Source organism: Diadema setosum, chromosome 1 (assembly GCF_964275005.1).
Source record: "Diadema setosum chromosome 1, eeDiaSeto1, whole genome shotgun sequence".
In the NCBI taxonomy this organism is placed as follows: Eukaryota; Metazoa; Echinodermata; class Echinoidea; order Diadematoida; family Diadematidae; genus Diadema; species Diadema setosum.
Window position 1 is genome coordinate 50,696,439 of NC_092685.1, and position 58,293 is coordinate 50,754,731.

Below are 58,293 nucleotides of genomic sequence, written 5' to 3' on the forward strand. Positions count from 1 at the left end.
CATGTTGCACTGTAAAGTAGTACATCAATGTTCATTACTGGATATATGCCATATATCTTTTTTTGTGTGTGAATTGGTAGGAGACATACAAGTTAGCAGGTGCAGAGCACAAATTTATGAACCAGGAAAATGTTTTGGAGCCACACGGCCAAAATATCCAATAACCTACTGTTTATGCCACATTTTTTGTGAATTTCTTATTTTTCATGAAATTTTGTGGGTCAGGTTTAGTCACAAATTTAACAATGTGCATTGATATCAATTGTGAACCAGACATAAATGTTGAGTTTGTACACATGTACATTTCTCTCTTCATTACTGTGCTCTATGATTTGCGAATTGAACCACTGATAAGATTTGTTAGGAAGTCCTGATTTGTGAAAAATTAGACTTACTAAAAAATATATATGGCACATACAGTATTTGTGAATAGAAACAATTTGATAGTGTGTTGCAAAAGTGGATATCTGCAAAACAGGCATATACATTGTATACTTCTTCAGGGTAACTCCTGAGGCAGAGGGACTATGCTAGATGTTCACCCACGGAGTGGTCTAAGTATTTTTTTAACCCAGGGATTAAGACTGAATTAATGCCAGCCGCCTATACATAGACTGATGGCGGAATTGATGTGCCTGTTGCCATAACAAAAAGTCTACCTTTTTTGTTCAATTATGTGCATACATTATATGGAACTACATGTATGTTACTTATGTGATCAGAAAATGTGTAAATTTTATATACTTTCTGTGCACATCAAGTAGTGCATGTTGTGTAATCATTTTATCTATCAAGAGCAAATCTCTCTTTTTTGACACGTATACTGCAGGATTGAATCCATGATTCTGAGAACTTTTGACACTTTGCATTGCAATGATTGTTTCTTCTTGAAAAGATAACAAAGGAAAAGCTTAGCCAGTTCTAATTACAAAATAAATCTGTACCAGGCATAAAACTAGTCTACGTGTAATCATCTTTTATTTTAAAGCATAGCGTGCATGATTTATTATGCACCGGTATGCCAACACTTGGTTTTACTCTGAACAAGGCATTGTTTACCATTTGCAGATGAAACAAAAACCCTGCTTTAGTGCTTCAAAATAGTTCCAAAATGTGAGTTTGGGATAGAAACAACAGTGTAAAAAAGTTAATCAGTATAAGCAATGTTAATATTGTTGAATATACAAAATGTGAACAATAGCTAAAATAAAATTGTTTCCAGACTAAACTGTCTACAGTTATGGTTTAGTGGAAAAAATAGTGATATCTCCTCATATTTTAGGCTTTATTCCAAAAGTTTTGCAAGTTAGAATGTTTTGTTATACAACTGACCTACACATATGCATCAGATGTGATAACTCAAACATTTTTTTTTTTTAAATCACTGCTCCCAATAGTAAACAGTACCTTTAAAAGCACCTCTTCAAGAAGGATGTTAATGTGTTGATTACAGTGACTAAAATGAGTCCACTCTGATTAGGTCTTAGATATGCAGCAGTCGTTTTCTTGTTTTTGTGGGGAAGACTGCCATAATTCAGAGAATGCAGATACCGATCAGCAGACATTTCAATCAAACATATAAATTCAATCCATTTCATATTAGTATATAAAGCATCTGTATTTTGAGCACAAATACCAGTAAATAATAAATAGTGGTACCCTGAGTTAAAGCTACAATACATATGCCAGAAGTCCAAATTGCATTTGAGGTTCAGAATATTTTGGTGAAAATTCAATTTTTACTTTCCAGTTAAACAGAATTCCCCGTGTGTGTGTTTTGTTTTTTTAAATACTTTCTTTCTGCTGGGAACGACTTTTCTATGATTTATTTGTTCGGGATCTCTATATCTCAATGATGGGAGTAAGCAATGTCAAAATATTTGTTGCTGCTAGAGAGTTTTAACAAAAATGCATCGATTATCTTCATAGGATATGGCGTAATGCTGATTGATGTAATAGATGAGACTATTTCAATTTCCTGCAAGTTTAGGTTTATGTACATATGTTATATTTCACAAAAATGTCAACTTTTCTGTCCTGTCTTCATGGTCCATTCATTTCTGTGTCAGGTGCATTCCTCTGTATCAGTTTTTCTGACACACAACGCTCTACAAATCACATTCTTGGAAAGTTGAAGCCAGTTAAATGCGATTGATAAAACCCGGCCGACATGAAGAAAGGAACTAGCAATCATGGTCTTTGCCGATGTTAAGTTGGCAAACTGTTCCACTCGCTACATGGTATACATCTCCTTGCCAAACTGTACCTGTAGAAACACGTTGTGAGCTATAGACAAATGACACTTCCCAGTGAACTTTGATCAGTTACATGGATGGAGTGGTGGTTGGAATGATGAAGAAAAGTCAATATTTATTTTTGTTTATATGTCTGTTGTCTTTCCAATATGTAAGTATTGTGTTGTACTATAGAAAGGTACATGCTTGTAAACTAAAAAGATTAATGTCATGAAATTATGGCATAAGATGGTTGTGGGCTTTGTAGCTTTCCTTATACTGTGATTTGTTTTCCTCCTGTGCAAAGTATTGTCTGTGTATTAGGAAATACCTGAAATTGGTTTGTGTATAGTTACGGAAGTACAATACTATTTCTTCTCTATGTGTACATGTCTGTATTCATACATGGGTTATGCATGCATCTTTTCTAGGCAAAGTCTATTGTGTACGAGTACAGGTGAAAAATAAAAGCAGTTTCACTCTTGTGTGACTCAAAAGAATACCCATACATCTCATTTCATGTATGACTCAGTAATGCAATCAATCTTAAAGGTCATTGGGGTGGTGTAAGTATAGCAAAACCCAATCATCCTACAGTGTACCTTCTCACTTTTTACTTTTGTGTACGAGAGTGTATAGTGTATATCTGACTGCGTTGAGACTTTTCTGTATTACAGCCAAAAAGAAACATGGACAGGTTTGTTCCGATATAACTTTGGATCTTTATTCTCTGTATGCACTTTACACATCAAAATATTTTTCTTTCAGTGTTATACTTAAGATTACAAATTGTAAAACAAATAGTAAAACTTTGCAAATACCTTTACATTTCAATAATTTGTGTCTCACTACCTTTCTTAATTCCATACAGAAGACATAAAAAAATATTGGAATATATGCATTACACAGAGCAAATCAGAGCTACAATGAACTTTTAGTAGAAACAGATTCTTCATTACTGGTACTGCTTAAACATTTGATACAAATTCTCTCTCTCTGGGATTCTACATAATTTCATCAACTTTCACATAAAAGGAAACTGAACTCTAAGACGTATTCAGTCCCAATTTTTAAAGCATGCCAGAGCAGTGTACTGTAGAACACTCTGAAAACAAAGTGAGCCAAAGAAAACAATGCCAGTTATAAGAGTGCCACCTCCCGACCACAATTTGCCATTTAAATTCCTTTGCGTCTTAATGGCTGTTGGACTTCAGAAGGAACATGTTTCTCTTCACAACCACAAAACTCTTTATCCTGAAGACAATTTTCAACATTTAGTACAGAACAAGGTACAGCTATTCTTGTGTGGTCCCATGCTTCATGAACGTCCAAGTTATGGCAACGTACGTAAACACACATACCGGTAATCATGCTTTATATCATGACATTTAAGACAGAAACAATAACCAAAAGAAATACCTGTTGCATCCCAACATCAGTAAAGAGAGAACATCTGGACCCCCACGCATCTTTGTAACATTTGCAGCTTCAATACTGCACTTGGTGGTTTGGTGGTACACGTAGTGGTGATGGTGGTGTGTGTGTGTGGGGAGGGGGTGGGGGTGTTAAACTTTGTATACCCATGAGCCCACTATTTTTTGTAATAGATCCATGGTATACCATACTACAAAGACATTCTATTTGGATCACCTTCCATTACACTTGGCTGACTGATTTACAAACCAACAACAACAGCCAAATTTGATCACTGCTATGACAAATTCAATGCGCCTGTTTGAGCCAGCAGACTTGACCTAGTTAAAGTGTAATTTCTTCATCTATTTGCAAGTTTGCTGTTAGCTGTAAGATTTCTCTAGAACTCTTATCCATCCTAGGACCAAAATTAACCTCAATCCATCACTGGTCACCTGTGAAAGCTAGCCAAGCATTATTCAATAAGACGGGAACTCCACTTTTACACATTAATGCCTACTTCTGGCAGAGTTAAATTTCAGGCTCATGGCATTGACACAGCCACAGCAAACATTTCATGTAATTTGCAGAGTAGCCTATCTAGACCTTTGAGTAATGCCATATCATTCAATATCTCCTCACCAATAGATATACAAGTATACAGCATAGATGGAAAGTTGCAGCAAATAATGCATTTACCGTATGTCAAATATCACCTGACGCAAATTGCACATACAATGTTACTCGGCAAGAAGTGAATACTCAGTAATGATGTAGGCTTTCTTTCTGTTACCATGATTACATATCATATTGATTTCCCTTTTCTTTGTCTGTTGCTGTTCGACAGCTTGCTCTTGGCACGAAAACAGAGATGCCCCAAATCGTTCCTTCTATAAGTTTGATGGTCTTCTGTTGTATAGTGAAAGATGATATACACAGAAAATTTCAACTTAGATCATAACTCCATGGTTCACTGATTTCCTCATGATATGTTTACATACATACGGCTTACACATGTCTATGTGAACATTTCTTCATCCTTTACATCTCAAAACCTGTAAGGAGACTGCAAACTGTCCCCCCCCCCCCCTTGCATTGGGCTCGTATTGACACAAAAGATTCAGAGTTACCAACAATTCATCACCATTCAGATCATACCACAGTGATTTTTTTCAAAAAGAGAGAGTAGGCTATGACATTCAACATGACACAACAGGTTAATTTATGTGGACACTGAAGTCTGCTCAGATCACAAAGTTGGGATTTACGCAAACAATGATTAATTCCCTAATTCCATACACGACTTCTTCATCCTGAGAAAAGATGCAACATTGAAGAATCTTGGTATGTGAGGATTATTGTTGCAAAACCAATAATGTTAATGGAAACCACCACATCAACAAGGTTACCACCCCATGTTTATGGCAAGCTGCCTAGATTTCTGCTACACAAACAACCATAAGAAGGAAAGGGTTGGTTTTTTTCAATATATTGAACTTAATGATCCCCTTTGATTAGTTTTTTTTTCTGATAAATCCTATGAATCCAACCTGCAAACAGGTAGTTGACAGGCAAGCAATTTGGTTGTCTCTAACAACCTTTGTTGTGAAATTACATGATGCTAGTAAACCTGTCTATACATCCTTACAAAAAAATATAAGATTTAAGAACAGAAGTATTTAATATAACATATCTAGACTCACTGTTTTGTATGTGGGTGTGTGTGTGTTTAGTTATACAAATCTCTTTACAACACACAAGTTGAGTTTATTTAAAAACCTGTGAATGGGATGTGCTGACTTGTTCAGTTTGAATGGAAATATTAGGAAGTAGAGAGGGTTCAATTTCAAACCAAAGACATCTGGACTGTACAGTTAATTCCTTTTTCATTCATGGGAAACACGGCACACATGATATACAGATGGAAAGGGGATGATAGGAATAGTTTCAGGGATAACGCATGACTCAATAACTCCATAATGCAGAGTATCTGTTAACAGTGAATATGGAGTACAACTATATAAACAATCGTGTAGACATACTGTATAATCATACGTATCCCATGACGTTGCATATGTGAATTTGGCTTGACGCTACCAATGAGACTAAAGTCAATGTTGGAAGAAGTACAATGGAATGTTCATGAAATTACCATAGCAAAAAGAATCAGCACAGCAACACATTTTCACATGGAGTCAAACAGTCAACTTCCACTGTACTCCAGTACAATACCAAATTTCTGCAGTTGTCAATGCCAACTTTTCTGGCTAAACCACTGCCACCAACCCATCCCAACCAATATGAATGAAGCCATATCTAAAAACATGATCTCCCTCTGAGTTGAAGTCACAGAAAATACTTCAGATAGAATAATGATACTACCCCCCCCCCAAGAAAAAAGAAAGAGAAAGAGAAAAAAAGAAAGAGAAAGAAAAGGTGAATAAAAACATGCCGAGAAGATACCTTTTCACGTTAAATGGATACTTTCATGACTGTGTCGTCCTCTGAGCTCTTAGCATGGCAAAATTGTGAGGATTTCTTTCAAAAGAGACTTCAAACATTATTGAAAGCGAATTGTAAGTGAAGAGAAATTAGTAACTCCAGCAGAAAAAGGATGAAAATTACTTTTGCCGTTACTCATCTGTGATGCCAAGATTTTCTTTTAAATTTCCTTCAAACAATTCCTCACCATAATGCAAACACAGCTAAACATTTTTGTAAAATCCCTGCTTAATGTAACCGACATTTCACTCAAGGGGGTCAAATGCTAAACATGACAGAAAATCACAGAGTCTGTCAATAAGTATATCTATCATTTGATAAAAGAATCTGTATAAATGCCAAAACATTTAAAAAAGCAACAACACATGGCAGTTGACATTGACTCACACACTAAGAATTCATAAAAGCGCTCTGTTGATTCACATGTGGTGCACAATAAATGATGGCATGTAAAATATTTTCATGGTGACATTGTTATTATGTAAGATGTGCGTAACAAACTTACATTCACGACATGTACTGGTCTTGACATTATTGTGTAAGATTCAACACACATATAGAATCTGCTTAACGAACTGCCTTGCTCCTTTGTCACAGCAGTTACTGACACTTTAACATATGAACTTGTGACAAGACTTGGCAAGCTGCAGCAAAGATCTTCACAACTACAATGTACCCATCAAAAGAACTTGTTCATACATTATCTAGCAGACAACGGTGTTCATAAAATACACAGATAAGCCCGAAAACCCAAGCAGCTGAAGGAAATGTATATTGATCCTTCAAATTAAGGTATCTGCCTTCAGAAAGAAAAAAAAAAACAACAACAACACAACCACTATTTGATTTGAGAACGTGATGTAACGACGAATGTCGACAACAATCAGGTGATTCACGAAGTACATGTATAACACAGATTTCTACTGACGTACATTTGCAAGGTGATTATGAAAAGTGAATCACTGTCAAAATTCTTTGCCTGCGTGTACTGAGTTGACACAAGAAATTTACAGTTCCTTGTTTGATCATGAGACTAAACTCCACTCCAGCACGTGTGCTACAGAATCAGTTGATCATTTGCACAGTGCATCTGTACACACCACAATTACACAGCCACCGCTCTTTACATGTGAAATACATTAATCTCACTCGACTTGTTTTGCACTTGGCATGAAGTTTCATTTTTTTTTCCTCTGATGTGGCAGTTCTGGTAAACAAGAAGCAAGTTTTATTTGCTTTTCAAAATATGTCTCTACTCCTAAAGTCCAGCGAAACACTTGTTTACCTACTGTAATGCTAGTGCAGCACTGTACTGTTCTCTGATTGCTTTCCTTGCAGACCCATGTCTTGTATCTCTTTTTCTTGTGTGATATAAACTTTAGAATTTATATATTTTTCTATATCAATGCTGTGTTCTATGAAGACTGCAAAAAGCACAGTAATCCATTAATTATGCGTCTACAGACTACCTAGTAGTGGTGCTGTGACATCATGATAAGAGATACTACAAACATGGCGTCAAAGTGTCAAATGACAGGCATATCAAATCATGAGTACAATGCTGCTACTTCACAGTACAATCACACCTACAAAAATAGCTCAATCGTTATGTAACATTTCATAGTGCTTATTTTCATGTACATCAACATCATAAAATACATTCATAGGTATACCTCCAGTAAAAAATAAAAGAAAAAAGAAAAAGAAATGTGTTTAGCTAGACAGCATCAGAGTTTGTACTATCACTTTCTGTAACAAAACTTGTCCAACTTTCCAACATTTTGTCAATATCCAGTGGATGTTCTTTGTCTGAACCATTCATACTTGCTGTGACTGCTAACATGATATCTAAGGAGGTTTTATCAAACAGTAACACCTCATGTAAGTGAAGTTTGTGCATCTCCTGCTCTAGTGTTCAAAATAAGTAGCATTAACTTTTTTTTTTCTTTCTAAAGGCAATTATTCAGACAAATCTCACAATATTTTCTCTCTAAATGATTGTGGTACTCTCCTCTTTCCATCAATTTCATTTCAAGATATTTTGATTAATACAAATAAACCAAATTTCCACACCCTTCTTTATGCAGAATATTTAATTCTGCTCCCTTCGTAATCCCATCTCTCCACTATTCTAGTTTATCCACGTACAAGTGCATCAATTTTCTCTGTCTGTTTTCATTACTGTGTCTCTCTGCTTTGATATCCCTTTAATTATCACATTTTAGCTTCCCTCCCTTTTGTGAATGAGATTTCTGTCTCTCTCTCTCGCGCGCGCTCACTCTCTCGTCTGTCTTGGATCGTTGGCTTTTGTCATGCTGGTAGTGCGTCCTTGATCGATTGCGGTACTTTGGAGAGGTAAAACTCGTGCTGTCGGTACGCGGCAATCACACCCCCGGTGTTCTGGCGCTTGATGTCCTTGTCGTAGCGGTACCTGTTGCCATGCACATCCGTAAGAACACCTGTCGCAAAACAAAGACAAGTTTGTTAGTAGAAGCGAAGCTTAGTAATCACAAAAACCATCAGATTTATAAGCACTTATACCAACAATTATCCATAAAAACACACATTTAGCAGAATGAAATTGCATTCATTAGAAGACTTTGAGGGAAATGTTTGTGATAACACACAAATTTTGCCACTTTTTTGTAATGTCTGGTATTCTTGATTTTCTTGTAATCAAAACAGTTTGCACATTCAGCTTCTGATTACTGTAAAACAGCAAATTTTTTCGCATGCATAAAGCTTTCATGAATTTTGCAAGGAGCCAAGATTCACAAAGTTTTTGTCTACATAACGCATTGGATATCAGCCCCAATTTGTGAAAGCTTCACGCTTCAAAAAAATAAAGGCTGTTGACTCCAGTTCGCTTGGTTTCTGGTTTTATACAGTACTGGCATGTTAACGACATTATACCACTCGGGCAGAGCGAATGGTCCTTAGTTACCTCCGGCGGCTTTTAGGAGAGCCTCAGGGGCGCACGTATCCCACTTCTTGCACCCCGGGCTGGCAAAGATGTAGGCACTGGCCCGCCCCTCAAGACACAGCAGAACCTAGGAGGAGATAAACAGAGGATGATGGTAAGATGATGTCATCTGATCACTATAGTGCACTTTTCCATCACAATCAACTTCAATTATCCTCATGATCACACTCTACTGTTTTGAATAAAATTGAAGAAAAAAAAAAATGCAATGCAACATGAAGTGATAAAAGCCTTTTGTTATCCTGCTAAAAAAAAAAGTGATCATAAAAATTCATTCGGATTAACCCAACAGTTGATTCATCTATAGAGTTTCTTGAGAAATGATATCTTATCTTTGATGGAAGATATTATGATGTACAATGTAAATTAGACAGGACTTGCAGGTCAAATGTTTTCACATTTGAAGCTTTCCTTGATGCCAACTGATGATTCATTGACATATATGCACAATGAGGCTGGCAGGAGACACAAGCTGCCATAGAATCAGCTGGTAAAAGTTGATAACCCTGACACAGAGATTGTCTAGAGAAAAATATTTTTGTTGTTCTATATGGTTTTGTTTAGTTTTTTGCCAAGTGTCAACAATCGTACCCCTTTCTCCCCCTAAAAATGGGGGACAATTGTTATAAAGGTCAACTTAGCCTTATCAAAAAAAAAAAAAAAAAATGGACTGGGGAATTCTCCCCATTGCATATAAACATAAAAATTTCAATGCTTGTGACTGGGTCAGTATGCTGGCTGCATGCTGCGTACAAACACATGAGGTGATGTTACGCACCCATGCTTAACATGCCAAGGTCAAGTGGGGTTATATTTTTTATGTTTACTTGTGCACCTCCAGTAATGTGGAATTACTGGGCATCAGGCATGTGCAGAGCGTATATGCAGTAACTGCCATCTAATTTTTCCCTTTTTATCATGACTAAAACATTGTGACTTCACAATAGAAATGCATTTTCAGAACTTACAGTTAATATCTCTTTCCCAAAATGTAACAATTGCTGAAAGAATGAACAAAACTATGGTAGTTTGGAGATAGCGATAGTTAATTCTTTCTGTGTATGAACTAACACAGCTCAAACTGTGCACCAGTGCAGCACTGTCAAGACATTATAATGGAAATTGAATAGTGCCACAGCTGTTGGAGTGTTTACATTTATATGTGGTAGTGAGATTATAGCCTGTGTCAAGCAAAGTTTATCATCAGCTAACAAACTTAATCATCGAAGGATTTGAAGCATTGCACACAGCCAGCGACTTTCCAGCATGGGTATCCAATGCAGCAGCTCACCTTGTGTCCAGCGCCACCAACGCGAAGGACCTCAGTAGGGCACATGGCGTCGATGGTCTCCTGAACTGCTTTCGTTCCGTGCGAGCGCGTCGTCGTTATCACCCGCTCGCTCTCCGGCAGCTCCTTATGCGTGAAGCCGAAGCAGCCGAGACCCACGATGCCGTACATGGTGCGACCCATGGGGGCGCCTGGCGTCTGGTAGTTGTAGTACGGCTGGTGGATGACGCCCCCTACGGACTCTCCTTTCACAGCCACACCGATCAGTACTGTTACATGATCAAGGTAACCTGTTGCAGGATGGGACCAAATATATGTATTATGAGATATCATTTTGTGAAAATTAACATAAAGCACACATACTGGTACATGAATGGGAGCAACAAGAACGAAATATTAAAAGGAAAGCTTTTTTACAAGACTTTACATACGAAGCTCCAATGATGAGTGGAAGCCTTGCAATACATGCCTTTCCTTCAGCAATTACAATCTCTTTGATAGTGGAGGGTGGGCATTTCTTTAGACTTTCCTGCTAAGCAGCAAACATGACTTTTGTTTTGCACCCAGATACAGAAAGCCTTCCCTACCCGTTATCCATTGCATCAAGTTCTCAGCATTACAAACTTTCTTCTTTCTCTCCTTGCACACATCCCAGGAACATTTCATTGAGGGGGAATGTGTGTGAGACCTCAAGCTAGGAGGACTCAGTTTCGAGTTTTGATTCAACAGGAGTAAATTCTCCATCAATGGCGATAAGACAAATGTTTTGAAGTTTGCACTGTGCTTTTCCACATTGGTCCTAGTGGCTATATTTGTAGCAGGTTGGGGGATCTCAATTTTCAGTTTGCATTCAACGTGGGTGCAAGATTATCTTCAAAGGCAATGGCATGGATCAAAGTAATTTGTGCATCATGAGAAAGAGATAAGAAAACTGTCATCTCACTGTAAGTCACTGTCAATCTAAGCACATTTATACCTACTAACATCTGTGTTTCTAATTCTGTTCTTAGTTGAGAGATATATGAGTTGCATTTTAATCTTATCACACGGTTAAACAATAACAGTGAGTGTTCTGCCCAATCAACAATGATTACAACTTCCCATAAGTTCTGAATGTACTGTCATATATTCTTTGAGCTAAACTCTACCTGATATGTAAAACGTATAATCATCTGAGCCCTGTATCATAAAAGTAACCAAAATAATGATGATGATGATGATGATGGTGGTGATAACAACAACAACAACAACAATAATGATAATAATAATGATGATAATAATAATAATAATAATAACAATAATAATAATAATAATAATAACAATAATAATAATAATAATAATAATAATAATAATAATAATAATAATAATAATAATAATAATGATAATAATTACAATTATAATAATAATTATAATTATAATTATAATAGTGGCTACTTGTATAGCACACAGGTCCACCTTACAGTGCTTGTGGGGCTTCAAAAATGAAAAGATAGATAATATACATGTATACATGTTCAAACAAGACAACAGAGAAACAAACAAACAAACACATGCCAGATAAAGAATACAATTGTTTCAAACATTATAGACAGCAATTGTAGTCCTCAGTGTGATAGGAACAAATACGTTTTAAGTTTGGATTTGAATGTTTCTGTAGCCTTAACTGAATAGGTATTTAAACTGATTCCACAATTTTGGTCCCATAACGGATAAAGCATGATCACCCCACCATATTTTACTCTGGGTGTTTGGAGTAAAAACGCATCTGATGATGAACGTAGCCTTCGTGTCAGATTGTATTTTTGAACAGATAATTGATTATAAAAGAAGAAGTTAGCAAATGATATATCAGCTGTGACCTGATGTTCCGTCGGTATACCGGCAATCATTACATGTTGTCATAGAAGGGAAGACGAAGGTGTTTTTGTCAGTGACTCTAACCCACTTGTCTGTGACTTTAACCCACAATGCACTGCACACTATGTCCAGTAGCAGGCTCCCAACCCCTGTTACCAAGGTAGGCCTACTCTCATATGACATAATTGGTGCATACTTGGCTTGATGACAAAAATGTTTTGTAACTTTTATCAAAGCATATTGGGAAGACATACAATTCAGTGTTACATCTATTCCATAAATAATACACTCCAGGACCCAACCTTTGAGAGAAATTTCTCACTTAATGACCTCTTTCTCACTTAATGACCCTGCATCACAAAACCAACAAAAAGTTGCAAGACATAGATTTTTAGTTAAGTGCAGATTCTAAAAGAGCAGACCCTAAGCTTTAAATGATGTATAGCTCCATTCAAGTGGACTCCCCTAACCTACCTAAATACTGGAAAGAAAGCACACACTCTGGAAAAATGTGAACTGAGAAAAGAGGCTCTGAAGTACAGGGTCTAGTCAAGCACTTAATCTTTCACCAAGCCGCGCTAGCTGTGCGATAAAAGGGACAAAACACATGTCAACCACCGGAGCAACATCAATGAAGGGATTATCAGATTAAGCTAAAATTGAGCATGTTCTATCGACACATTCTGTCCATGATTAATGCCAACTTTCAAAGCAGTAGCATTATCCTTTCAAAAGTTATTAGATCTGAAAGTGAAGGGTGTGCAAAGGATTTCAAGAAATGAAAAGGGGCCTCTCATTCATACCTGATTATTCTAAGCTTCCCCAAAAAGGGGTTGTAGAAAAACTGCTGAAAACACACTTTCCCATTCGTGTTATGATCCCAAACTAAAGAATAATGAAGAAGATAGCTCTTTCAAAAATATGAAAAACTCAAGATTGACTGAGTTGACCCATTTTACGTTTTGAGTCCTCACATAAAATCAAGGGGTGCGACTTTTTGTTCGTTTTGTGGTGCACGGTCACATATGAAGTGCAAGCTTGATTTATTGTACTTTTCTGTAGGAGTACCTTCATACTGAAATTATTTTAGGGGTATTATTCCTCATTGACACTAAATGACTGGATACACCAAACTGTCACTCTTCTGGCTGACAAACGTCCAACAAGAGACTAGTTTCATGCTAAGCATTTGTGTTGGGTCAGGATTAAAGGAAGTTGTTGATAATCAAGTCCCAGGGTGCGTTCGAGTGCTCTAAAGCGAACCAAAGGGAACTGAACCAAAGCGTACAATACTGAACTGTGCCAGATTTGAAGCGTTCGAGCGTACTGTCGGGAAAGCGTACCTCACAAGATATTTTTAGAAAAGGTCACGCTTTTTTGTAGCAAGAATGTAATCCACCTGGCGCTTGAACTACTTACAGCTGTCCCGAACAAAGAGAATGATGTCTTTGCATTGTGACGTATGCGCATGATACGTGCATGCTTTACAACAAACTTTTGGTACGTTTTGGTACGCTTTTTGAGCACATCGGGAAGTGGTCCACTTTTGGCTCGGAACAGTACACTTTAGGAGCGCTTGAGCGCTCCTTTGGTGCGGGCACGGTACGATACAGTTCGCTTTAGGAGAGTGCTTGAACGTACCCCCAGATGCCAGGATCATCATCAAGAGCTTTTGAACTGGAGTTTAAGAAGACAACCTCAATGACATCGATGGATGAAGTTGTCTTGCTCCAACAGCCCTTTATAACCCTTTGTGTGCTTTGGGTGACATTGGCACAGAAAACCCTACAGCCTTGCACATATCGTCCAAAGTCCCTAGAACATAGAGAATTATGTCACGGCTCAACACATCTCTAGTGATCTGTTAGGGCCACAGGCCTGATATAATGATGCACATAACAATCCATTTTGAAACTTAATTAGTTGCTTGATCGGACCACCAAAAGATAACCTTTGTTTGAAATTTCGTGGTCTGATATCACTTTTTAGTGCTGCCAGGCCACGTCTAATATAGAGCCCAGTTTTAGTGTAAATTATATACAGGAATACTTTGTTGTGGTCTTGAATGCAAAAGTCAACTGATGTTGCCATGGCAACAAGGCAGTGTGGCATCAAAGGAGCTTGACGAAACCCGCCGCATACTGCTCAGAAAGTGCATTACATCCTCAAATTAAACCTCCCAATTCATGTTTAATTTGTACATGTGAATGGGGTGTCTCCTTGATACACATGTGATGAGAACACGCAGCTGATTGACATTATACAAATAGTGAATGGTCACAAGTATGATGGTACAAGATTTCGCACGAGGTGAAAGCTAGAGGCACTCTATTCAACGAGGTGAAGCTGAGTTGAATAGTGCGCCTCATCTTTCACCGAGTGTGAAATCTTGTTCCATTGCAAGAGTAAAGACCATACACTATTTGTTTTATACAACACCTCGAACATCAACAGATGTAGTCTACACAGATTCTTGAATTTAGCACAGAAATGGTAACCAGTTTCAGTGAAGGACGAATGAGTAGCCGCACAGTCACAGTCACCATGTACGTACGTACGTCCGTACGCGAAGCCGATTGATTGAAGTTGTTTACAAATATGAGTGACAAAAGTATGCGCTTCATAAGTGCGCTTGTAATTGTTGAATGCGCACGGCAAACGTTTGTTTATTGTGACATTGGAGCAGTGCGATGGAACAAAAATTTCGAGTCAATCGTGAGTTTAGCACGGGAGTCAATGGAAATGGGTGACGTCAGCCATGCGCTATCCATTTTTGCTCAAACAAATTGCGCAGCTGACAGCCACAGCATGTGATGGAACTTTTAACTAAATGTCACGTGCTGGGTAATCAACCAATCAAATAGCTACATTCTAATTAGGTGTTGTATAATACCTTGTGTGTACTCTTTGGTTCCATCAACTGGATCAACCCACACGACGATCTGAGGGAAACAAAACAACACCAAATATGCAGATTGAAATGAGGATTAAAATCCAGTTCCCCACAAACTGATGCAGAAAACACAACTACAATTTTATCCGCATAATTCCAGGATTAATACAATATTTACATGTGTCTGTTCATGCTCCTGTCATAGTGCATTAACAGATGTACCAAAGTGATGAGCATATTTCATTGCCATTTAAAAATTGCAAGTGGAAAGTTACTGAAAAAAGGCACAAGGGTATTAAGTTACACTGAAATAAACCAAACCTTTTAAAATGCACTGATCCACAAGTAACAAAAAATGAAAAATGAAACAAAATGGGCAAGATATTCTGCTAAAGTACTGTGTTGTACTCAATTTAACTTCTATATGTGAAATACCAATCCTAGAATGCCACTGTGGAGTCTAGTTTTTTTGGTGGTGAAACTCACATCTTCCAGAATCACAGACTTGAGGTCATCTGGACAAGATCTCTTGAGGACTTCCTCGGAGTCCCCCAGCTCAATAAGGTCAGTCGCAGTCTCCTTCAGGTCCTGGCAGAAATAGAAAAAGAAGACAAATTTTATAACTCTCATACCCCTTTTATACTGGGAAGCCAACTTTAGCTCGGGCTAAGTCATTATATACTGCCATTCTCGACCACCCAAGGTTACGTGCGAGACCACACCTATCGCCCCTCCCCCCCCCCCCCCCCATCAGCCTGCTGTCCTTACCAAGAGAGTGAAAATTCAGTGACAGTTTTCATGCTTACTTACAAGTAAGAATTCACTTGCATTGTTATACGTTACTCGCGAAATTCAACCAGTCATCGGCATATATAGTGTACGTACTGTGTCGGTCTATTTTGTTTTCTCACAATTTAATCATGTCGTTTGCTAGTTCAAAGAGTTCATTGAGAGTTTTACCGAATAGCGAACAGTGACAGCATAAAATACTATTAATACACCAATGCATGCATACGTAATACACAGTGCATCGGTGGCAACGGTACAGCAGTAAACATACATATTGGCAACCCAGAAGCACCGTACACGCTTTCCGGTCACGGGCCAGTGAATTCAGCCCGAGCTAAACTCGCTTACCTTTTATACTGACCTTAGCTCAGACATGAAGCGGACCTGCTCCACCCCCTAGAGCGGGCTAACTTCAGGTCAGGCTAACTATTTTTCGATCTTTTATACTAGGAGTTAGCTCACTTCTGGTCCGCACCTGAAGCGAACTAACGCCCAGTATAAAAGAGGTATCAGTGCATCAATATGTATATTGCACAGGTGAGAGGGCCTTAGTGGAGATGCAGTGCATTCAAGAATATTTACAATAGTGCAACATGCATGAGGTGCAGTGTTTCATAATACTGTGAATATCCGAGAGTGAGCTGCATCTCCACTAACATCCCGAACTTAAACCTGTGCATTATTTGTTTTATTAAACGTTTCTATGAATAATTTCTCATTTACCTTATTTTACAGCTAAATACCGGTCAGATACATGTAGAACTTATTGTGAATTTGCTTTTGAAAAAGCCAAGATGTCTGCAGAAATGCCCCAACCAGACCCACTGGTACTGTAGTAAACATGTTTAAGGAATAATTTAGGTGATTGAGCTCACACTTGTAACTGACTGACTGTGCATTGCTAAAGTATGCAATTGTGATGTCAGTAAAATTGAGCATGATTACAGCAAGCCACAGTAATACTTGTATGACTCTGAGCTGTCATTAGCAGTACTAGTCATTAGTAGGTGGTCAATGGCAAAAACTAATGCCCGCTGGGCACGTTAGGCAAAATTTAAGACTTGTCACCTTATTACTCTCAGCCAATCATTTGATCACACGATCCATACAACCATATGATTTGGTCTACCATACTCTGTGACATTAACGGCAATGCTTCTGAGATCTAAGTCTGACACATAATTTACTTCACAGAAATGTGGACCCCACTGAAAAAAGGTTCCTCCTTTTTTTTCTTTTTTTTTTACTGAAAGAGCTATCCCCATGTAAATGGAATAAATAAATGAATAAAACATATTATGACACTAATTTTATGCAGACCATTTATATTTGAGTATCATGACTTTGCAAATAAAATTAAATTTTTCAGCAAATTGATTCAATGCAATATCAGAGGACATACTAGTGCTTCTCTTGAGACTGTAGTGCTTCTTTTGAAATTCCATGATTCTGGGGGGTAGGGATACCAATTAGCTAGAGTTATTAAGGAGTACAGTCGCAGCGGACTACTATAATTAACTTCCCCGAAACCCACGAAATGTTTTGAATTTTCAACCTTCATCAAGGCAGTGCGAATCGGGCATTCTCATTTTCACCAAAATTTCACCTTCTCATAACTCCGCTATACACTGACCAAAATCGCTCAACTTTCAGTATCAATGCAAAATGATGATTTCTATCCACATAAGAAAAATCATGAGAAACGATTGAGTACTTTTTAAGTTATTCAACATTTCATGTTTTGCAGTCTCGGAAAACTACCCTCCGATTATTTCCAGACACATCTGGTTGCACCACTAAATATTCATGAAACTTAACATACATATTCATAAGACATGGGCGGACGTTAGCAGAGTGCTGTTCGCTTTGCCGAAGACCTATTTTTGAAGTTACAAGTGAAAATAAATGAGGTGTTTTGTCAGAAATCTCAAATTGTGCGGGAGCAGCAAACGAGAATAATGACGTCATATTCTAAGAAAAATTGATTTGCGCTTGCGTAATGAATGGACTTTCCCATGCTGCTTCAATCCAGCGAGCTGACTGGTCGATGCGTACTGTGTGATGCGAGGTGGCTGCTGTGGATGCCTAGGTACATTCACTGTACATACATGCATGAGAGTGGGCCACGGGGTGTCGATAAGTAGCAGCATGTGCTGCAGGGGACTTCGCCACCTCATAAACAAGCACTTACTTTATCAAAACTGGCCTATTAAAAAGAAAGAAGCAAAAATGTGAATATCTACCAGCTATGATACCACTTGTAAATTCATGACATTGGATCATTCGGACTTTACGCAGATTTTACAGCACTAGTAAGTAACAATACAACTACAAATTCCCGGTACGAGTTACGATCAGAGTACAGGTCATGTGAGCGCCACAAAGATGTGGGTACGTGAAACTGTACCCTGTCTTCCCGTGTGCGAATGACTATGAAATTTCGTGCTCGGAACGAAGGTAGAAAGTGCACCTCTTTCGATTATTTCCAGACATATCCGGACGTATGACTTCTTGAATGTGATATTTTAGAGTTCCGTAAAGAAATACATACTTAGTAACATACTTGAAAGTTTTTTGTTGTTCACAAAGTGAAAATGTGAAATTTTAGCAACGATTTCTGACAATTATTTTCCGTTTTGAGAGTGAAGTTCTGCTCCATTTTGGAATATTTTATCGTCGTTATTCAAACAAGGTAACATAATGGCAGGTTAAAATTAGGTTTTTCACTTTTCATAACCGTTTGGATTATCAAAAAAATATGAATTAATAGTAAAGTTACAGCAGTTTTACTGCGACACTTTCCTAGCGGTTTTCGTGCGAAACGTGTTCATTCAAGAGGAACGCGAGGTCACGTCAAAATGAAAACGGCGAGTTAATGGCACCCGTCCGCTGCGACTGAGTACACAGAACTTTGACACAAATCTTGTTTATAAATACCTTCATCCTAGTGGCACATGTACTATATGTACATGGAGATCCTGGTAAACAATGTTTGATCACAGTATTACAATGCATACAATATCTCATGGTTTCTCCTAAACTTAAAGGGGCTGTACAGTACTGGTTGAGGTGGGGATTCATGTTTTGAACAAGTGAGATGATGAGAAACCTCCTATGAAATATGAAAGAGCATGTAATTTTAAGAAGGATTCAACATTTGATGAAAATTGTTTTTCAAATGGCTGAGATATCCAAAAAAGTGATAATAATAAAAGACTACGACAGGCCGTGCCTTTTATTAGGATCTCTTTGTTTCACCTTGTTTTTGGATATCTCAGCCATTTCATCAAATAAACTTTTGATACCCCTTAGAATAGCATGCTCTTTACATCTCAGAGAGTGGTTTCTGAATATCTCGCAAAACATTAAAAGCTAAATCCTCACCTCGACCAGAACTGTACACACCGTTTAACATCACAACTTTTCTATCTTTACCTCCCTTTTTCCTTACATAAAACTTTGTGAAGACTGAATGAGATCCAAAAATATCGCTTCAGTTTTTGCTTTTCTGGGATGGAGCATCACAATATCCTTATTTTTTTGGCACACAGCTATGACATTTGGCCCGAATATGCAGAGAGTGAGCAGATTTTGCTGAAGAATCTGTGGCAATAACATTCTAAAAAAAGATCTACAGCCAGCAGAACTCAGTAAGTCCATCTCATTACTACATTACTATCTTTTTTTATTCAAACAGTCTATAAAGGGTATTATTGTGTTATCAAAAAATATATGTTATTCAAAATATATGTTATATATAACATGTGTTCATGTTTTGAAGTTACACACTTATTGACTTGGAAACGTGAGTTTCTACTTCTTCATGGGAATGTATCAAACAGTCCAAGACATGGTACAGATTACAGGGGTGGAACCAGGAATTCTATAGGGGGGGGGGGGGGCACAAAAAATATTTCTGGTGCTACTTCCAGGTTTCATTTCATTTTTTTTTCTTTTGTTTTCACAAAAATAAAGAGGGGGTGTGCGCCCCCCTCCGGATCCACCACTGGATTAGACCCCACCCAGCTCTTATTTTGCTTTTCAGTGTTATATCAGTCTGTAAAATGCTATGTGCTCATTTGTTCATACTTACTTGACAACAGTTTTAAGACCCGATAGCAAAATATTGTTGTCCACAAATACGTCATAACCCTCTAGTAGTCTCCTCATCCAGTGGTTCCACCACCAAAACTTTAAAAATTCATAACTTTTACATCAATTTTCTGATTTTCCTCAAACTTTCACTGATGTGTCCTACTAATGTTGCTGCTTTCACTCAGTCCACATTGCTCTTTGAGTTTTGGTTCGACGGATGGATGAAAAAGCTTACGTACCTCTTCACCGATGACAGTGATGCCAGGGAACCGGGTCTGGAGTGAGGACACGATGCAGCGCTGAGCCTTGCGGTCAGCTTCAGTCTGTGGGTCATCTTCCCGCTGCGTCAAACAAGAGAGAGGAGGGAGAGAAAACCTTTAGAAGCATGGACATTACAAACAACATCATGATAAGCAGTACCCCATCCTCATGCAAAATGAAAATTAAAGGTCCTGTTTACCTTTGGGAGCAGTGATTTAAAAAATGTTCAAGACATCACATTTGATGCATATGTATAGGTCTGTTGCATCACAAAACCTCCTACCATATCATTTTTGCAATAAAGCCTAAAATACAAGGAGATATCAGCATTTCTCTCATTAAACCGTAACTGTAGACAGTTTAGTGTGGAAACATTTTTATTACAACTATTTCTCACATTTTGTGTATTCAACAATACTTAACATGGACTATACGGATTCGAATTTTAACAGTAGTTGTTTCTATCCCTAACTCACATTTTAGAACTATTTTAGAGCACTAATGCTGGGTTTTTGTTTCTTCTGCAAATGGTAAATTATGCCTTTAAATGTCACAGCTCTGATCTCAGTGCCATCATTTCATGGCAAAATACAGTCCACTCCCATTATAACGAAGTCCTCCAGACCAGCAGTTTTCCTTCGTTGTATAAAAATTTTGTTACAACCAAACCGTAAAGAACACAAAGATATCAGATGATAATTTTGGCACCTGAATTCTTACTTCGCTGTCACTAGTATGTCGTTATATTCAGGGGAGTGCACTGTAGTGGGATTCACACTGACACGATTTAATGGGATGCAAATGTTGAAATTTGCATCATGATCCAAATCTCAAGATTTTGGCCTGCGTGGACATCAAAATCCCACTAAACAGTAGGATCAGCATCACAATCCAAATCTCACGATATCTTGCAATTATCTCACAATCATCGTGATAATTTGAGAAATAGCACAATAATCTGTGCCCAACAAGTGTATACTCTTGAGAAACATTTTATCCCATCATTCAAAACGGGCATGATTAAACAGTGCACAAACACAAGAGCAAGTGTAATCATTTTGGTAGACTCAGGGCATGTGCAGCAGGAGATTTCTGTCTGTCTGAACAGGTTAAAAAAATCTTGGTAGTTGGATTGTCATCATTATCCCGCTATTTTCTCTATGTGAATGCAACTTATTACATACCACAATTCATTTGTGGTTGGAACAGCCAATCTCTACACGGGATCAATTGATGTAATCATTGTGATTATTTGAGAAATAGCACACTGAGATGATTTGTGCCGAAACAAGTGTGAACACTGGAATAAACAAATCGTGAGAATTTTCACCCCGTCATTCAAAACTTACATGATTAAACAGTACACAAACACTGGACCAAGGGTCACCATTTCTGTATATTTAGGGCATATGCAGCCGGATATTTCTGTCTGTCTGAAAGGGTACAAAAAATCTTGGTATTCAGATCGCGATCATTATACCACTATTTCATACCTGCCAACATTTCAAGATGAAATATCTTACTCGTGGATTGCAAAAATCTTATTTTATATGCAAACTGAAGTTAAAAATCTTACTTTCGGTCAAATCTTCAGAAAATACACATGAAAGGTATATCTAAATATTTTTTTAAAAATCTGATTTCTCTGACAGAAAATCTGATTTTGCTATTTCTAACGTAAAAAATCTTACTGAATCTGATAAAATCTTACTAGTTGGCAAGTATGCTATTTTGTCTATGGTGTGAATGCAACTGTGTGTACCACATTAGATTTTGGGTTGGAATGTCCAATCTTCAAAGGGGATCAATTAATGCAATCCTAAAGGTGATTGAAAATTCCAAAGAATATTTCGGTAGGAAAAGATAAATCAACATTTTCATTTTTTCACCCTTGCCTTAATCTACAAATACTACAGAGATCATAATTCTGCTTCCCGTTGGTACATATAATGTCACAACATTGACTCTTCCTGTGATTCCTGCGAGACCAAAACTGAAGACCAAGGATTAATTACCCTCTACTGATTGCTACCAGCTAGGTGCACAATTGTAACACAAATTCTGCTAAAATTTCTGCGGAGTGATATTCATGGAGAATAACAGCAGTAGTATGAAGCAGCTCAATGTACTGTTTGTTTTCACATCTCTATTCTAGTGACAGGCAGAGTCTAATCATTCACAGAAAAATACACTTTCTGCATCATTTTTCTTGCACACAGCACTGTTTTGTCAGCATGTTCCTTGAGCGCTGGTAGACTTTGAAGTGATGGGCTGTTTGAGTTTGCTGAATACACACAGTGTACTCCATCGCGTGCTCCTAGGATCGCACCATCGTCCCCCTATCTTGCTTGCTCAAGCCATACCGCTGCCCACGCACTCAGTTATTTTTGGATCCATTCTAAGCTAGGCCCCTGTTCCACATAGCAGAGCAAGCCTTCCCATTGAGTAAAATGAAATCACATAAGGACATTCCTTGTCAACGCCAAACCTCAGCTTACGGTCACAATGGCAACAATAAATGATAATGATGATGATAATAACATAATCATTGCCATCATCCTGAAACTTACAAACCTACTTTTATCATCAGGATCATCTTCATTATTATTCACATTTCTGTCATCCGTTGAGGAAGGGCTGACTTTACTACAACATGCATTTCCCATAGACACCTGCCTGAGTATACTCGGGACCCGTCTTCAACGGGTTGAGACATTCTCTGACTTACCGGACATATCCTCACAAAAATAATTGGCATAATCACGTTATAAGTAATCATGTTCATTTTTATCATGATAACTCTTGCCATCATTATTAAATTCTGAATCACCACATGTATGATGAATGGTACTCTATCATGAAATTACAGCCATGACTAACATCTTCATCACTGCTACCATCAGTATATCATTGTTAATATCAGTATTTGCCCATTACTCATGTCTATCTTGAATCACATTGTCAGTAAAGAAACTGGGTGAACATGACATCGTTCCGGTCCCTGGGGTCAACGTTCTTCTCGATCCTCAACCGCAATTACTCGGCACGGCCATTTTTATCGTCCTCTGACTCCAGTGTCGGGTGACGTAGCACTGCACATCCCGTACGCAGTCCCACCTCCAAATTATCATGTTTCCCCCGGGGAAGGTATTGCATGACAATAAGTTTCGGATATTTTTGGCCGGATGTTCCCACGCGCAGCTCATTGTTAATCTGGAATTTGCTATGAATCCACACTAAAGACCTGCCATACCAACCAATACCTTCCTGTTTACATGATGATGTTTACAATCATTGTAAGTTACCAATGGTGCAGTTACCATGGTAACCGCCACACTTCCCCTTTCCGATTGGTTGCTAAGTTGCTGCTGCCAAGGCAACTGCCATCATTGCTGGTTGCAATCATTGCACATGTATAGTGCTCTATCAATTAAGATGACGATAACTGAAGGTCCACACCTCCCAAATAAGTACTGCCTTGCAAGAGAAGTCCCTATTTGATTGAATAGCAATATTTGCAGAGTTCTCTAAAGCAAATGATATCAGTATCACCAAAAAATATGTGTCATTCTCATATTTATTGCACTTACGTGAAGCTTATATTTTCTGCTTCGGAGATAAGGTAATGTTGAAGTGAACTCCCCTGTCACATCTGAAGTGATTATCTAAGAATATATAGCAGGGTTGTTTTGGAGCAATTTTCATGGAGTATTTCATAGGACTATTTTAATGAATATTTCAAAGTCTTGCTGATATTCATGACAAAATATGCTATACCAAAGTATCGCCATCCCTTACAATGCAAAGTGTATGTGTCAACTAATTCACTATTTTTTTCCCCCTTGAGATCATGATGAAAAACAAAAACACAAAAACAACTTTCTATTCCATCACTGTGGTTTCAATTCAATATTCAACTTCAAAAACATGCCTTACAAGCCCAAAGTCCAAACTGATATGCCCACGAAATACACGGCACATCTTGCAGGTGTCGATGTACCACAGTGTACATCATGACTTTGGTTAAAATTCCAGTTGTACACAGGATAGACAATTGAAGCAAGTTACATACCGGTAAATGCCATGGGTTGCCATGGAAACAGAGGTCATTGTTTTTCTTTTCCAGTGTAAGTTATCTATCAATGAACACACACACACAAACTTAAATGAATGTGATAGGTAGAACATGTTCCCACTCATTATATCTGAGCATAAAAGCAGGGGAAATAAATTCTAATATATACAGTGTATGCATTTCTCCTCTAATTATTAGCATAATTATGGCTGGTTTTATTTGAATTAACTCAAATTCAAATATCAATTCAAAAACTGAATTTTTCACCTGTCCTCTTCAACACATTCAGAGAAATGAACATTATAAAGTTACAGAGCTGTAGTAAAACAGACAGAAGAGAATTTAAAAATTGGATAAAGACAGAAAATTATGCTACAATGAGGGTTACAAACCACCACAGTGCTTTATAAAACAAAAAGCAGGAGTATTTGATTTTATATAGTTTAAGCACTGAATGTTTCCACATTTCTTTAAATGCAATATCTCATTGCCCTTTAATTTGCCAATTTCGATAATACAATGCAATCACTTAACCTGCACGCAGTGAGGCAGAAAACTCAGACCATGGAGGTACTTTGTACCTCCATGCTCAGATGTAGAGCTACACAGCTACAGTACGTCGAGGCCAATATTAAAAATAAGATGAAAATAGCTTTCATCATAATGAGGAAACGGTCAGATGGTAGCACTGTTTATACAGTCAATGGAGTTACGGCCTTTTTGTAATGATTTTTTGACGACTCAGTATCCTTAGGACAGGGAAAATCTTACTTGTTTCAAGCTGCCGTGGATTATCTTATGCATGTACATGCATTGAGAATGCAAGAACAATGTTTCTGAAGAGTATCTCACAATGTGGGACAGGCTACATGGAAAGGACGATGATGAATTAGGACAGTGAAGGTAGGTTTGGTGCATAAAACATATGGTGTAAAATGTGAACTAAGATTTGGTGAAATTTGTGGAAGTATCCACAAAGAAGACTTCTTGAGATGGATGGTGACAGCTATATTGTACTAGTGACTTGGTGTGATGGTGGTGATTTGGAGTGCACAGGATGTCAACATCAGATTTGCGAAGAGTGTCATCCTTGATGTGAAAAACCACGAAGGGGAATGCTATGGCTCTGAAAGAATGAAGCAATTATGTATGATAAGTGGGGAGGGAATCGCTCTTCCGGATTCTAGCTCGGCTGATCAGCCAGACGTAGGAAGAGGAGAGGGGATGTGTAACAGGTATGAGGAGCCAGCAATGTCAGGTTTACCCTGGGAGGAGGATGAGGGAGGAAGTGCATGTCGCCGCCTGCTCCTGCCCATATTCATGCCTGGATGACACCAGCAAGAATTTCTCCTCTCATGCAGTCCCTCATCTCATCTTTTTTCCCCCTCGTTTTCACTCTACTCTTGTTCTCCGCCTTCCCATCTCGTTCTATCCCCCTCTCTCCCTCTCTTTCTCTCATATCCCATCTTCCCAAATACAAAACACATATAGACACACACACACACACACACATACACACAAACTCCTCTTTCTCTCCCATCCTCCGCCATCCTCACTTGCGCCTAGCGACAGTCTACTGTGTGTGTGTGTGTGTGTGTGTGTGTGTGTGTGTGTAAGCCTAGGAATGGATGAGCGCTGTTATTACAGATGCAGTGTGAGCCAGATCTCAACCATCAGTCAGCGAAGCGGCTAGCCTCTGATGATATCACGTATCACCACGGGAACCAGCTGTGACGTCAATTGGCCCAAAATAGCAGCGCCGATCGGGTTTCGGATCCCCGATTAATTTTAGAAATGGCAGAGCTAAAATTAAAACGCGCTGCCGTAGCCACGGTGTTTCCTTCTGCCCTTTTTTTAGCATCTCGGCTCAAAATAGCTCTGCAAGTGGGATGAAAATAACTCCTATTAACGCTGCACAGAACCTGATGACAAAAAGAGAAAAGCACACAAGTTTGTGCAATCATCAAATTGTGCATGAAATACTGCTACCAGAAGTACATGTTGGTGGTCTTTACCTTCGAGTACTGCCATGCTATTTTCATCCTCCATAGTGAACATGAACTTCCCCCATCAAGTGACCACACCCCCTTATCCAACACTTAGCGATTTATGAGCACATTCAACGGTGGATGAGTTTGAGGGATGGTAACATGACGGTGACACATATCAGACGCTCATTGATATGACTGCAAAGCTCGGATGCAGACAGTCTCTCCGCATCATCCCCTTCGAGCCATCCGACTAGCATACAGTCTCTGGGAGTCCTTCATAGTACACTTTCAACATACTCCTGTTTCGTGGCCTTTTGCTTTGCTTCAAAGTTCAAGTTTGTACACTGTCATGCATGCTTTGTGTCTGATGATTTTTGTTTGTTTCCTCATTTGTTTGTTTAGTTTGGCAGATGGCAGGATGGGTAACTACATGATAGATAACAAAAATCATAAATTCATCATAAAAATCTAGCTGTGAAAGGTCACTAGCTTTGTGCGGCACAATACCATCAAATGCAACTACGAATTTCAGATATCAATATCATTTTCAGTGCTCACTACAATAACTACCGTGTAACTGGTACAAACACTGTGAGATGGTGTTTGCTCAATGATACACCTAGAATAATTGATAATGAACGGATGTACACAAAATTTGGATTACCACAGTAAGTCACTTCACACAATTTAGATGTATTGTGATAAGTTACTGTAGACGCTTGAAATTCAAGATCCACGATGGAATAGTAAACTATTGGAAGTGCCTAGCTCCTTTTGGAGAGACCTTGGAAGGTCATTCCTATGGCGGGTCACATGTAAACTTGGTTTGTTAGAAATCAATACCTACACACAATTACATAATATGCTGCATACCTGTCCTATATCACATACTGTAAAACCAGAAATGTTCACAAATTTTTGCTCGGAGCCAAGATTCGCAAAATTAAAATGCACGCGAAAGTTCTTGTCTACACTATATGCATTGAATGCCAGTGGCAATTCATGAAAATTTCATGCTGCGAATACTTCTGGTTTTACAGTGAATTTACCTTTCAGCTGTGCCTGTCACTATTGCAGGCCATGCGTGATTAATTCACTACCACGGATCAAATGATATTTCATACTCAATACTAGTCAAACATGGATTTATACCTCAATATTTTTGGACAGAACAGAAAGTATACTGAGTTTGCAGAACGCTCTGTTTGTATGACTGTCTTTTCAAATGCAAGCCATTCACATTTATTTTAATTGTCATGTACACATGCATGTATTATAATAAAAATTTTTCATTAGATCACATCAAATTGCTGTTGAACACAGTTCACAACTGTTATGTTGCATCAATCAACAAATGATTGGTTCATATTAATTGAATTGAACTGAACTGAATTCTTGTTACATGCTGCACCAGCATTTGAAAATGTGAATTAATTGCAAAATTCTGGAAATAGGTTTGTATTATAATACAGAGCATAGTGGTAGTTACAAGAAATAATTGTTATGCTACACACATGAAAACAAATCTAGCAATTTGTATCCACTATTACACTGCTGACAGCAAACTTATAAATTCCATTTATTGTACATTGTAATGTTATGCCAATTATGCACTTATTTTCCATCAAAAAAAAAATGGATCTATCCCCATGTTTTGTGCCTTATTTGTTTGAAATTGAAATTAAGACAATAAAGCTATATATAACCATACATTATGAGTTTGCAGCATCTAATTTATTTCATGCCTAGCACTTGCATTGTTCAATAAATCTATGCACAGTCCACAAAAATCTTACATCATTTTTCAGTTATAATTTGTTTCATTTTGTGCAGTCATTACAGATTAAAAGCCAAGCAATTACTGGGATACTGTAGATACCCCTTATGTAGGTACCTACATGATTGCTATTACACATGAATTACTCTAATGAGCTGGTGGTATACACAATATGAAGGATGGGACATACCATAAACAGCAATGATGAAACAGTCATTTCATCTCACACATTTCTCCTCATAGAATGCATTTTCTGATTGTGCACATTTATGTCAACAATCCATCCAACTTCCAATACCTCTTCCTTTTCTCCGTGAGAAAACGATTAAACCATATTGATGTACATAGATTGTATTGTTTGTAATAGCCAAGAGGGCTTTTTAAGAGTGCATCACAGTGCGGCTGTGACGTAAGGTTCGCAAATCCTCGGGTGTAGACATCTCTACATTTTATGGAAAATCGAATCAACATTTGTTGGCATGAATAGCATCACATGTACGTCCGGATTTTTTGTTGATCATTGACAACGAGTCTATTTTTGGCGAATAATTGTATTGCAGAAAAAAAAAGGGGGGAAAAAATTTGTTCCGACTCCGGCGGCAATACTACACCGCTTCACAAACCTGAAGCACTGACTGAGCTACTCAATTTGAAGATTGCAATGTCCCACCACTCTATTTTTAGCGTCACAAGCTCGCTATCCAGACACCCTTCCACACGCTTGCACGCAGAAAAATACACACACTGGCACACACATGCACACACGTGAATACACAGGCTACTATGGGTATAGCTGTGGAAAAGTCCTTCCAAAAATAACATGGCATGGTTGATATCTTCCCATGTATACAACACTTCGCTCTTCTGACTAAGAAACGAGAGAGGAAACGTAGGAAAAAAAAAAGATGAAAGACGGAAAATAATAAGTATCAACGTGAGATGGACGAGAGAAAACAATTTTACACACACGTCACTGCTCTGCATACATGTCCATTTCAAATGAAGCTCTTGATCGTCAGCTGCGGTCGAGATGCCAGAGATATACATATACTACAAGAGGCCGAGTCACAAACAAAAATATTTGTACAGTATCAAATGTAAATATAGAAATCGGCTAGATTGTATGGATAAAAGTGGTTCTTACACTTCCAGAAATAATCACCAAATGTAATGATATGAGAAGCAATTACAAAAATATCCTGTACCATAAACATATTGAAAATTGGGTTCAGAAAAACAATGTCATTTGTAAATGAGCCTGTTGTGTCTTTTAAAGATGAGAACTGTGGAACAAATTAGAGGCAAAAATTAGCTAGATTTGGAACCTTGTACAGTGACTACCAGAATAATCTGTCATTAGAAAGCTGTTTTCCATGAATATCATTCATTAATTATATACCCGTAGAGTGTAATGAGCAATTCTTAACCCATAAACCGTTGAGGGTGTTTTTAGCATATCTGCTTTTAGGATCACTTTTTTTTAATATCATATTTTCAGTGACTATAACATGTTATTTACCATTCTGATGAGAATAAACTGAAAACTATGGTTTTGGCATGACGTCCACTAGCATAAATATATCAACTTAATGACACAGAAAAATTTCTCATAAACAGAAAAGTGGACCATCAAAGAGAGTAGCAAATAACACATATATATACATGTATATTTTCATTATAGATATAGATAGATGTATATTAAATTGTTCTTCACTAGTCTCCAGGATGTTTAACTATTCTGTAATATAGATATAGATAGATAGATAGATAGATAGATAGATAGATAGATAGATAGATAGATAGATAGATAGATAGATAGATAGATAGATAGATACATTGTTTGCAGATCCATAGTATTTGACCCATGTTGGCCAAAGATCTTTGCACAGCCTTGCTGTCTCTAATTTCTGAACTATGACAAAAACTCTAATGAGTGGTACATGTATGAGAGCTGAAATACTGGCTGGTGATACACTGACTTCATTGTTTGAATTTCTATGGTATTAATTAAGCAAAGGATATACAAAATAGGATAAGGATCAATATATAGCTTTCAAAACTAAAAATTCACTAATGACCACTACACTTCTGATTATCTGTGCTACACTACATTTGTTAGTTATTACAGTATATTAATGGTGATAATCTAAAACATCAACACAAGATCCAAGCACATTTAAAATGACCACTCAAAGATCATTGTCACAGCCCAAAACAAACTAAAAATGTCCTACTCTACACAGGTGCCTCTCATACTCCAAGACATTTTGACAATTTCATACCAAGGCAACAAATTTTGTATTCATGATCAAATAATTAATCACTGCTGATACTATTCAAATATACAGTTTTTTTTTTAATATACACGGAGCAAGAGAATCCAAGAAAATTTCCCATTTCTAACAGGAGCTAATTGATTCTATAATTCAGATGGATAGTCAAATCAACAATGTCCTTGTTCATAACACTACAATGATATGAAATCAAACATAATTCGAAGACTCATATTTCTGCAAGTATACAATGTGCAATATGTTTTAAATAAGGCCCACTGTCTTCTCATTAACCCTTTCACTTGATAACTTTGGTTGTTTGCTTGTTTGTTTGTTTTGTCATCTGTCATGTTATACTTGTCATACTATTGTCACATTTTTTATGTATGCATGTTTTATTAAGCGAAAATGAAATGAAATGAAACAACTGCTTAAATTCAAACTGCCCACATTGCACTGATCACACTCTCCTCCACAACAAAATTACAAGGGTCCTGTTGTCAACCTTGTCTCAGACTATAGAATCAAATTTGTTTTGTTGCTTTTGATAGCAGAAGAATATTCTACTCACATACATTGATGGGCTACATGGAACAAAGAGGCAGCTGTAGTCATTGTTAACTTGAGGAAAATTTCTGTAATACTCTATATCAGGTTTACATTAATGAAGAATAATTTGAACAGAAATGGGGAAAGTTTCATGAAAATAGAAAAAAAAAAAACAACCAAACTTACAATTTTCAACTTTTACATATTTTCATAATAGAATAATATTAGTATCAAACAAATAGATACACTATGTCAGGTGATCATGTTAACAACACACACATCATCCATTGATGCCCAGAAGATATTTACATTTTTTTCCTCCTTGATTTGGGATAAAAATAAAAACACTTTATTTTCATGTCATTTATTCTAGCATTGTACTACAGTAACTCAAATGTGACATTTTTAAACAAAGTTGTTATAATTCCTGACTTACTGAAAAAAAAAAGTTGATTTTCATGTTATATCTATGAACAGACTAATGGGGTGTTGTGAGATCAAGATATCATAAACACCTCTTTATCTGATCCTTTATGTCATTTATTCTAGTACTGTACTCATTCAAAGGTGACATTCTTTAACTCTTTATGTGTCATGGTATAAACCGCCTGCGTGCCACATTATTCTGAGACACCAACATTGTCATGCTTTGGGAAGACATTCTGTTTTTCAAATCCATATAACTTTTATAGATTCCTATTTAGTTGGATCTGTAGTAAGCAAAGTTGTAGAGAAAACGTCAAGTTTTGCTTTGGTGTAAATTGTATGACTCATCTGTTATTGCTTTTCTTTCAAATGCGATGAACTACATTATTGTAAAAAGGCATGACTTTTGCACACAAAATACTAACAGAAACTTAGAATTTGCACACAAATTCAGTACAGAACACTGCTTGCTAGTCAACCACCATATGAAATGCAAGCTATATGTGAGAGGAACAAAATCACGATAAACGCTTTCACTGTAGTGTGGCTTTTGGCGATTTGTCGATTGGTTTGGGCGGGATTGTGCGTTTGAGCAGAATATGCGAAGTTGGCAAGCCGTCGACTGAGTCGGGTGTGCGAACGTGGCACATAAAGAGTTAACAAAGTTGTTACAATTCCTGACTTATTTAAGAAAAGAGTGGATCCTCATGTTGTATAAGATCTACAGCTGTACGAACAGACTTCATGGGATGTTGTGAGATGATATCATGAACTCATCTTTATCTGATCCAGTAATTGTAACCTGTGTTACTAATTTGTGAAAACATTCAAACCTTCAAATTTCCTTGACAGTTATAATTCTATTTCTTGCCGATTCTAATGAAACTTTGAGTTTTATCATTGTTCGAGTTTACTTGTTGCAGTTAATCAAAATAAACTTGAACATGTTGAGGAATTTCCTACAGAGAGTGAGATATTAATCAGTAACCTTACTCAGGTAGATGACCAGGTGAGCTGTAAGTATAATGGACTTTAACAGAGCTTGCTTTTCTATCAATAAGGAAAGAATTCAGAACTGGTGCTCCAGTGTCAACAAACCGATATAGTATGCCTGTCCACATCTCCATGATCACCATCACATTGTGTGAGTGAAAATGGTCCATTTGTGTGCCCTGGTTTGATAGCAGCTAAAAATATACCTTGTTGGAGCTGTGGAGAACCAGGGAGGTGGGAAGAGAACACTGTTTTTTTTTCCCTCTACATTATCAATATCATGGACTATGTATAAACTATACTTCTCTGCTGTTTTGCACAAGAATGAACAATTTTGCAAGATATTTTGTTTCTTAAGGGTGCTGTCTGAAGATGTTTCCTATGAGGATTTGCTATCGATTGACTTCAAATGCCAGTCTCTGTAGACTGCACAATTGAACATAAAGAAATCTCGATCTGACATCCATACAAGATGCTTGACAAGGAATTAGACAAAATAAGGTTTGAAAACATGTGTAGCATCGCTAATAAAAGAATGTGTCAAGCAGAGTTGGCCAGTTACTCTTTGATGTTATTGAAATAATACCCAGACATTGTATAGGAAAACAACACTGCCTATTTTGGTCATACTTTGTATATTTCTGTAAGTAATCACGGCCACAGTATTTCTAAAAGGTCTTGGTGACAGAATAGACCATCAATATAATCTACTTTTTCATCTTATTAGCACCTGACACAATGAAAGTGAAATCTTATGATTTTCTTATAATGCTACATATATACAATTTCATGAGGGGTCCTTACAATGCATCTATGGTCATCTCAACGTAATACTAATACATGTAGTTAAATGTAATTATAATTAGGGAATGTGGTGCTATTCAATTTTTAGACGAGTCACTATTTTCTTTCTCACCATTTCACAATATTTCAGATGTACAAGTGTACCATCAAATTTGGTTTGTTTTTGTTTCAGGTTTGTTTTTGTTAATGGTAGACTATACAATGATAATTGCACATAATAAAAGGATGGCATATTTCCATCCCTAAATAACAAAACTCAAAACAATGCAGCTTATACAATTACAATAAATTAATCTATCTCAATGGAATGAAAGTAAGTTGTACTTTGGACTTTCTGGTACTGGACATGGTCAAGTCAGTCGGATGTAGGCCTATGTACTATCATGTCCATTTCAACACATTTACTGTGTTAGGTACCAGTAGGTGGTACACACTTGAATAGCCTCCTGTATTCATTGTGTGTGTGGGGCACATTGCAGTATAGGTGTCCAGTACATCTGCATGCCTTCAATTCCTGCGTAGCATGGAAGTGAACTCGAACTCTGACAACACTCTTCGGGATTAGTTCAGTTACAAGGAGCTGTGAACCTAGCAGGGTACCAGCAATATTCCTTGATTACCTGCCTTTGAACACACACACAGACAGACAGACAGACATATGTACACACACACACACACACACACACACACAGACATACGTACACACAAACACACACCCACCTGCAATATTGTGCAGTACACATTAACACATAACTACACTTGTATCAGGAATGGCCGTCATCTTGCCATGTACAGCTTAGGATTTTTCTTACAGGTACAGCATTCTTGCTGTGTAAAACCACGCACAACTGCCAGCAGCTACCTGTGTACTGCTTTTATCATTTCAAAAATGTCTCGTGACCTGTAAGTTCCAACAAAGCCTGTCTCTGACCAACAATAAAACTACCAAGATATATCTTGGTAGTAGTTACACTTCATGCTTACCTGACCTAGCAATGTATTCAATGGTCAAACTACGTAACACGAAATTCTGAAATATACTCTTCATTAGGTATTGAAACTTCTTTTCATCTGAATGTCTATTTAGAAAAGGGTCCCTCTGCTTGTATCACAAACTGATGTAAAACATTTCTTTTATGCCTATCAAGACTTACAATCTAATGTGCACAGATATACTATATTCCCATCTTTATTAAGCCATTACTTCGAAAGTCTGTGTTTCTACATGTCGTACTAGTAGAGAAATCACACATATTGGAAATACAATGATAATGATAAAAAATGAGATGTTCATAGCGTTGCCAACCACAGTCAAAGTTAATTGGTCACTCTGAGTAATGTTACTTGGGATACTGATAGACTTAATTCCTCATTCACTGATAGGCTGATAAACTTTGATAGGCTGATAAACCTTTGCCATATAAAGTACAATGTCACGAAACAATGTTTAACTTACTGTAAGAGAAGAATTTTTTTTTTGCAGTGTCAAAATTCCAAGAGAGATACAACATATATTTGATGAAAATTGGTTTTGAAATGGCCGAGATATCCAAAACAGAGCAACCCTAATAAATAGTGGGACCCACCTTTTACTAGGATTGCTTTGTTATTTTTTCCCGGGCTATAGATATTTGTATTCACTTTATTGTACTGCCTGATTATGCTTTTACATCTGCTTGTACAATATAGTTGATTTGTAATAATTGTGTTACGGACAATAAATGAAATGATATGGAATTTATATCATATGACAGGAAGTGGCTTTGCATTTCAAAGCACTATCCTGGCACTCAAACAAAAGTCTCATGTACAGATATTTGTTGTTGTAATTATGTCCTTTTTTTCTGTTGTTTTTCTTTTCATCACAAGCATAATGACACAAACTTATTTGCCAAGCCTGACAACTCTACATTGTAGCACATCTCACATAAATTGTATTCATGATTACGATCTTGTGTGTGTGTGTGTGTGTGTGTGTGTGTGTTTGTGTGTGAGTGTGTGCATCCGTCTGTCTGTCTGTGAGTGCATACCATACAGGCCTTGTCAAAACTAGAGGGAAATATCATAATTGTACTGAAACTTACATGAGGAATAATCTCATACAATACAGATAGGGTATTAGTTACATGTAATGTGCATACAACAGTGTCTAACGATATGAGTAGAGAAGAGAGTGAAGTATAGTTTTACTGTGCACATTTTGTTTGTGTCTCATAGCTTTGAAGTGTGCCTGTGATAATGATAGGTCTACCCAATTACATACATTTTTATAAATATACATGTGGATCAAGTGAATTTAGAACACATCAGTGAAAGTTGAGGAAAAATCAGACAATCAGGTAAAAAGTTTGATGAATTTTCACAATATTGATGTTGGCATCGCTGGATGAAAGGACTACAACAGTTTGTGATTTCACTGCAGAACAACGATTTACAGAAAATATCAAGAGAATTGAACACAATTCTATTTTTCTAGCATGATGAAATGTTGTGGAATTCTCTTGAAATATTTCTTTTTATATTGTTGTCCTACAGTGATGTCACAATCAGTTGAAGTCTTCTCATCCAGCGACAGGAGCACTCCCCAACTTTGAAAATGGACAACTTTTGAATGGATTGCCTGATTCTCCTCAAACTTCATTGATGTATTTGGTAGTATTGCTGCATTCATTCAATCCACATATATTTGGGTATTATTCCCCATTAAGATGCTAACACAATTCTCCTATCTTATGAGTCCTAACATGCTTTCATCATTCAATTATCACATAACAGGATATATGCAAATGTTTCTCAATGTTTCACTATCACATATTTCTGATATGTTTTCCCTGTATGACTGCACCAATACGACATATTTTTTGTTTTTGTTTTGTTTTGTTTTTGTTTTTGTTTTGTTTTTGTTTGTTTTTTTCTGGGGGGGGGGGGCATCCTTTTTTGACTGATAAAGCTGGGGTTACATTTGAATAGTTATTTCATGAAACATGTCTTACACATGTGAATACTATTTATGGGATCAGAAGTAAATTGGGGAAATCATTCCTGGTATTTGCTATTTCATTTCTTTCAAAATATTAAAGTATATCACACATTATAATCATCATCATCATCATCATCATGTAATTAGTAATAGAGCAATAAACTGCATGTGAGAGAACAAAAAAGGCTGCATTTAGGTGTAGGTCACTGCTGCAGTGGGTTATTCCCAAGGCACGTACATATGGATGTACATGCTTCACATGTATAAATGTAATAGCCTTTGAGTCCATGCTTGTATTTCTCTTGTACTTTAGTCCTTCTATCGTGAGCAAGTTCATTAGCAGGACAGATATCAGCTCGGGCAAATTGACTCTAGAAGATTAGACATTGCCAAATTGTACTACTTAGCAAAATTTTAATAAGTTAATATTAGAGGTCAGATCACCTACAACCATCCTGATAAGACTAAGTGATATGAAGTAATAACCTAGCAGGACATTATAATTATTTTTAGACTGTAATATATGATAACACAACAAAGTTCCTGAGTTATCATAGAACTTGCTGATAAGACAAAGAGAATAACGAAAGCCAGGAAAAAAAAAATGAAAAGACTTATTCCAGATTCAGTTTTCAGGAGTCAGAACATGATTTTAGATGCATTTCCAGAGCAAAAATGACATAAAATAGCACCAATTTTAAAATTGCCATTCATGAAAGTCAATATAGTCATTCTAGATGTATTAACATTCACAATCAATGACTACTCTATAAATCATGTAAGAGCCTATTTCAGTTAAAGCTATTACAGGTTGTCTAAGTAAAATTACCTGAAAAAAAAAATGACATAATACATGGAGTTTAAAGAAGATCTCCCATCAAATAGTGTGTTTCTGAAAATGTCTCATGACCACAATATTACCACTGAAGCTGCCTGATTAAGTATATTCTGTGGTTTCACTTGCAGAGTAACAATATCAAAACAGTACCAACAATCAACATGCCTGACATACTATTACCGCTTCCTTTTTATCATTTATCATGAATTTTCTGCACGTGTGCCTAATTCTACAATTATGGCAGGGTTATAACTATGTTCTACAGGTAAATTTTTGATACTGAAATTGATATGTAGCTGTAAGACGAAACATAGTAACAACAAAATCCTGAAAAAAGTTGGATTTCTATGCAAATTATCAAAATGCAGACATTTGAATGTGATTTTTTTTTAGAGTGCCATTTTTCACCATCTTCCTTGAATGTTGAAGGATTCATAGCAGAATAACTGCTTGCTGTAGTACGCCACTTTTAAACTGCTAGGACTGCGATGTAGTATTCCTGTCCAGTTTCAACACATTTATTCCGTTGCCACTATGGACCAACAATCATTGTATCTCTTGAAGCATGTATTTCAGTTTGGAATCAATGACTTCAGCACTGGACAATCCATGATATATCCACGCAATTGAAAGCTCACGCCTATAGGGATGCCAACCTTGCAAACAGCACTGTGGTGTGAAAAGGTGTATTTTTTATGCAGAAAAACAGTAGGTCTACTTTTACCTTTTCTGCAAATGACATGTGTAGGAATACAAATTTGGAAAACCAGCATTTTCTATTAATCCAGCAGCATAACAGTAACAGTTGGCACTGTGAAATGGTATCAGCCATGAATTTCCAACTGAATTGACATTCATTTTTTTGAAGATCAGATATAGTTACCAGGAATGCAGCAATAAAGGAAAGTCGACATTTGCTACTTCTATACCCATCACTCACGACTACTCTTCAAAATCCTCCTTCCACAACATTTTCATGTCATGTTTCTTATCACCATCCATGCACGCTGTTAGTAGGGTAAAGTGGGGAAGTCACACCTAATATTTCATTTCAATACTAGCCCAGCAGACTGGTTAAGAAAGAGTGCATGGCAACCATTCTTTCAGCTTTCTACTCATTCAGCAACAATCCAAAGTCATCTTCAACTGTCGACTGGCAAGCATGCCAGAGCCGATTTGACTCCAGGAGCCGAAGCTCTCCCTGTAAACTTTACCTGATTCTTGAGTACGACACCAAGGTCTCCGGCTTTCATGATGTCTCTTATGATAGAACCCGCCCGGTTAGCGATAGCCACCGAAGCCGACATCACCTGGATTATGAGAGGAGTTTCCGCCTTTCCCGACATCCTGGTAGAGCTAACAATTTACCACAGGTAGGAGAAATCTCACTATTGATGTGTGAATTGTGAGGTAAGATGGAGAACAACTTATCGGGACACTGCAGTGTGGCTGTCCTGATCAGATGAGCACACGCTAAATACAGACACTCCCCTCGCCCACCTCTGGACTATATACCCTGCTCTTGCTCCAGACACAAAATGCTGGCAGTCTCCGTCGCAAAAGAACTGGTACTCCACAGCATAGAGTGTAATTCAAGACGAGCTAAGCAAGTGTGTGCTTAATGCCCCGACCTATGTCCCTTAGTGTATTGAAGTATTTTTTTGGTTTTTACATGTTAGATCTGTTGGCAAACATGTATACGTGCCTAGATTTAACCTTTGTTGGAAAGGGGGGGGGGAGGGGCTTGTTGAAATAAAGTCTCACTCCTTAGAGCACAGACAGACAATTAAAGGCTACTGCATGACAGTGCAGTTCTATGCTTAGTGAAGAAAGTATTACCTGCCTACAGTTGACATCTGGTGATTTTACAAATATAGAGGCTCTATGTGTAGAAAAGTGGCATACAACTTCATCATATTTTCACTGCACATAATTCAGTTGATCTCCTCCTTCTCTCTAGTTTTTTTTTTTTTTTTCTCTCTCTCTCTCTATCACAAAGCAGGGTTAAACAAGTGGTTTTTAGACATTACTCTGTGGTTCTATAATGGATTACCAGTGAACTACACCACCAGCAACAACAAAAAAATGTAATGAAATTTAAGATCAATGCCGCCTATCAATACAAAAAACAAATTAAGAAAAAACAAAACAAAATATGTGGAATGTGTGTGTCAAAGCAGTCTAAATGAATGGAAATGAATGGTTGTAACTTCACAAGATTTCATGTGGAATGTGTGTGTCAAAACAGTCTAAAAGAATGCACATGAATGGTTGTATTAAACTTCACAAGATTTCATGTGGAATGTGTGTGTCAAAGCAGTCTAAAAGAATGGGCATGAATGGTTGTATTAAACTTCACTTTTTCTTTGGACTGGAAGTAATAAGAGTATATGAACTTCACTGACTAAGGTCAGGTCACCACATGTACAGACTGGCAAATCTGAAAAGGTTTGCTGGAGGGGGACAAAACTATCCTCCGTTGAGAATTCACATCAGAAACATCATGATAAGTAGCTGTGCTGTTATGCACAGTCTCTGGCACTGGCAGGAATACCCAGTCTGAGTTCAAGTCGTGGAATTGCTGCGAACTCCCCCATATGCCACAGCTGTTCTTCTGATAGTTTATTACCACCGGCATCAACATCATTCCATGTTTGACTGTTACAGCAAGGAACTACAGTACCCAGGCTGAAATATTTCCCTTTAATGGCATTCATGCTTAATCAACTTGTGAAATCAATTCCCCTGATGAGTTGACTAATTAGTGATGATACCAGGCCTACCCTATAGAGTGTTTATCCCCTCACATTTTTGGTGTGTTGTTGTTTTGCTGTGCTAGTAGCAAAGTGATTACATTAACTGAACATATCACCTAGACATCACCTTGACTAGTGCATTATAAACTCAGAATAGCAATACAGGTTTCACTGACTAACACCTCAGAATCTTTCAATTAAAATTAGTTGTTGCCCTGTCAAAATGTTCCACCACTGAACCTACAGCAAGTTGTGTATGGAGTGGGTGACTATTATGAAACCTGTCTTGCTAATGTGAGTTGGTACACTTGCACGGTGCATGCCAATAGGTATTGTTGCTTATTTTGGCAAGGACACCACAAAAAGCATGATCTTCAATGGATTTTTCAGGAGTAGAGCTTGTGATCTGAAGATCTATTCAAATAATATATTATTTATCAGAAGTCAATACAAAATTGCATTTCGGGGACCTTGAATGGTATTACAATGATGCAAAATTGAATATGGTCATGCAGCATGTTTTTTAAGGATATATCCCAAGGTTCTACAGTTCAAGATTTTTTTCATCTTTTCTTTGAGTCTATGAATCATGGAAATGATGACGTACATGGTATATTCTACATCAAACTGTAGTTTTGGTTTCATAGAGATATTTCAAGAGTCACTGGTCAAGTTTTCTTCTTAATCTTGCTTTGCATGCAAATATCAAACACTTTTTTTTTTTAATAATGTGGACAAGCATTACTCAAACTTCACCCAATACATGCAGATGATATCAAAATGACACTAACAAAGTGTGTGTGTATGCACAAGACCACTTTGAACGTAAGTTGTATATACATACAATTGTATGTGTACCTTTATGAAATATATCTGAAATATAACAGCATGAAATGCACAGTCTTGGCAATATTTTCTTGTCACAACCTTTCTTGATCATGTATTTTCTTTTAATAAGACTTAAGACTCAAATTCGACAACTAAATTCAAAGGTAAGATGTCCATTCTGATGAAGACTCATGCATAATTTTGGTGTAGAGAAAATGCAAAATTCTGTACACGTTTCAAAATCAAAAGAAAGAGGACATCAAATCATATAAATGCACCTGAAAAGGTAAAGATAAGAACTAAGTTCTGACAAACCCTCCAACAGTCATGTACTGATGTACATTTGTACATATTGTACATATTCAACATATGTTTAAAGAGGAATTTCTGCACAGTTAAGAATTAAACAGATGAGAAAGAATACAATTTTATGAGTAAAATCAGTGAAAATTTGAGCAAAATCTGATAAAAAATGAAGGAAGTTATGAGTTATTACTTTCACTAATTTTCACCTAGAACTTCTTGAACAGTGAAAATGAATACTGTACGAGCTGAAATTTTCGCGGTGGTTTTATTTCGCGAATTTTGCGAATCGCCTTTGAATCGCGAAAATAACAACACACGAAAAAAAAACAATGTGCGAACAGATAAGCACAGTTAGACCTCGCTACCGCGAAATTAACAACACGTGAAAATGTTTTCCTAGTAGCAATTTGCGAAAATATCTGTACGCGAAAATTTCAGCTCGTACAGTATATTGTATGCAAATGAGCAATTGGTAACAGCCCCTCACAACTAGCCATAATACCATTAGTCTGTACAAAAAATACTGAAGTTTCAAATGCAATATGCCTAAGTCTAAAAATTCTAATACATAATATCTGAATGACTGATCACTATTCTCATGTTATTCAGTTAGAAATTGTTTTACATTTTTATGGCAGAAAACTGAATTTTCATCATTTTTTTCTTTGTGTGTGTTTGTGTGTGATACGATCAATGGAAAATTGTAAATTGATAACATAATGAGCTCATATTTTATTGAATATTCATATCAACTGTTGAAGAACTGCTTTGCAAAAATCAACTCTGAATCTTTCCAATTTCATAACTTCCCTAATTTTCATTTGGTTTTGATCAAATTTTAACTGTTGCACTAACAAGATTTTACTTTCTTTTTAAACAATTTTTTTTTTTGACTGGTGCAGAATTTCCCCTTTAATTAAGCACAAGTGTGTGCAACATTTTAGCCTCCTTGGACTGGAAAGTTGAACTAATTTTCAGCTATGCAAGGCCAAACAATCCCACAGAAGAGGTCATTACATATAAATCAACAATTTTGAACATCTTAAAACATTTTCTTCTCAGATATGCTTTCTTTAAAACAAGACTTTGAATCTAAATTCTTATAAAAAACAAGCATGAAGTTGCATGGACAGGATAAGGTAAACAAGATGGCTGGTAGGTCGTGTTACAATCTGTCATTTTGGGCAAAATTAGAGACATGTGACCAAATTACTGTGTGGCTGAGATGTAGGTAATGTGTTATCCATAGAGTGAGAAATGATAGCAGTCATTCTCCCCTATTCATACAAATGCTTGAATACCATTATACAATTCAGGTCAGAAACTGAGATTAACGATTGTTTCAAATACAGCTGTGGCATTCTTTATCACTGAAATCTTTCATTCACCATATATGGGAGGAGAGAGTGGAAATTGGGTCAAAACTCCAAAGATTTTCTTTGCTATAGTACACTATACACTCATACTAGCCCTATCTTGCCCTTATCTTTGGACATCACAAGTGTAACAGGCACTTAATGTGCAGCATTCAGTTTGTGCACTAATTTCAAATAATTTAAATCATCAGATTTGATTCCCTGCAAGTACATGTAATCTGCAGTGAATACCCAAAATCCCAATGGAAATGTTACAGCATGCCTCAAATAGCTACTTTCCCATACGCCAGGGCTCCACACTAACTTTTATTTTTGGTGGCCCAAAGGCAAACATCCGACCTTTTTTGGTGGCCCGATCAGGCCACCAAATTCTTCGTTTCTGAAATTTTGGCGGCCCGACTTGCGATTTTGGTGGCCCCGGGACACCGGGCCACCGTTAGTGTCGAGCCCTGCATAAGCCCAATGCAACATTGTACTCCCGTTGTTACACCATGGGGTTGGATTAAAGCCACTATTTTCATCTGCAGATCTATGGCAAAAAAATACAGCTTTAGTGCTTCAAAATAGTTCTAAAATAAGAGTTAGGAATAGAAACAACCAATGCAAAAAAATGTTAATCAGTATAATCGATGTTAAGTAATTTTTTGCTAAATATAGAAATGTGAACAATAGTTTTATTACAATTGTTTCTAAAATAAACCATCTATAATTACGGTTTATTGGAAAAAAAAAATTGATATCTCCTTATATTAGTGGCTTTACTGCCAAATTATATGGTAGGATTTTGGGGGGATACAACTGAACTATACATGTGTTAATTTGAAATTTTTTTCAATCACTGCTCCCAATGGTAAACAGTGGCTTTAGAGGGGAATTCCGGTTCACTGGAAAGTTAGTCGGATCAAAAAGGAGTAAAATTTTCTCAACACAACAATGTAAATTTTATCAAAATGGGATGAAAATAAGGAAGTTATGACATTTTTAAGTTTCAATAATGTTTTTTTTTTCCAGGAACACTTCTTGAATAGTCAAAATGAATACAATGAAGTGAGGATGCCATCCCCTCATAACCTGCCATATAGTTTGTACATACAATTTTGAAATTTCCAGTTTTTCATTCAAACCCAATTACACCCAAGTCTCAAATCCTGATATATCTGACTGAATATTATTCTGAAGTTATTCAGACAGGAATAACATCATGATTTACACTTAAAAAATAGAAACATCAAATTTTTGCCACTTTTTTTTTTGTACATGATCGATGACAAATTGTAAAGTGACATCATCAGCTCACTCATTCATATTCACATCAACTGTACACAATGCAGAAATTAGGGAAATCTCACAAAATTACAATTTCCACTAATTTTTATCCAATTTTGATTAAATTTCCACTGTTGCACTCATAAAAGTCTATTTTTTCTTCTCAAATTGACTTGTAACTGGACTGGAATTCCTCTTCAAAGGGACTGTACAGTACAGGTTGAAGTGGGGATTCAGGTTTATAACATTCCTAAGTGAGATAATGAGAAACCTCTTATGAAATTTGAAAGAGCATGTAATTTTAAGAAGGATTCAACATTTGATGAAAATTGGTTTTCAAATGGCTGAGATATCCAAAAAAAAAGTGATGATAATAAAAGGCGACAGGCCATGCCTTTTATTAGGATCTCTTTGTTTCACCTTGTCTTTCGGATATCTCAGCCATTTCAAAACCGATTTTCATCACATAAACTTTTGATACCCCTTAGAATTGCATGCTCTTCGACATCTCATAGAGTGGTTTCTGAATATCTCGCAAAACGTTAAAAGCTAAATCCTCACCTCGTCCAGTACTGTACACACCCTTTAAAGCCATACAGATGAGATAAAGATTGAAACTCTTCTGGTTTGAAGAAATCTCATGCATAGTAACAGCAAAAAGTACCCCAAACAATGTTAATTTGACAGTGCTACTCCATATGGGAATAAGTGACTATTTTCAGTGTCAAAAATACATTATGTGCATTACATTTGTACATGTATGTGAAATCTTTAATCTGTGACTTTGATCTTAAATAAGACCTGACAGCGTGGGAAATGTGCAAAGTCAAACATGTATTAAATCCTGGAGATACTGTTTCAACTTTGATTTTGGTGTGCATCCCTATGCCTTTTGTAACATGCATTTCAGCTATGTGCAGACAACAGAAATTATCCTCACAATGAAACAAGAAAAACACTTCTTGAAAGAAAATAAAAACATATAACTAAAGCAAACTTCTTGCTAGAAGAAACAAGGTTTTCAGGCTAAAATTACATAACAGTACCCATGAATAACCGAAAGGAACAGCTTTATTGATCTTTCTCTACAAGCTACATTTAAGTGTTTACTTCTTCTTAAAGGACAAGTTCAACTTCATACATATGTAGATAGGTGGATTGAGCAAATGCATCAATATTAGTAGAACACATCAGTGAAAGTTTGAGAAATATCGGACAATCCGTTCAATTTCCTTATAAAAATCAACCTCACGTTGTCCGAGTTTGCACGGTCTGTTCTGGGCCATTTTTGCATCCGCTCAAATTCACTCTGCCGAGAGCTACTTGATGCAATGATCTTATGGGGTGCCATTTTACTTTCTATAGGATGCATCCTTGCGTAATCTAAAGCTACTTTGCAACATGACGCAGGGAGAGAGGAGAATGACCAATGCAAACGTTGTCTTAAATGTTCACATCACAAATCTAAAGCTCCCTAACACTGGTCTGAGTGATCAAAAGATGATGATCATTTGAAGTTTATGTGTCCCTTTTGCAACCCTGATAGAATCCTTTCAACAGCTGGTAATTCAGACCTTCCCTAAGAATAATAAAACTGGAAACTTTGCTATGATGGAGGGGCAGAAATACTAGACTTCCAGAAAATTTATTTGTACAAAAAAAGAAAAGGTAACCACAATGTTACGAGACATTATTCTTTTACCACGCAGAATTTCATGATGTTTCTAAAGGTGATGCATAGTCTTTAAACTTCTTTCTTTCAAAGACAATGCTCATGAACCCTGGACAGACCTCTTTGATTCCAGGCACCATGACATCATAACTAAGCTTACTCCCGCAGCCTCTTGTACACCTTTCTTTCGAAAAGAAACTCTCAGATACCCTATACTGTGATTTTGTCAGAAGGCTGCAAGCAATTTGTGAAAGATCGTCTCCAAGATACCTGCCCTTGAATTATGTCATAGAGAACTTGGGACTATGTCCATAAAAAAACACAAATGCTGGGACTGTCCCTTTTCTTTCCTAGCCCTTGAAACAGACAATTTTTGCAATTTTCCCTCTGAGGGCAATTTATCTCATCATACTGTCAGAGTATGATTGGTTTTAAAGTGTCATACAAAAAGCTCATTAAAAAAAATGCTAAACCTTGCAGAGATGGCCTTTGTGTTAGTTTTCTTCTTATCATGCTTTAAATAGCTCAAAGCTCTACACATGAGAAGCAGATTTTTCATAGAAATTATAAATTGACACATCTTGGGAGATTTGATTTCACTCTGATAACATGAACAAAATATTCCCTGCCATACTACTACAAGCACCACACAGATCTTTATACTTTCATCACAAAAAAATGCACTGATTACAGCTGCTGCAATTCCTTGGATTACATTTTCAGGGAGGTATCCTTTAATGAAATCCCATGAAATTTCTTTATGCTGCAACGGATATCAGTAGACACCAAGTTCATGTTATTCTAGAAACAAATAAAATTATTTCTTTTCACACTGCTGTCATTTTTAAAGACCTGTCCTCTTTGGTCAAAAGGCTATTGTTGTTGTTTTTTTTGTGTGTGTGTTTTGTTTTGTTTTTTTGCTTGGCAATATGCATTCTGTTTTATTCATACAGGTAGTCTTCCTTTTGCGATGTTATCAAACCTTGATGAAGTTTTAGAAATCCGATAAAATAGCATGTCTTCTTGTTCAGATCACATGACCAATGACATCATACACTGTAAAACAAGATATGTTTGTGTGCATGAAACTTTCACAAATTTTGTGAGGAGCCAAAAAATGCACACAAAAATATTTGCCTAGTACACAATGCATTGGCGGCTTTTTTTTTTCTTTAACAAAGGGAAAGTATTTGCACAGGTTCCCCACATGCCTCAAATGCCCGTTGGTACTTTAAAATGTTCAGATTTTTCAGCTTTCTATATTTAAATTTTGCAACTACTGGTGATAAAGCAAAAATTGTCAAAAGTGTTATATATCGAACTATCAGAAAGTGAATTTCAGCTCACCAAGTTTCTTTAGAGAGAAATAGATGAGATTGCTTGTCTAAAAGTAGTAAATGATTTGTTTGATCCCTTTCCCTCCCCTTTGAATAGAAGAACATCTGATCTACAGCACAGAAAAACATGTATCAACATAAATATGCACTTTCAAAAAACTTGTTTCATTTATATTGATTACATAAATCTGTATGAAATCCATATTTAACAGGATCTTTGCAGGCTGAACATTTCAAAGTTGATGCTATATAAAACTTTGATGAGCAGCATGGGAACAAAAACTTAAAAATTCCTGGGCAGGTAAAACCCCTCTTTCACATCAGAGAGAAAGAAAGACAGAGAGAAAAAAAAAGCATTCTATCAACAGTGCGTTGAAATCCAAATCACTCGCTCAATTTGCAATTATCATTATTTTGCTCCAGGAAAACTCTGACGTTCACAGTAATATCTGACGTAAAACAGGTAAGAGGCAACAAAAGAGGAATGAGGGAGAGGTCCTAGAATGAGCCAAAATAGAAAGAGACAAAATCAGGAAATAAATGAAGACTCTGACAAAAAAAGATCTGTAACCTGTTCAGTGTCATGCATCGCTCTTTGTATGTTAATTCTCAAGTCTATATAGGGAGAGAATATATCTATAAGAGATAAGAGAATTATGTATCACCTTTTTAGACCCCAGTCTGTTGATACCATTTCTTCGTGAACAAAAATCAGAGTTATCAATCTCCTATCATAAGAAAATCAATTCTACTCATCAATTTGTGAGTGAAACAAGTATGGTTTGTTCTGGTATTAAAGCATTCAAGCTTTTTCTTTACAATACAGGGTTTGGCATATTCTGATGTGTCCAGTTTTATGTTTAATCTTGATTACCGGTAAACATACTTTATGCTTTATACATCCACACTTTCTGTGGTAGGCAGCATAATCAGTCTACATCTAAAATGTCAAGAAGTGTTTTAGGTTATAACGCTACTGAAAAGCATGTATGTCATAGAAACAGTCTTCTTTTTTCTTCTCGGAATAATGTCTGCCTGTTTTCCAACAGAATGAACTATTTGATAATCTCAATATTACATTTTGCAGCTATCAAGTAGATTAAGCATATAAGATGGATTTTTCTGTTCAGATTTTGATCTGTGAGTAACATGTCAGTCAGTACTCAAGCAGAAAATAAAATCACAAACTCTATACATGGTGATGAAAAGATAAATAAAAGAAGTAAAAACCAACCTGAAAGCAATAAAGCAGTGTGTTCTATCACCTTACCCACATGCCCTGTTTGCCATGGGTAACTACACTTACATGTACTACTGGACAAGTAAAATGAACGGCCATTACCTGTTCAAAGCACATATTGTTCAATAAGGCCCTTGCCCATAGGCTCCCTGTGGGGCAAGTGAGTGAGTACTGCCTGATCTACTCTTGATGTTGAATGTGCTTTAGTGCTATACTGGTGCATGTTACACGAGGACAACTTTCTTCACTCGGTTCTCGGCAAACATACCATGTTCGTCAGAGACGGATCCCAGTAGGACCGCATCACCTGCATCCCGCTGAAGATGCTCCCTGAAACAATATTTATCAGCCATGTTACTTTATTACGAGGCCTCACCATACACACAATGAAAAATATGACACAACAGAAAGGTTGTTTACAATGAGACTGTCTGGATAGGCTGCAATTACAAAATGGAACACATCGTCAGTTGAGAACCAGAAGGGCGCTATCTCATTCTGAGATTTGAGAATAAATAAATACGAAACAATCAGATTTCATGAAGTAAAAATATTATCTAATAAAAAGAGGGTACATTTCTAAGCAATATTGCAAATATTGGGTAAAACAGCACCCTTGTGGTTTTGATTTTTAACATTTTACTGAAAATGAAAATAACTCAAAATTGATACAGAGATCCAGCTCTCCAACATGATACCAGTAATTCGATACTAAAAAGAAAAAACAAAATTGTAATAAAGCCCTTCTGGTTGTCAGCCAACAATATAATATCAAACTTAACCTGCTGAAGACTAGTCTCGAGTATACTCGGGCAGGTGTCTATGGGAAATGTGTTTTGTAGCAAAATCAGCCCGCCCTCAATGGGTTAATGCATAAGTTCAAGATAATGTCTTGACAACTTAACCTGGCCATAGTTACGACGTCATCATTCAAGATGGTGATTAGAAATCTGCCAACTTTACCATGCAGAGTCCATCACAATTCAGCATTCATTTTGTTTTTAACACCATGTCAGCATGTCTCTTTAAAGGACAAGTTCACCTTCATCTCTAGACATGTGGATTGAGTGAATACAGCGACATTAATAGAACACATCAGCAAAAGTTTGAGGAAAATCGGACAATCCGTTTAAAAGTTATGAATTTTTGAAGTTTCTGCTTAGTCACTGCTGGATGAGAAGACTACTACAGCTTGTGATGTCACATGTATACAACGATATAAAGAAAAAATAACAAAAATTCAAGATATTTTCACTTTTCTCGCATAATACAAGAAGACTTGACTTCTCTCTTTCAGAAGGCAAGGGGGAATAATATTACCCTTTACATACATCAGTGATGAGTCAAGGAAATGTACAGTTCTTTAAAAAAGTAAAATTTTGTGAAATTCTCTTTATATTTTCCATATAAATATTGTTGTACCAGGTTGTACGCATGTGACATCATACACTGTACTGAACAGATTGCACAATTTTCCCCCAACATTAACTGATGTGTTCTACTAATATTGTTGCATTCACTCAATCCACAAGTATATGAAGGTGGACTTGTCCTTTAAACAAGCAAGATAAAGTCTGGATTGTGTCACTGTGAAAGGAAATATTACATAATGATAGGTAACAACAGTGCATATCAACCTACATTAAAAAGAAACGAAAAGAGAAGAAGGAAGCACCAATGTTTGAATAGGAGGGCTTTGGGCAATTCTGGTACTTATGTGGACAAGAAATCACATGGTCTCTACAGCTTCTATTCATCAAACAAAAATAATGTTATGGTATAAAATATATTTGCATACAAAATCTAAAATTCTTATGACAGAACTGGATAAGATATTTTTGAAAACTGTGTTATACAAGATTTGCATAAGGACTATCTAGATCTATGGCAAATGACACTTTTTGTTAAAAACACAACATAAATCCTGGTTTTTAACTACCAATTTGATAATTTTATTTAAATGTTAAAGTTTGCATGCTATTAGTTTTTGTACTCTCAACAACAAAAATCTCCAAAATTATAGTTTACATGCCCTTTACATTTTTTGTGGTAATGAAAAGAATCTTAGAACAGATGTGAGATATGAACTGTGTAAAGAAGCTTTTCATTCATACAACACTCAAGCTTGTATGTACAGTACATACACACAGTGCACTAGGTCAAAGTGACCAAAAACCTAAAATTTTAAAGTTGAGAGGTGAGAGAGCATTCACAGGGGAAAAAGCAAAGCAAAACAAAATTGTGGTAAAAACACTTGCAGAGTGAAGAAAACACATTATGGAGATGGTTTATTGTAAGTGGTTTTTTAGCATTTTGCATGTGAATGATTGCCTAAAACTATTGCCTAACAACATCTAGAGAAAGCCTACAAAGGTGAAAAAAAAAAACCAACAACAAAATTAGATTTCTCCCAACTGATGCTATAAGTTTTGGAATCTACCACATCTCACATGTCAACAGAGCTCTTCTTTGTTGGGTTTTTATTTCTGATGTGGGGAAATCTGCTTGTCAGCAAATTGCAACTGACTACTTTTCAGAGTTGTCATCTCTTCTCCACACATGCAACGAAACCTTTCACAGTCATTAAAAAAAGTCCATAAAAAATGGAAATTTTTATTTACGTCCAGGTGTCTAAATGAAAATGAAAACCTCTTTGCAATTTCTAATAATGTCATTACTCTTTCTGTCAGTAATCTAGGGTGCATAATGAAACAAACTGAAAAGGGAAGACTGGTAACAATATTGGCTTTCTATGAAAAAAAAAAAAAAAGATGAGGACAAAAAAATAGTATTGATCAAAGACAGAATTTTGATCCTTTTTGAATATGGATGATCTTGATTATTAACCAAAGACTGAGTTTGTTGAAATATTGTCTCATCCAAACCACTCCTTATCTCCTTCTGATTAAATTTACAGATATTTCCGAGAGATGTTGTTTTCGCGAATTGACATAGAGGCCTACGTAAGTGCACTACTACCTTAGCGTAAGGTGACATTTTCACATGTTGTTAAATTCGCAGTCCAACTGAAAATTAAACCCTTGCGAAAATAACAGCTTATACAGTATTTCTAGAATTTCAATTTTGACATTTCACTTTGCATGTTTTGGATACTGGTACATACATACTGTACACCTCCATGAATTGTGTTTGGAATGTGCAAAATTTGAGGATACTGTCAAAGCAATTTAAGGCAGAAATGTCAATCAAAAATGTAGCCACAATGCATTATATTGTGAACATCATAAAATGTTCCTTATTTTAGAACCCAGCAACACTGCCAAATTACTGTTGTTTGGGCTGGTTTCATGTGTCTTTTATTATGCATCTAATTTTTCAAACCACAAGAGTTTCAATCATACATAACCTGTAAATCTAATTTGTAAGGCCATGTATTTGCACAGAATGAAATCTGAAAATGATATGTAGGATATGAGAAATAAGTTCACAAATTGTCTTCTTCCTGTATGCTGTAAGTACTGTACATGTCATACTATGGTGTCCAAAACTGGGCCATTGGCATAATGTGGCAAATAATTACAAAGAAATTCAAGTTTTGACTATTCCATCTATACTGCCTCTTCTCAATATATTTTTATTATGAAAGATTTTTTTTTTAAATAAGGACAGTTGTATTTCAAGCAATGCAAATATGATATTTATAAGCATCTGTACTAAAATCTCTTCAGCATTTATAGAATACACATTAAATGTTGATTTTTTAAATCTATTCGTGAGCACTTAATCTTATCTTGTGAAAACTCTACTGAGCATGGACTCCGGAGTATGCTAATCATCAGATTTGTCTGTTTTCAGCATTGCAACAGACTGCAACAAAACATATCTCATATTCCAAAAAATATTATCATTCTGTCAATTGGTCTAGCTACTATTTGTTCACTGGTAAATGAAGAGATGCTTACCCATTCTGTTCATGGACAAACATAATAATATGTGACCCGCTACAACAAAATGATCCTAAAGTCGGGTGAGGTCGATTATTTGAAAATTGCATGACAAAATTCCCTAATCTTTCTGCTTTAAATTGATGTATAACACATCTTATGAAGATAATCGGGTGCGGAGATATCGATGTTTAAAAGAGAGCATGTCGAGACGTATGGGAAATCACTGTTTCGAGAAAAGCGCCCTAAAAGTTTTCCTTGCGACGCAATCGCGATCAAGGGGCGTGTAGTCAGTTTTCACCTCCGGACAATAGAAGGTAAACCCTAGCAACCCCCGAAATGCTTATTCAAGCACAGCGTCGGCGGTCTCCTCACCGACCAATCAGTGACCAGGATGCCAGGAGAAGCGGCTGGGCATAGCGCACCCCGCCCGCACGCACCAGTCGACTTGGCAGTGTGCGAGCTTCACGCTTCGGTTAGCGGCAAGCAGCAAACTGACCAATGAGATCACTCCGGTCGTTGTTAGGGGTGGAGCCTGTCTGTGGCGCTCAATCCAAATTTTCGAACCGGTTTCTGCTTGGTTGAAACGCCAAAAACATGGCCCAGAAAAACGCTATTTTTTGGTCTTTCCTTTCATCATTTTGCTTCAAAATTTCGACAGATAATAGAAGACATGTTAGACTCCAATAATATATCAAAATCAGAAAATCGTAAGTTTTGACCAATTATGATGCTCTGACTTCAAACTCGATTTTCACGGCTTCGACCGTGCGCGACTTTAGGACCTTTTTGTTGTAGCGGGTCACATATGTTCCACTATTGTAAAAGTAGCCCGACATGACGCCGTGCGGCGTCCGACAAGTTACGATACACCAACCTACTTAGACCCCTCAAACACAGCTGCAAAGCTACAAAACTGTTGAAAATGTCTACATTCTTATCACAAATTTTACAAATTACTAACATGAAATGAAATGCTTGGACTATATACAGTAAGCATGGTATATCAGTCCATAGTGAGCCCTTATGCAACATACATTGTGCAAAAAAGGCAATAAGCTGACGCCATCGCTGCGCAATTCAAAATACATCTGTCTCAGCTTTGAACGATGCAAATTGTGCACAAATATGAGAGCTTGGTGCAAGTGTACTAGTATGTCGTTACTCAAATTTGAAGCTGGAACCACAGTTCTCCGTGAACACGCTGCTTAAGTGTCCCGCCCGCATGGTCAAACTTTTTGCAGTGCTGCAACAACATTTTGAATCATTTTTGCCATTACTGAGCATATACATGTACATGTATGATATTTAAATCTTCGTTTTTGGTAAGTTGTAAATAGTGTAATATTTTGATATCGATAACAAAAAAAAAAAAACCCACAGCTAAATAGATCAAGTTAATGAATATATGTGACCCTGCACCTCAAAACAAACAAAAAGTCGCCAGACATGACTTTTTAGTTAAGACCATATTCTGAAAGAGCAGACTTTAAGCTTTAAAATAATGTATATAACTCAAATCAAATGGACTCTCCTAACCTATCTAAATATTGGAAAGAAAGCACAAATTCAGGAAAAGTGTGAACTGAGAAAAGAGGCTCTTAAGTACAGTGTCTATTCAAGCACTTAATCTTTACCGAACCGTGCTGGCTGTGTGATGAATGGGACAAAAAAACAGGAAGTAAACCACCAGAGTAACAACAATGAAGGGATTATCAGATTAAACTGAAATTAAGCATGCCTCATTAACACATTCTGTCCATAATTAATGCCAACTTTCAAAGCAGTAGCACTATCCTTTCAAAAGTTATTAGAGTTGAAAGTGAAGAGTGTTTACAAGGCTTTTCAGAAATGAAAAAGGGATTCTAAAGACACACCTAATCACACTATTCTACCAAAAATGTTCGAGATAAACTGCTAAAAAAAACACACTTTCCTGCCCGTTTTATGATACCAAATTTTAGTATAATGTAAAAGAAGACCCGCTCTTTCAGAAAATATGAAAAAGTCAAGTTCGGCTAGGTTGACCCATTTCACTTATTTTCAGTCCTCACGCAAAATCAGTGTGTGCGACTTTATGTTCGTTTTGAGGTGCACGGTCACATATAGGTCTGAGTGACAAATATGATGTAATAAATTCAAAATCGGGTTTTCACTACAGAATATGGTGATTGCTTGGATCTTGATTGTCACAGCCCTGTTGCAACACTTGTGTGCAGCAACAGGGCTGTGTATAGTTACGGTTAAAGTAGATATCTTTAACATGAACCTAGTGTAAAAATAAAAGCAAACAAATTTTGTTTGTTTTATACATACATGTCATGCTATTTCATATTTTCCGTTTCCACAGAATCAAAAACACGCGAAATTCATCTTACTCGGCCAAGCACGAAAAATGGCTCACCAGAATATTCCACATTTACAGTACTTTGTGTTAATGTTCATTTCATCTCTGACTGGCATTTGACTAACCCATGTAATATAATGCTATGCTTCACCATAAGGTAATCACAAGTCCCAAGTCTTGGAACATTGCATATTGAGCACCATTTTCATTTGTGAAAAATTATCCTTTCCAATAATATTGGAAAGGATCATTTTTCACAAAATATACACTGTCACACTGTCATATATTATATGACAGGAAGCGTCTGGCAGGTCTGACAGAAAATTTCAAGGTCCATTCAGGATTGCACCTACTGTACTTCAGTGAATGCCACTTTTTACCCCTAAAAATTTTCACAAATTATCTTATGTTAGAGCTGGGCAAGTTGTAGAATTACTGATTCGCCTAATACAAAGCTCTGTGCTGCTTTTTATGTCAAAATTGTCATGGAATCTATATTTGCTATGGGCCAGAGCCTGTACAGACTTCACTTACTAGTGTATAAAATGCATAACAAGTATTCTGTGTACTGGCCATCTACCCTGAATATACTGTAAAACGAGGAATTTTCGCGTGCACTTTAATTTCGCGAATTTCGCGAGTGCCAAGATTCGCGAAATTAAAATGCACGCGAAAGTTCTTGTCTACGCTATTTGCATTGAATGCCAGCGGCAGTTCGCGAAAATTTCATGCCGTAAAAAAGGCCATCCGCTCCAATTCGCGAAAAATTCATGCCGCGAATATATCATGTTTTACAGTACATGTCATTTAAAGGGGCATAGTCCCAGTAGTGTAGAGGGCGCTGTTGATGATACTGCCGATCACCGTTAGCATTAATACAAAGATTACCGAAGTTGAGCTGTCATCAAGAGTAAAGTGCGTAGCTGTTGCTAAGTAACATTGCCTTTGTTGTCTTCTCTGCGCATCGCGCAATCTGTAGTAATGCCAGGGTGTGTGCATACATGTATGTGCTTGTTATTATGACGTCACAAAAGAAGTTTGCTAAAGCTGTCATCCCCCTCAGCCTAATCATGAGCCGAACTGTGATCCGACCACTGACTACAGTGAATCGGACTTCTTCGGACTCGGGGAAGTGGGCCAAAGCGTAAGCGCTAAAGAGGAGTCGATAGCGTAGGTCTCTATAGGAAACTTGCGCCGTGCACCCGCGTACGCATTTGACTAAAACACGGGGACCATGCACCTTTAATAGATGTTGTCATTTTTGCTGTCATACTCCTCCAGTAGAGTACAAAATTTGCACAAATTTCCTCCCAGTGAATTTTTTCATCTATAGTTCTCTCATCTGTTTTACAGAAGAGATGACTTTCTGAACTAAATTTAAATAGCACAACAAAGAAAAAAAAATGGTCAATTTCCTCAAACCTTTAAAAGGTGAAAATGAACCTTGGCCCTGTTGTTGCATATATTGTAAGGGTTGAGATCAAACATACAATAAAAAAATAGAACATAAGTTTCTGAATACTCAATTCTGATTGACTGATAACTGACTTTGATTTTCTTAGATCTATGTTTGATTGCATCTTTCCAACTGCAACAAACTGATCAATGAAAAAATTCACAGTAATAAGATAAAACATTATATTTTGCAGAACACTAAAACCTATCTTTACTTTATGCCTCCTCTGCACTGCAGTCTAAATGGGTGTATTAAAGATATCAAGATATCAAAAGAACATCTGGCTAGGGTTACCAAAAAGATGCTTGTGATGATGTTAATGATGGTGGTGGTTCTGGTAATACGAATGACAGATGATAGTGGTGGTAATGATGATGGTGATGAAGGTGATGGTTGTACCATATTCATGACCACAACTTGTGGTCATGGTTTCAATACGACAATGATGGTGGTGGTTTATGGTGATGATGGTGGTGGTGATGATGGTGGTGATGATGATGGTGGTGATGAATATAGAGGTGCCCGATGCCTGTTTGTGGTGGATGATGATGATGGCGGCGCATGTACACTATTATTATTAAACAGTCAAGGGAAGTTGAGTAATACTTTTGTTTTCAAACAACACACAAGCCGGTGGACATGGTGAAATACCGCCGAGTGTTTTCAAGTCGTAGGAGTAATGAGCTCGGAATGATGTCTCACGCAAATGTTGAACGACTTTCGAACATTTGTCACGTACACCAGCTGCAGCTAGTGCATAGTGGCACTGGCAGTGTAGCCCGTGCCGTACCTAGCTATAGCTATCGACGCACTACGCCAGACTCTGCGAGGGATGAGAGAGGTACTGCCGTATCAAACGGAGTTGTCGGAGGCAGACGTGGAAAGATGTGCGAAAGTCATTCATTTACACACTCACCTGATTTTTAAGAACAACGCCCAAATCTCCTGCTTTCATGATGTCCCTCACGATGGAACCAGCTCTGTTGGCTACCATGACAGATGCTGACATCAGCCGCATCAAAAGAGGAATTTCAGCGGCCATCCTGTAAGATTTGGTGTTTCCTCGGGAACTGAATTTGGGTTCACAACGGGATTTCACGGCAGCGTACTGTAACGCAGCACAGCAGACACTGATTTCACTACCATTCAGCAGCACTCCAGCGCTACACACTGAACATCCACATTTAGCGGAAGCTTTCTCCCGGCAGTTAGCAGGCACACAAGTAGTACGCACTTCGCTTCACTAGGTACGGTCACTGAGGAGAGTACCTGCCCGCACCGCCCGCCCGTCGTCGTTCCGACAAACGATCGTTGGGTTGCGATGGCATGGATATGGGTGTGCCGAATAACCATTACCAGTGCTGTAGCTAGCAGTATGCACGTACGGCCGTGCGGCCAGGTAGCGGCGTTGGATTCGAGGAAGCCGTACGGGCTACAATCCTACGTGCATACACAGCAACCAAGACGAGTGAGCACTCCCTTGAACACTATATCATGTTTGAGAGCACTCTGCCAGTTCGTCGTCGCTTTGCGATACTAAAAGTATTCTAGCCAACAATCGTTTCTTGGCTCTTTACCTATACATAATTATGCGCAATACGATGTGCACAGCACAACTTTTCGACCTCGTACACGGAACGCGCTGGTCGCCGACGTCGGAACATATTTACAGATAAAATGTCCATAAAATAAAATGATAATGTGCCCGCATGTAAACTGGAGCGCGTAGTTACGCGAGGTAAAGAACATTAAAAAAATTATAAATTCAATTTACTGAGTATTTCATGCAATCGCAGTTGCTGCATACAGAAAAACTCATAATAGAAAAGTTTACTTTTACCGAGGAGCTTCATGTGTTTGAAGCTCCTTGCTTTTACTATCCATTCCCCACATAATCCGGAAATGATATTGCTCCATCGGCACGTGTGGGAGGGGAGATCCTCCCCTACCGTATGAGAAAACTTTTATATTTTTAGAATTCTATTTCATTTATTTTCGCTTGATAAAACATGCATACATAAAAATGTAACAATAGTATGACAAGTATAACATGACAATGTGACAAAACAAACAAACAAACAAACAAACAAATTAAAGTTATAAAGTGACTGCATGGGGGCTAATGAAAAGAATTTAACTATCTGTGCACACTTTTTTGTGAAATATTTGGGAAATATTCAACCAAAAAGCATAATATGATACGATGGATATTTATTCAAGTTGCAAACAAGAACTTGATTAAAAAAAAAAAAATGAAACTGTGGCGTGATTTTCTCACTATAGGCCTACTGATCAAAATATTCGAAAATTTTGGATTTTTAGGCCTATAATACAATGTATGTAAACTCAGCGATCGAGCGGGGGAAGATGTGGGAGGGGTTAACCACCCCCTCCCCCTCCATGGCGCAAGGAAGAGGGAAGTTTTGCATTATTTTTAGAATGAAATTAAACAGTCTTGTGCACACTTTGGGGGGAATATAAACTTTGGAAAATTTTAATCAAATCAGTAAGACAAGACGTTGTGTATGTATTCAAGTCGCAAGAAAGAGCCCGAACAAACTAAATTCTGTGAATTTTGTGTGATTTATTCATTTACTGATCAAGTCATTTGAAACTGATATCTATAGGGCCTACGCCCAGCGACAGAGCATGGGCGGGGATGGTGTTGAAGGGGGGGGGGTACCTCTTCCACAAGAGGGAGCTTTTGCATTTTTAGAATTGATTTTCAACTATCCGGTGCGCGCTTTTTGGTAGAAAAGTTGGGAAACTTTCAATCTGTAAAG

General features: G+C 37.1%; 1 protein-coding gene across 1 annotated transcript; it reads right to left on the bottom strand.

The window, feature by feature from the left end:
- Positions 1-6,070: 6,070 nt before the first annotated feature.
- Positions 6,071-56,623, bottom strand: LOC140231901 (3'(2'),5'-bisphosphate nucleotidase 1-like). The gene is made up of 7 exons (XM_072312056.1): positions 56,427-56,623; positions 20,294-20,395; positions 15,657-15,758; positions 15,171-15,219; positions 10,424-10,710; positions 9,094-9,199; positions 6,071-8,608 (listed from the first exon to the last, which is right to left on the bottom strand). The coding sequence occupies exons 1-7, from the start codon at positions 56,550-56,552 to the stop codon at positions 8,460-8,462; spliced, it is 921 nt and encodes a 306-aa protein (XP_072168157.1). The 5' UTR covers positions 56,553-56,623; the 3' UTR covers positions 6,071-8,459.
- Between the last annotated feature and the right edge of the window lie 1,670 nt (positions 56,624-58,293).

Bases quoted from the DNA above. Each gene is read 5' to 3' on its own strand.
- LOC140231901 (XM_072312056.1), bottom strand. From the start codon at position 56,552: ATGGCCGCTGAAATTCCTCTTTTGATGCGGCTGATGTCAGCATCTGTC. The intron at 15,220-15,656 runs GTGAGTTTCACC...TGTTTCCCTCAG, and splicing joins AGTCTGTGATTCTGGAAGAT to ATCGTCGTGTGGGTTGATCC. The intron at 8,609-9,093 runs GTAACTAAGGAC...GTTTTGCGACAG, and splicing joins TCTCCTAAAAGCCGCCGGAG to GTGTTCTTACGGATGTGCAT.